The sequence below is a fragment of the Zootoca vivipara genome, chromosome 8 (genome assembly GCF_965207765.1).
Source record: "Zootoca vivipara chromosome 8, rZooViv2.hap1.1, whole genome shotgun sequence".
NCBI classification, from domain to species: domain Eukaryota; kingdom Metazoa; phylum Chordata; class Lepidosauria; order Squamata; family Lacertidae; genus Zootoca; species Zootoca vivipara.
Genome location: NC_142591.1, coordinates 1632125 through 1704213, shown reverse-complemented (window position 1 = coordinate 1704213; position 72089 = coordinate 1632125). Strand labels below are relative to the sequence as shown.

The 72089-nt window shown below is 44.3% G+C and overlaps 1 protein-coding gene across 1 annotated transcript; it reads left to right on the top strand.

Moving 5' to 3' along the window:
* The first annotated feature begins 38476 nt into the window (after positions 1–38476).
* PAX1 (paired box 1) lies at positions 38477–58033 on the top strand. The gene is made up of 5 exons (XM_088676231.1): positions 38477–38711; positions 39508–40150; positions 43170–43315; positions 44248–44470; positions 56941–58033. The coding sequence occupies exons 1-5, from the start codon at positions 38496–38498 to the stop codon at positions 57039–57041; spliced, it is 1329 nt and encodes a 442-aa protein (XP_088532357.1). The 5' UTR covers positions 38477–38495; the 3' UTR covers positions 57042–58033.
* Positions 58034–72089: the final 14056 nt, after the last annotated feature.

The following is a 72089-nucleotide window of genomic DNA, read 5'->3' as shown; positions in this document are numbered from 1 at the left end:
CAGCCTTCAGTGACATGAACCAATAAAGCATTGTTTATTCAAAGCTTAAGGGGCTCATGATGTCTCTAATCCCTTCACAGATAGCAAACAGATAACAGAGACAATCACCTTTTCCCTACATCAGAGAATATACTGAGGAAAATAACACACAAGCTGTAAGGCAAACCCATTATTGTGTTTAATATGAGAGAAGCCATTTTAAAATGGTAAAAGGTGCCACTCAGTGACTGATTTATGTAACGAAGAAAAATAATGTTTTGTTAAGGGCTATGAATCTTCCGCCGACAATTTTTCTCGGCTCATATGCTCAAAAGCAGAGAAAGGGAAGTGAATATGATTCACATGAAAATGCATTGTGTGTTATGAACATCACAATAGATTGTGGCTAGCGTCATTGGCTGGTGAGCAAACAATGCGACCATGTTCCTTTGCCAACCTATGTACTTGAAAACATTATTTAAATGTGAGAAGCATGAAGCCATTGTGTTAAAATCCACTCTCTTGCCAGTTCACAATGAGGATAGTGCGATCCTTGGAGACAGTGACGGGTTCTTTATGCATGATCATCGTTTAATGATTGGAATAATAAGCAGTGAAGTGTGTGTGTGTGTGTGTGTGTGTGTGAGTGCGCATGCGTGAATGAGCTGGAGCTGGAATAAATTTACTCTCCAGAATTCCCTTGTGTGGATGTGTGTGTGTGTGTGTGTGTGTGTGTGTGTGTGTGTGTGTGTGTGTATTTTGATGTTGACTGAATATTATCCAATGATATTTGATTTCAGTTTTTTTGGTATTTTACAGTATTTGTCAGTTGAGGTGTAAAGATATTTATTATTCCCATATTTAAGCTCACACACCAGCTGTAGTTGGGAGATCAAACCCAATTGTGAGTAACCTCCATGGGTCAGATTAGAACCATGATGGCTCTAGTTCCAGGTCTAGGCTCTGGAAGGATCTCCCTCCTGAAGTGAAGAGCTGTTCTGCTTTGCTCTCTTTTTCTAAGAACCTATGTTCTGCCTTGCATTTTGCTGACGAGCTATTGGCTGCTTTTAGCTATTGCTAATAGATTTTGTATAGACTGCTTTGGGTGCTTTTGTGGAAAGCAGTCTAGAAATGGCTTAAATCTACATTTCACAGTCTTTGATGACTGACATGCAATGGTATTTGCACAAAATAGGTTTTGAAGTTTGGCATGCAATACTAATGAGTAACGGACAGTCTTTGGTGGATGATTTGCAAGGGTATTTTAGTATTTTTGACAGCTTGTGAGATTTAGATTAAGTTTACTACTGGAACAATCACAAGAGGCCAACACACCTAAAGCAATAGGTTTTTCTGATTCAAAATGTGAATTTCATATTTCATATTCCCTATACAAGCCAAGCAAAATATATTTTGGCAAATTTCAAATATTTTTGAATGTTTATTTTGGCTCTGGAATAACCTATCCAAAATATGACACAATGCTCTTCAATGAAGCAAATTCAGTCATCCAGCTGTGAATCCTTAAGTGACTGTGCTGCATTCACTGGTGTGAACAGGCATCTGTAAAATGAGGTTTGTTTGCCTGAGCTATGAAGCATAGATCAATCGCAACCAGAAAAGCTTAAAATCCAGCACCTTGAATCTAGCTAAGGGTTGTATGATTCTGCATATAGGGACTTACCGGTAGCTGCAGTAGTAAAAAACACACACAGTGTTTTGAATGCGTTATAAACATGCAACACCAGATGGCACTGGAGAGCAAAAATAATAATAACTGATGCATTTTTCCAAAGCATTTTTCTTCTTTTGTTATAACAATTTAGTTTTGGATTTATTTATAGCTCCCCACCCCACCCTGTGTATCGATCCACCGCATATCTCCAGCTGGAAGAGAACTGGTACCCCAAACCAATTAAGCAACTGCAGCTGTGCAAGTTGAGCCCTTGAAAAAAATGAAACCCCATCAACTAGCACAGGTAAGAGGCTACATTCACCAAACTTTGACACCAAACAGTTGTTTAGTGGAGTTTTAATTGTCCAGAATGGCTACATGCAGAACAGAGTCTGCTCTGCACATTCCCTGTTGGTTCAAAGCTATTTCCCCCCCCCCCATCATTTCCACTGTGGCATATAAAGGGCCATACAGTTGTTATCTCATTTAAGGTCACAACAATCCTGTAAGAGAAGTTACTTTGAAGAAAAAGAGTTTGGATTTGATGTCCCGCTTTATCACTACCCGAAGGAGTCTCAAAGTGACTGACATTCTCCTTTCCCTTCCTCCCCCACGACAAACACTCTGTGAGGTGAGTGGGGCTGAGAGACTTCAGAGAAGGGTGACTAGCCCAAGGTCACCCAGCAGCTGCATGTGGAGGAGTGGGGATGTGAACCCAGTTCACCAGATTACGCGTCCACCGCTCTTAACCACTGCACCACACTGGCTCTGATATGGTCCCAAAACATTGAGGTTTCATCTACACATGTACCAGAATGAGGTGGCAAAATCTTGACGTGGACCATGGGATTATGTAAGCACTTCCTTGTAAATTTTAAATTTTTATTTAAATTTAAATCTTCTCCCGTGTGATACGTTAATGCATGATGACTCTCCCACCTCATTCCCCTCCCCCATTATGCTTTGTGACTATCCTCATTGACCAGATGTTTCCTTTTAGTACAGCACAATCCTGTACAAATTTACTCAGAAGTAAATGTTAGGCTTTAGTGGCTAATTAAAACCTGGGTTTTTTCAGAAGAGCAGAGAAAAATGCACCTGTGGGATCATCCAGATCGGTGGAAAGGTAGGGAGTGAACAGCTGTGTAAAAATATGCTCATCACAAAGTAAGCAGAAGGTGAACTTGAAATGCCCAAACCAGATATGTGGCACATGTGGGCCTAGATTTCTTAGAACATCTAAAGGGATGCATTAATCCTCTTCCTGTTAGGACTGTAGCTTCTGTGCATGTTTAGGGAATAAATCCAGGACAATGGAAGCTTGTGTCACTGTGTATTCTGCACTAAAAATATAATAACATTTCAGCACTGAGGCAGCTCAAATTCTGCTCCAAGAAAGAGGGTTCATGTGCAAATTATGCAAATTACCTGCATTGGCACGATTTCCCTTGTTTTGCATAATTAATTTTGGTTCTGATAGTCATTTCGAAGGCAAGCTTCTAGAAAGGGCACTGAAGAATCACCCTTAGATCCTGGAAATTTTACCCTGCAATGTTATGCACACTTGTGAGTGCAGCCCATTTAACTCAATGGCTTTTGCTTCTGATTAAACATGTTGTTATTGGACAATTCCTCTAGTTTTTGAGATTTCACAGGTCTCAATCCTGTGATCTCTGCATGCTGTGGTCTGTGGGCACTTGACAGAGCCATCTCTCCTTTAGCACAATGCTCTTTCTGTCTACACAACAGCACCATTGGATCACTGAGCAAATGTTTTTATTTCCCATTATATTTCTAACCCAACTGTAGGACTCTTGAGGTACTACCGTACATGAAAGGGGGGGGGCGAGCGAGCATTAATTTGAATAATTGAATCAAACAGAAGCCACAACTGTAGTTACTTGGTTCACATTTTGAATTAAGGGGACATTTCAACATATGAAAGGACAGAGTGCCATCTTCTGGCAAACCTCATAATTGCATTGAGTAAATGGAGGTTTAACGTTCAACAATATTTCGGATTCTATCTGTGAAATATCCCAATACAATCACATTTTCCTCTGCTTGTTTCACTTTATAGGTTGCTTCCTTCCTTCCTTTGATAGAGATGTCACCAAATCTTGTGGGCATCTGCTCAAAGCTGAGGTTAGCTGATCATCAATTTATGTCTCATCTTTACTCAGCTGAGAAAAGCATTATTTGGGTTTTTTAATTGGCAGATTTACATGCCCTGCATTCTTTTGTGTCACAGCCAGTAAAAGATAAGTAGCAGAGAGACACATTTTGATATATTCTGCTTTACTACAGAAGAAGGTTGCATCATTCTTGATTTCGGGATTGATAAATAGCTTTTAGGATAGCTGAATGAGAATGTATTGGATGTTGTTTTTCTATTCCCAGGCTCAGACAGCTGTGGCTCCATGGAAAAACACTTGCTTTCCATGCAGAAGGTTGCAGGTTCCATTCCTGGCATCTCCGGAAAGGGCTGGGAGATTCCCTGCTGGGAAAACCTGGAGAGCTGCTACAAGTCAGTGCAGATTCTGCAGACCTAGATGGACTCATTGTCTGACTTAGGACAGGGCCATTTCCTATGTTCTTATGCATGCTCCCCTATTATGTGCTACATGGCTATTTGTAGGTGGAACATATATTACAATAAACACATTTCCTCACAAGCAAATGGGCCCTATAAATGGTTGCCTCTAACCAGTGCTATTTTTCTAGGAAAAGAGGTGCCAGAAATTCTCTCTTATGGTGCCCACGTGAGAGGTGCTGGAACTAAGTTCCAGTGAGTTCAGGCTGAAAAAAGCCCTGCCACCTAGGATTGTTAGCTAGGGATCATGGGAGCTGTAGGCCAAAACATCTGAAGGACCGCAGTTTGGGGATACCTGGGCTAGATATTGTCAGAGGGAGGCTGGAGTTTGATGTCATGGCAGCAGATCTGTGCATTTAAAGCCAGTCACTTGGAAAGGTTGGGTTGGGGGAATCTGAATTTAGATGCAAATTTGCAGATGACACAACCGTGATTGGGCTCATCTCTGATAAGGAGGGTGAAACGGACTATAGAGATGAGGTGGAGCGACTGACAGAGTAGTGCAGAGTTAATAACTTGCTCATAAATACAAAGAAAACAAAGGAGCTTGTGGTGGACTTTAGCTTCAGGAGATCCAGCCACTTTTGATTGATGGAATCTGTGTGGAGAGGATAACAACGTTTAGATTTCTAGGCATTGGGCTACAGGAGGATCTGTCCTGGAGTGTTAATACAAGGGGGCTTGTGAAGAAGGCGCAGCAGAGACTGTACTTTTTGAAAATTCTAAGGAAAAACCATCTTCCACAAAAGCTGCTGCTTGCTGTCTATCACTGCGCCATACAGAGCGTGCTCACGTATGGTTTATGTGTGTGGTATGGAAGCTGTCGCTGAAGAATTGATGCTTTTGAATTATGGTGCTGGAGGAGACTCTTGAGAGTCCCATGGACTGCAAGAAGATCAAATCTATCCATTCTTAAGGAAATCAGCCCTGAGTGCTCACTGGAAGGACAGATCGTGAAGCTGAGGCTCCAATACTTGGGCCACCTCATGAGAAGAGAAGAATCATTGGAAAAGACCCTGATGTTGGGAAAGATGTTGGAAAAGACCCTGATGTTGGCACTAGGAGAAGGGGACGACAGAGGACAAGATGGTTGGACAGTGTTCTCGAAGCTACAAACATGAGTTTGACCAAACTGCAGGAGGCAGTGCAAGACAGGAGTGCCTGGCGTGCTATGGTCCATGGGGTCACGAAGAGTCGGACACGACTAAATGACTAAACAACAACATGGAAGCTGTACTTCTCAGGATAGGACAGGACTGTGCAGAATTATTAAAACAGCAGAGAGCATTATTGGCTGCTCACTCTCCACCTTAGAACAAATCTACACCACCAGGTGCCATAGAAAAGCACTAGACATATCAAGAGATCCAACGCACCCTGGTCACCATTTATTTGAGCTCCTGCCATCGGGACGGAGATATAGAACAATGCAGGCAAGTCTGGACTTTGAAGTCATCTTATTTTACTTGTTATATTGTATCTTATTGCACTGTTTTAATTAGGGTTTTGAAGTAATTTTGTATTATGTGGAATGCTTTATCTGAGTGGATGTGGTAACTGAGTAATTTTGTTGTTCCCGCAAGGGGACAATGACAATAAAGATTATCTTATCTTGCAGAGGTGAGGTGCAAACTCCTCTGCCTGTCTCCTGCTTACATCTCTGTAACCAAAGTTTTCCCCCTCCCAGCTAAACTCACTTCTGGCTTTGGAGCTTTTCTTAGGAGATCAGTGCCCAGGGAGACAAACTCTGAAGCAGGAAGCCCAGAAGCAGAACATGAAAGCAAGACCCAGGTCCCACTCCTGCTCCCCAGAAAATGGTGCTCAAAGGCATATCATAGTCACCGTGACAAGGAGTCCTTGATAGCCCTATTCTCCTTGAGTTTATTTAATTCCCTTTTAAAACCATCAAAGTTGGTAACCACCTCCACATCCTCTGGCAACAAATTCCATAGTTTAACTCTTGGCTGTGTGAGGAAGAACTTCTTTTTGTCTGTCCTGAAGCTTCCACAGGTAAAGTGTGGGCAGAGGAGAGTTTAACTAATACTGTTTGACCACAATACACACATGCATTTTTGCTGTTAAAATAAGGCTCCGACTCTTATAATGTGACTGGGGCAGCATCCTGGTTTAAACAAACAGACCTGCTGCCATCCTGTCTAGTTTGGCCCTTAGTCAATGTGGATTAGCTATCCTGGGAGGCAGAGCTTTTCCCAGGCTTGCCACTCCAAAAACTGACAGCAGGTATCATATTATATTTGCTCAATCACAGCCTCTGGTGTGCCAGGCATCTTGTGCCGTGACAGGTATTCTTTAACATGTCTATCACTGGCATAGGGTTTGGCTTGTGTGACTTGTTGGGCTCTCACCAACTTTTTTTCTTACGAAAGTAGGGGTTTTTTGTTTTTGCTTTTACTCCTAAGGGTAAAAACCAAGATCCTGCTGTGGGAATGCTGGAAAATGTGCAGGCAGTCACTACAGGCACACAAAGTTGAGCTAATCTAGATCCAGGGTGCCATGCATGTTGCAGCTGAAACTGTCATTCTGGCATCCTCTTGGGCGAGGTTGGGGTTAGAGGTGAGACTCATGTCTGGAGTGATTCAAAATAACTGCATCCATTTCCATTAGGATTTTTTTTTCAGTTTAAAAGGGTCAGGTCTGGTGCTCTAGGGGCAAACAGGCTGGCGAGTGGTCAAGTGGTGGGATGGAACTCCACCAGCAGCTCAGTCGACCCTGTGCCTGAGAGACAGCTTACTCAGACTGAAGAAGCAGACGATACAGAGCCTGGTGGAACCCTCTTCATTCCTGGTGTCACTTAATATAGGTTAGTAGCTGCATTTCCACCCTCTGGACAATAGGTAGCAGAGGTCCTGGAAGCACAGCAGCACAAGCCACCAGCAACTGCCCTCTGAGATGCTGCCACAGAGGCACAGAAAGAAAGGAGAATGGGTCCGCCTGCTACTAGACTCCCTGATTCAGGATATATGCAGTTCATAGGAAAGGGTTCTTACTCTTATCTCACTGCAAACAATCAACATTCTGCACTGAGCACATTGGAACATCAGTATGACCTAAGGCACACATGTAAGATTACATAAAATGTGCACATTCACAGTCACACCATTCTATATTGTTATACAGCTAATGAATCGTTTTCTGGTTAATTATATGGGAAAATCAAGGGGATTTGAAATTATAGGATTGAGATTACAGAATCATGAGACTAATGCCACAGCACAGCTAAAAGCAGCTCGGAACGTACTACCGTATTTACTCAAATCTAATGCTCACCTTTTTTGTCCAAATTATGTTGCGGAAATTAAGGTGCACATTAGATTTGATGGCACATTTACATTCGCCAGCAAATACTTTTTTGGTTTCAAGGTTCTGAAAATTGAGGTGCGCATTAGATTCGATGGTGCATTAGACTCAAGTAAATATGATATGTGAGCAGAAGTACAGCAAGGCACATAGAACAAACATGAGCAAGATTTTAAATACATAATGGATAAACACAGGATTTCAATAGCAAATATGTTTAAATTTACATATTTCAACAACTATATGCTTAACTTGAAACATTTTAGAAACACAGCTTTTTCAAAAACAAGTCGTACCAGATGAATCTCATTACGAGCATGGTGGATCAGGGGAATGCTGTGGATGTAGTGTATCTTGATTTCAGTAAAGCTTTTGACAAACTCCCCCATCATATTCTTGCAGAGAAGCTGGTAAAATGTAGGCTGGATAAGGTTACTGTTAGGCAGATTTGTAGCTGGTTGACTGACCAGACCCAAAGAATGCTAATGGCTCCTCAACAGCTTGGGAAAAAGTGAGAAGTGGGGTGCCGTCTCAGAAACATTGCTGTTCAATCTATATACATTGGTACCTCAGTTTAAGTACACAATTGGTTCCGGAAGTCTGTACTTAACCTGAAGCGTACTTAACCTGAAGTGAACTTTCCCATTGAAAGTAATTAAAAGTGGATTAATCCATTCCAGACGGGTCCACGGAGTACTTAAACTGAAAGTACTCAAACCAAAGCGTACTTAAACCGAGGTATGACTATATTAAAAAAAAGTAAAAATGGCATGTTTGTGTGTCTGGACCTTTCTCTGAAACCATTGGACCGATTGCGTTCAAATTTGGAGACAACGTCACATGCCAATATGCAAGTGTTTCCATGCACTTTGCGTGGGCAGATGACACACCTGTGCCAGGTAATGGTCTATTTTTTGGGGGGGAACCTCAACACAGCGCCATCTATTGGCCGTTGTAGTAACAACATACATCTGACTGCACAGCCTGCTGGGAGCCTGATTCTGACGTCAGCATAACCGCCAGCCACAGGCAAAGCGGGCCCCGCCGATGGCAGAGACAGGCCGAACCCCAATGCCCCCAGAACCACTTTCCCCGACACCATCAGAGGCAGGCCGACCCTTACCGCCTCTGCCGCCTCCCCAAGAGCCACGCCATGGCCCGCCTTTGCCTCCAACGATGACAGCGGCACAAGAGATGGCATGAGCCCACCCGCCCACTGTGTGGGTTGGACTAGATGACCCTCACAATCCCTTCCAACTCTACAATCTGGGATTCTATTATTCATTCAAGTATCACAGTTCTGCCCGCACAAAGAATTTCCTGGGGATAATCCACTCACTGCACTCTTGCACCAGCTCCCTTGAAATGAATAGAAGAGAAACAAACTCAGAATTGGAGGCATGCAAAATGACTCCACAGTTCAGAAAAATTTAGCTCACCTGCATCAGCCGCAAAGCTGCTTACAGGCAGCTGCATGAATTGTGCAGACTGCCATACAACCAAGAGTAAAAATCAACAAGCTGAGACACAGGCGGAGGGTCACCACAATCCCAGTTCAAACAGATCATCTTTCCCTCTGCATTACAGGCTGAGCAGGTTTCCCTCAAACTGAAGTTGATATCAAGTTCAAACTTATAGCTGTATTGACAAAGATTTCCTCAAGAGAAAGATGTTGAATGATGGTATGTTTGTGGAAGAAGTCATAAGAAGGTGAATCAATTAGAGATTCCTTTTCTGTGGAATAAATAGTTCCATCATTTTATTATTATTTTTTAAAGCTTACAAAGGTAACCATAGCAACAGTCGAGGTCTGCGTGCAAACTGCATTGAAGTGAGGGCGCCACCACCCCAACTTTACATTTTCTGTAAGATACTGTTACAGGTATACCTGTGTATATAGTGCTGATCACTAGATGCCCGATCTCTCTCTTTTCGGTGAGAAATGTTGATGAATGTTTTCCCCTAGTGTTGACAGAGTGGGAGTCTGTCAGTCTGGTGAGGGTCAGCACCCACAGGTGAGAGACACAAGTGGGCAAATGACACGGTACCCCAGGTGAGAGGTGGGCTAGGTTGCCTGAGATTTTATTCCCTCCTCTCTTATGGCTCCTTTTCTATCCTGCTTCCTTCTGCTTGTTTGCATCTCCTTGTTGTGTACTGATGGTTTTGGGTGGTTGACATATTGAGAGTTTGGGGAAATGTTGGTTTACCACCTGCAGCATGTGCTTGGGGGAAGATTATTTATTTTCTCTATTTCATGAAATTCATACATCAATTGATTGTGAAACAAACAAACAAATCTCGTGGCAGTTTACAAAACTATCTTGCATCTCAGTGATTGTGAGGAGAGGTGGGCATGGCCAGAGGTGGGGAGGTCAAAAAAGGAATAAGGATGGGACAGCAGATGCTTGCATATATAACCTGACCCTCCATGCCCCCCCCCCTGGTACTATTGGGTGATCAGTCACTGTGTCTGAGATATTGAGGAGAATGAGTAGGGCCAAAGTTTCCCCATCTCTCACCTGACAAATGTCATGAAGTTGGGAGACCAGGGCCATTTCAGTCCCATGACCATGCCTGAAGCCAGACTGGAATGGATCGAAGTAATCAATTTCCTCTAAGCATGCCTGAAGTTGGAATGCCACCATCTTCTCGACTGCCACCTTGTCCCACTGAGTGATATTAACTAAACACTTTTGGGTCTAGGGAGGTCTTCTTCTTCATCATCAGCATCAATTATTATCATCATTTTATTTGTATGCCGCTTTCCATAGTTGAAACTATGCTCAAGGAGGCTTACAACATGACAAGATTTACATAATTCCAAACATAACAGAAGAAACAATAAATAAAACACATCAAAAAGTCCACAACCAAATGGAAACGATTTCCACGTCAACCATAAGATCTAAAACTAAAGATATAACAATAATATCAATAATAGCAGCAAGCTCTCCCTGTCACGGTCCGGGCTGCTTACGAACGAAGTCCCAGCAAGGAGCGTCAGGACCGGGGGCAAGAGGGTAGGCACAAGCGTCCGAAGAGCAGAGGTCCAAGGTTCAAGAAGCACAAGGGAAGAAGTTGCAGTCCAAAGGTCAAAGCACAAAGTCACAGTCCGAGGGTCTAAGCACAAAGTCACAGTCCGAGGGTCTAAGCACAAAGTCACAGTCAAAAGGTAAGAAAATGCATTGCTGTGGCAAAGAGCTGAGGGGAAATGCTGGCCTTGTATCCCCTGCCGGCTCTTGCCACCAGGTGCAGCGAGTACCCAGTGGCCTCACCTGTGCGGCCGCACCCTGCCTCTCTAGAACAAGCCAAAGAGGATCCCAGTCCTGCAAAGCCCCGCTGGTCCCAGGGCCCGGCTCCTGCACAAACTCCTGACACTCCCAACCTCCCCTAAACAATACTCCAGCCCAAGAATCTATTCAACAGCTGCAGCTTTTGTAGCTGGAGTCAGTCCACACTCCACTCTCCCAGGCCAGATGGGGAAAGGCCAGCAAGGCAGGGTGCAGGTCTTCCAGGGCTCACAGCCAAGATGGTCTCATTTAAAACCAGATAGAAATTAAAAACAATTTAAAAGAGGAGCCCTCTCTGCTGAGCAGCAGCCGCAGTCCTTATGAAGCCCGTCAAGCCAGATGGAGAGAGGCAAGGGCTGGGCCCTTCAGGCCCTCCTGGGCAGCAGCAGCAGCGGCAGCCCTTAAGAGCCTGTCAGGCCCCACCCCAAGCCAGGTGGAGAGAGGCAAGGGCAGATGCTGCATCTTCTCTAGCTCCAGCCTAACTTTGCAGGATCAGAAAGGCTGCTTTGGTGAATGAAGAGGTAATTGCACTGCACTGGCTCCCGGGGGAGTACAGGGTCAGATTTAAGGTGCTGGTTTTAAAGCCCTTTAAAGCCCTTTACGGCCTAGGACCCTCGTACTTACAGGGCTGTCTCTCCCGGTATAACCCACGGAAAACCTTAAGGTCCATAAATAGTAACACCTTAGAGGTCCCGGGTCTGAAGGAAATCAGATTAGCCTCAACTAGAACCAGGGTCTTCTCAACACTGGCCCCGACCTGGTGGAACGCTCTGTCTCCTGAGACCAGGGCCCTGCGGGACCTGATTTCTTTCTGCAGGGCCTGTAAGACAGAGTTGTTCCGCCTGGCATTTGGCCTGGAGCCAACTTGATCCCCTCCCCCATTTTCCCTTTCTTTCCCCCTTTTTATGAGGCTGCATTTTTAATTTTTAATGTTTAAATTTAAATTTTAATGTATTTAGTCTTGTTGTTGAATTGTATTTTAATTAGTTGTTTTATATTTGGTGTTAGCCTTGGCTGGGGAGGGCGGGGTATAAATAAAATATTGTTATTATTATTATTATTATTATTATTATTATTATTATTATTTGGGAGTTTATTTATTATTATTATTATTATTTATTATTATTATTATTATTATTTATTTATTTATTATTTGGGAGTTATTATTTGGGAGTGAAATTGGGAGTTTGGTTTGTGATGGTGTTCAAAGCTCCAGACAGTCTCTTTCTCGCATTCGATTGAGTGATTTTGCTTTAGACGTAGCTGGAAATGGTCATTTGGGCTGCTGTTCCCATGTGAAGGTGGCAGGGATTATTTCACGGATGAAATAACCGTGGGGCTGCACCATTGCCTCCTTCAAGCTAGATGGTGCTTTCCCCTTCTCCAGTGATGAGCTCTAACTGCTGCTTCTTAAGTATGGAACCAGTTCCAAATGAGCTGAGGGGAATTTAGCCTTCATTCCTGCTGAATACTGGAAATAGCTGGAATCTGACAGTAAGCTTTTGGATCTACCTTTGCAAAGCACAGCTCCTTGTGGTAGGGGCATACTGGAATTTGCAACAGGTCCAGAAAAAAGCCATTTAAGTGCTGTTCTGGTATAAAAGGTAAAGGGACCACTGACCATTAGGTCCAGTCATGACCGACTCTGGGGTTGCGGCACTCATCTTGCATTATTGGCCGAGGGAGCCGGCGTACAGCTTCCAGGTCATGTGGCCAGCATTACTAAGCTGCTTCTGGCGACCCAGAGCAGCGCACAGAAACGCCATTTACCTTCCTGCCGGAGCGGTACCTATTTATCTACTTGCACTTTGACGTGCTTTCGAACTGCTAGGTGGGCAGGAGCTGGGACCAAGCAACGGGAGCTCACCCTGTCGCGGGGATTCGAACCGCTGACCTTCTGATCGGCAAGCCCTAGGCTCTGTGCTTTAACCCACAGAGCCACCTGTGTCCCACCACTCTGGTATAGTGTACTGTAAATTTGCATCCAAATATGCATGTGCTTCAATAATCCCAATTTATCAGAGACAGGCATTTCTCACTTTTGTTCACCAGCAGTGAAATTCAGCACCATTTGGAGAACGATCATAAAATACCTCTCAAGGCTCATGGATGGGTGAGTGTTAACTGTAGCCTATCTGTCACCCTCCAGACGTTGTTGGACTCCCACCACTCATCACTCTTGGTCTTGCTGGCTGGGGCTGATGGGAACTGTAGTCTTCTGGAGGGCTCTGTGATGTCTGTCCCCGACATAACAATTCTGCTCAAAAGACAGGCTTCTCCACTGCAAGGAAGCTGTCATGCCAGGCACCTTCCATTTTTCTCCAATATACAGGATGAGCCTTCCCCCTGATACAGTATGTTCTCCCAAGCAGGAAGTGAAAAACATGCCCTCTTTTACCACCTTTTAACTCTTCTTCCTTGCATTGAAAATAATAGCTGATCAGAGTGAAGAATGACAAGCTACCAGGGAGACAGCTGTCCCTCACCACCTGTCAGTCTTCCCCTCCCTGATCCCAGGGGATAAAATGAAACTTTTTCTCTCTGTGATTTTGCCTGTCATTGAACAGCTTAGAGGAGACCCTTACAATTGCAAGGTAGATTATTGATCTTATGTGTGCCTTTCCAGGATAAGGCTGTTTAGAACTCTTCTGTTTCATTTTATGCTACTTTTTGTTTCTTTCAGAACTTTTAAATTTTGGATCTTTTGAGCTTGCTGGACACATTGCATTACCCAAAGGATCTGTCCCACCTGAGTGCCAGACCATCTGTTCATGCAAGAAGCTGGTCCACTGGAAGGCGAGGAGGAAGAAGGCTGAAACTTGCTCAGCAACCACAGTTGCAGAAACACTGGCTAATCAGCTGGATCAGAGGGGAATGGGTGGAGACCTCAACAGCTGGAAGGCAAGGGAAGCAGGCTATGCTGCACAGTCTTGCAGGGACTGTGCTTCCACATGACACGCCCCTCCTGCCCCTCCACTACATGCCTGGTAGCAATGGAACTTGCTTTGATGCAAAACATGGGATCAAATAAGAATCACCCCTGTAGTGGGCTCCTTCTACCCTTCTGCTCTCACAGTAGAAAGTGAGGAAGGCGAAGGCTGCAATCCTATTGTTCCATGGGAGTAAGGCCCCACCAGCACCATACATTTAAAGCAGACTCTTGGAAACTGTTCCTTGTTAAGGGTGGTGAGAATTGTTGGGAGACTTCCCGCTCCCCCCCTTCTGAGGGGGAATAGGGGCCTCCCAATAATTATTAGCACCTTTATCTATAGTTCCAATGATTTCTTTTTGAGGGTGGGAGGAAGCCATGATTATTTGATATTGATGGAAGAATTATCCAGCACCAACTCTGATGTCCTTTTGGTGCCAGGCAAAAAACTTTAAATTTCCTCAGGGTTCTAATTCTTACAGTTTTGGAAGAATAAGTATAAGGGGAGTCCTGCTGCCTTCATCCCCCAGGTGTGGGCTACCTGGCATCTGGCCAGGTGCTGTTGGAATAGGAAGGATGCTGAAGTAGATGGCTTTCTGGTCTGATCCAGAAGAACTCTTATGATCTTAAGAGCCAGACCTGAGGAATGCTCACTTCCATTAATTCTTCTTTCACAGGTGTGTGCTTTGTCACCATTCAAAACATCATCATCATCGTTGTCATCATCATCATTAAATTTATTACACGCCCTTCACTCAAAGGTCCCAGGGAGGGTTACAACAATTTAAAATGCAACATTTTAAACAAATTAAATGACCAAGAATGCAATCCCATGAAAATACGATGGGTCCAAAACATAAAGAGGTGCCTCTTCAGCATTTGCTGAAAGCTGTCTTGTGAATAGGTGTGTGTGTTTTGTGGTTTATCACTGTAGATCATGGCATAGGTCATGACTCTAATATGACAGGAGACCTTCCATTATGAACTCTTGTGACCCTGGTACCACTCTGATCTCAGACTGGATTCTTCCGCTCTTCCACTCAAGGTATGGTTTGCTGCCTGCTTAAACTGTAATGTTGCTGTCAGAAGCAGTATTTACATATATTCTGTCACTTTCATTTAGTATAATAAACCAAGGTTTCTTTAGTCCTCTTGTGTAAGAAATTCCGGTGGGCATAGGGTTGAGGGTAGACACGTGTTCATAACAGGCACATGTTATAACTCTAGCAAAAGATCCTAAACCTCTCATTAGTGTGTGTGAAGACATGTGAGTGCTGGACATGCATGTGAGTTCAAATACATACTTGTAAGAGTTTAATGAGGTTGCCAGACACACCTCTGTGGGGAGGAAGTTCCACAATTTAGGGGCTGCTGCAGAGAATGCCCTCTCCTGGCCCACCCCCACCCTGAGTTTCTGAGGGTGGCAGAACCACCAAGCAAGCCCCCTCTGCCAGTATTAGCTAGCACTTACTGTAGTTCTGCCTATCCCTCTTTACATCTCCAGTCCAATTCCTTGGACACAGGCTGCTAATTTTCTGTTGTACAACATGACTTGGTTATGGTGTGGCAAAACAAGGGTCAGGCAGTGGCAACAGTCATATAAATGCAAAGCAAAGGCTCTCTGTTGAAAATATCTCTTTGTTCTACTTTACGCTCTCACTATAAATTTAAAATAAGTGAAACATTCTTAGTTTTATTAAAACCTTTATCCATACTCATTCTTTTTCATTTGCTTTGTCCTTATCGATGAAAGGAGCTCTGTCTGTGACAGACATCCCTGGTATCAAGTTTTCGAATTCTGTATGAGCTCATTCTTTGGAGAAGCAATTTGAAAAAAAAAATCAAATTAATTTTGAATGGGCAACTTAAGATGGTGACAAAAGAAGAAAAAGAAAGCAAAAGAAAATAGTGTGGTGTGCCTACTCTCAAGATAACGATAAGACAGAATAGAGTGTGAATATATTATCATCTTTAGCTTATTCAAGTGCTATAATTGTGTGGCCTTCTGTCGAACCCAGCTTCTGTGACGTTGAATGGCAGGGTCTGTTGCCAGCATGAGCAAGCACCCAGATACTCAGATCAGTTGGCAAGCTTCATTCAGAAGATTTTGTTGGGAGTGGGGTGTATCACCTGACCTGCTCTGGCCTGTTGGTGTCAGGAAAATCCCTTGTTCAGAGAGCTTGGTGTCTCTGCGCTGCACTCCTTTTACCAATGGTGAGTTAAATTCCTACCTGACTCCTGTCAACTGAGAAGCAGTTCAAGACCGGCTGCGGTCTTGACCCTTCATGCAAGCAACAATGGATAACAAGCTGCCAAATCCAGGACTAAGAGGAAGAATATCAGAGAGAAGGGCACTGCAGCAATCAAGATGGGAGCAAAGAAAAGCGTGATTTTTGAACCAACATCTTAGCAGATGAAACAGAAAGATAAGAGCAAATTTTAGTGAACAGAGATTCATTTAATCTTTCAACTCCCTTTAAAGTTTAGAACATGCCTTCATAACTGTTTAGCATATTTATAGCTTTCCTCTCAATTCTCTCCAATTTGCCTACTGTGTTTCCTTCTTAAATTATGGCAACTTATCCTGGATGCATGATGCAAGCAAAGGTCTAACAAATTCTGTGTCAAGTGTTAATGTTACCTGTCTCCATGTTTAAAACGGCTTGCTTCTGACCATGTATGTGTGTCACTAATGCATTTCCTGTTTTTGAGCAGGCACCAAATTGCAATGGGAACACTTGTTTCAAGTTGTGTTTTGAAAAGATTGGATTTAAATCTATTGGATTTAATGATGGCCACTCATCCTGTCTCCCTCCCCACTATAGTCTCTCTTAAGGTGATCTTTGCGCACTTTGCTCAGTAAATTTCCATTGCCATTTTGGTTCCATTAGTATAGCTAAGGGAAGTAGGCCCAATCTTAGTATGAGATGACAATGGCTGGACTAAACACCACAGAATCTCGTGGTACCTTAAGGACCACAATGATAAAGAATAATGAATCTAAACAATAATAAATAATAATAATTGCAAATAAGTAATAAAAAAAATACAGGAAGGACTAAGTGGAAAGGGAGGGGAAAATGTGTGGAAAACAGAAATAGCTGAATGGGAATGGGGGAAATGGACCGAAGGTTATGGCATAAGCTCCACAAAAGCTTGTGCCATATGAACTTTTTCAGCCTTAAAGGTGCCACGCGACTCCTTGTTACAACAGACTAACATAGCTAGCCTTCTGGAAAGAGCTCTTATTATTTCTTGTATACCATAGGGCAGAAATGCAGGTTGCAAACCAATATGTGGAACAAAGTTCTGATAACTGTTTATAATCAGCAATGCATTTCTGGAGGGGACAACTTTGTGTGTCATCAGCCCTTGCCCTGCCTGCCACTGCTTTGCCATTCCTGCCAGCTATTGTTTTATTTATTTGATTTCTTTCCCACTTTTTTTTATCCAAAGAGATCCTCAAGCGGCTTACATATCGTTGTTTGTGGGGTGGTTAGTCTGGATGATGCCTGAGTCCCTTCTATTTCTGGGGGTTCTGAATCCAGCAAGAGTTAAATTCTAATGCAGTGGTTCTCAAAGGGTGTGAGAAGGAGAGGTGTGGCAGGAGAGAATCATAGAATCAGAGAGTTGGAAGAGACCACAAGGGCCATCCAGTCCAACCCCCTGCCAAGCAGGAAACACCATCAAAGCATTCCTGACAGATGGCTGTCAAAGATGGCAAGTGTGGTGGGACAATTCAAGGACAATCAAGGAAACTAAGTATTTCAATTTACAGGTAGGTAGCCGTGTTGGTCTGAGTCGAAACAAAATAAAAAAATTCCTTCAGTAGCACCTTAAAGACCAACTAAGTTTTAATTTTGGTATGAGCTTTCGTGTGCATGCACACTTCATCAGATACCTTCATCAGATATATTTCAATGTGGTGCAGTGCAGTATCAAAATGAATTTTTCAAAATGATTATATTTATATATACAGCTGGAAAGAGTATCCACTCCTGTCTTCAACAACATTGGCTATTCTTCTACAGTTCTCCATATTGTTCTGAATAAGAATTTTCAACTCTGACAAATGTGAAAGCTCAGAAAAGAAAAAAGCTTATTTATGCTGATGAGATGAGTGTTAGTCTCAATTTAGACCTAATATAAATGAGTTTACCTGGCAAAAACAAGTTCACACCTCTCATTGAGTTTGCATGCATATTTCAGGTACATATGTAAGAGATTCGTTTATAATTATATTTTGGGTGTCTTTTTATGACATATGGTTTATTTACACATACTGTATACACAACCTGAGCCTGTGATGCAGGGGCTTCCAGCATTGCACTCCAGGAGGGTCCTGTGTCTTCTATGGCTGCCACCTTGTATTCAAACTCTTCTTCCGCTTGGTTACATCAGGAAAAAGTGCAGTCCCGAAACTCTAGTACAGTACTGGCCTTTGCTGTTCTACCTAACTCTGACCTCAGGGTGGGGCTTTACCCATTTTCCAGCTGGTCCAGTCTCCGCTTTGCTGATGGCTTTCTTAATGAGACTTCATCCTTCCCTTTGTGCTCTTTTCACTATTCCATCTCTCCAGACAATTAGGAGAAATCAGGAAGGTTTTATCTTAACATGCTAAATTCAGTGTATGAAACTCTGGAATTAGAAGAGGAGTCCGGGCACCCCACAACTTATAGGAATGCACATGATGGAAATGATGCAAGGCATCAATGCTTCCCTTGTTTGCCAATCACCCTAGTACCTTCACAGGCCTAAATGCTGGAAGGTGAAATCAAGTACAGTGGAACCTCGGTTTACGAACACAATTGGTTCCAGAAGTCTGTTCATAAACCGAAGTGTTCGTAAACCGAAGTGAACTTTCCCATTGAAAGTAATGGGAAGTTGATTAATCCGTTCTAGACGAGGAAAAACACCCCCTAGAACGGATTAACCGCTTTGCTCCGATGCCTTCGCGGAGGCCGGGGAGCGTTTCCGCGACTGGGCTGCAGCCGCGAAAACGGTCCCCGGCCTCCGCAAAGGCATCGGAGCAAAGCCCCAGCCTCCGGAAGGCATCGGAGCCGGGACTTCGCTCCGATGCCTTCCGGAGGCCGGGGAGCGTTTCCGCGACTGGGCTGTGCAGCCGCGAAAGCGGTCCCCGGCTTCCGATAGCCGGGGACTGCTTTCGCGGCTGCACAGCCCAGTCGCGGAAACGCTCCCCGGCCTCCGGAAGGCATCGGAGCCGGGACTTCGCTCCGATGCCTTTGCGGAGGCCGGGGTGCCGCGAAAGCGGTCCCCGGCCTCTGCAAAGGCATCGGAGCAAAGTCCCGGCTCCGATGCCTTCCGGAGGCTGGGGCTTCGCTCCGATGCCTTTGCGGAGGCCGGGGAGCACTTTCGTTACTGCAGCCCAGTCACGGAAACGCTCCCCGGCCTCCGCAAAGGCATCGGAGCGAAGCCCAGCCTCCCCGAAGGTATCCGGCGCTCCGATGCCTTTGGGGAGGTTTGGCCTTTGCTCCGATGCCTTCGGGGAGGCCGGGCCTTCGCTGCGGGCCTCCAGGAGGCATCGGAGTGAAGGCCCAGCCTCCCCGAAGGCATCGGACGCTCAGTAGACCTCCGGCACCTCGGTTTACTAACTTCCGGGTTAGGATAGTTCGTAAACCGAAAGTTCGTAAACCGAGGTGTTCGTAAACCGAGGTACCACTGTATAATGCTTGCTGAGCAGGTTTGGTAAAATACTGTACAGGCTACATGCTTTCTCTTGCTTTCCATAAGTAAAAGGCCTAACTCTGTACTTTCCCCCTGAAAAACCAAGGAAGGCACCAAATGATATGCCTGGAGGGCTAAGCAACCCGGCCTACACCATGCCTATAGCTCTGGCCTTGGGTCTCATAACTACATTGTGTTGTCTGATAGTGAGGGCGGGGGGGGGAGTGAATTGGGCACATGCAAATCATCCCTCCTTGTTTCCTCAGACTCCTTCTTTCCCTCTCTCCAGGAAGAGACTCTGGCTGGGGGCCAGACGTTACTCCAGATAGTTTCTCTCCAACAGGCTCTGTCATTTGCCAAGGAAGCTCTGTTTACCATTTTGCTTCCTCTTCCAGCGTTGTGTCACATTGATGGAGATGCTGACAGATCTCAAGCTTGCCTCACCAAGCAAGGCACAAGGTTTTCATAAGCCTATTCATCTTGAAAGACTAAATGTCAGATCCATGCAGCCAGGCAGTGAATGATGTTGTAAAGGCACAGAGGCTAATGCTGAACATCCACTGCCAGCATCAAGAAGAAGGGAGCCTCCCTCTCCCAGCCAGCATTAATACTAGATGGAAGCATTCTGATAGTTAAATTATGCTTTCATATTATGGTGACAACATTTAAAATTTTAAGCAAAATAATGTAGTGCATAAAATATTGTGATCATTTTTCTAAGTGTTGTGGTGTGGCCTTAGATATGCCCGTTTCATGACCACTGCAGCACTGTCACAGAGTGACTTGAAAGGTTAGAGGCTCCCTGATCCACTTTAATACCGCTTGTCTATCAAGACAGTATTCCCATTCAGGAATGTAAGATCCTGAGCTAAATCACCCTGATTCACATTGTTATTTGGACTGCGCACTTCTTCTTCTTCTTCTTCTTCTTCTTCTTCTTCTTCTTCTTCTTCTTCTTCTTCTTCTTCTTCTTCTTCTTCTTCTTCTTCTTCTATCATTCGTAGCCAAGTAAGATTGTCTTCCATAACACGGTTTTAACAACAAGTCTGTAAGTGACTGTGGAGGCCAATTCTGGTTTTTTTAAAAGAAGTTTTTATTGGTTTTATACCCACAATCATAACAAGACAAATACAATATAACATAAAACACACACACACACACACTACATAAAACAAAAACAAAATTAATCATCATTTCTCTTTTTATCTATTTCACAATCCATTATTATGTGGACTTCCCCAAGTCCCCCATGTCTGATTTTCATTTCAACCCATCTTAAGCAATTTCATATATCATAGTCTTAACCATTTCCTACAATTTAACCATTATTCTAAAATTTCTCACATTTTAATGATTATACACATTTCATCTTAATTTTTATACTAACATCTACTTCTAACCCTTTTTGAGGGCACTAGGAGAAGGGGATGACAGAGGACGAGATGGTTGGACAGTGTTCTCAAAGCTACCAACATGAGTTTGACTAAGCTGTGGGAGGCAGTGGAAGACAGAAGTGCCTGGCGTGCTCTGGTCCATGGAGTCACGAAGAGTTATCTATATATATAAATGTAAAAATCGTGAAAGTGCGTGTTCCACTTTTCTCCGTAACAGCTTGACCGATCGTCCTGAAATTTTGACACGACGATCCAGGCCACTCCCCAAGCGTTGTTAGAAAAAAAAATCCCTCAAATTTCACACCCGGGCAGGTATAAACCTGTTCTTCCACAAAGTAAAACAGCGCCCTCAAGTGGAATTCCTCCCACAGTACACCCCCCTTCCTGTGAAATCTACACCACATCCACAGACCAAATAATGACATCATCAACCAAGCAACTGAAACCACCAAGGCGGCCATTATCAGACCCCTAGGCCCCTGCCAGGCTGCTAGGCCCCCACTAGGCCCAGTGGGGAGGGCAAGCACATGGCTCGCAGGCCGCAGCACGGCCTTTGTTTTATGTAAGCCCCTGCCAGGCCCCCACTAGGCCCGGGATAACCCACAGCAACACACTTGGGGGCACGGCAAGGGGTTTTTACTTTAAAATTTAGCAGGTGTTGTGTCACATGTGAGGCTCTGGCGGCCATTTTAAGTAAGGGCAGTCATGCCCCTTTTAACTTACGCTTTATACCAGGCATCCCCAAACTACGACCCTCCAGATGTTTTGCCCTACAACTCCCATGATTCTGAGCTAGCACGACCAGTGGTCATGGAAGATGGGAATTGTAGTCCAAAACATCTGGAGGGCCTAAGTTTGGGGATGCCTGCTTTATACTATGACTGATTGCAAGCCTCTGCGTCTTTAAAAACAACAACAACCATGAACTTTCCCTCCCCAGTTTAAGTCCTCGGATATTTGCAGTGGCCAAACACACACACCCCGGGGCCTATCTCATTTACAATCACCTACCTTCCCCTTGCCACTTCCTGGGTTTTTTATGGAACTGAACAGCTCAGGTGCTTCGGAACTTGCCTTCTGTTGCTACGGGACTGTGGGTCTTCGCTATTTGATTCCCCCCCCCCCGGTCGGGATTATTAAAGTAGTTCTCTAGGTTCTCTGGGTCACCTACTCCAAAATTAGAAAATCCAAATAAAACACACACACACACACACACACACACACACACAACCAAAACACACAACAATGCCCAAATCATACAATACCCACCAAAATAAATGACAACCCCAAAAATAAAATTAAACAATAATAACTTCTGCTTCTCATGTTCTTATTTCAATTTTTAAAAATCTATATATACCCTGTTTCTCCGGAAATAAGCCGTAGCCATAAAATAAGCCATAGCAGGATTTTTAAGCATTCAAGGAATATAAGCCATACCCCGAAAATAAGACATAGTGATGGGTGCAGCAGCAATGCCGGCCATGGCAGGAGGAGGAGGAAAAAATAAGACATCCCCTGAAAATAAGCCATAGTGTGGTTTTTTTGAGGAAAAATAAATATAAGACGGTGTCTTATTTTCGGAGAAACGCGGTATATAAATGTTCACAATGCGTGCGCAGGGGCCAATGTATGCCGATACAGGGGGGAGGCTACAACACTCCCCGGGGAAAACAGAGGGGAGGGTGTCCTACCGAAACACAGGGATGAGCCAGAGGGTTGGAGGGAGGAGGGGTGGGATACGTCATGGATCAGGACAGGGTGGGGGGAATCACAGAGATGACCCACAGCAATGCGTGGCCAGGCCAGCTAGTAGAATCATAGAGTTGGAAGAGACCACAAGGGCCATCCAGTCCAACTCCCTGCCAAGCAGGAAACACCATCAAAGCATTCCTGACAGATGGCTGTCAAGCCTCCGCTTAAAGACCTCCAAAGAAGGAGACTCCATCACACTCCTTGGCAGCAAATTCCACTGTCAAACAGCTCTTACTGTCAGGAAGATCTTCCTAATGTTTAGGTGGAATCTTCTTTCTTGTAGTTTGAATCCATTGTTCCGTGTCCACTTCTCTGGAGTAGCAGAAAACAACCTTTCACCCTCTTCTATATGACATCCTTTTATATATTTGAACATGGCTATCATATCATCCCTTAACCTTCTCTTCTCCAGGCTGGGTTCACCAGAAGCGGCTTAGTCATGGTGGCCACATGACCCGGAAGCTGTCTGCGGACAAACAGTGGCTCCCTTGGCCTATAGAGGGAGATGAGCGTCCCAACCTTTACCTATGCTCTGTGTGCATATTTGTAAATGAAGAAAAAACTATGAAGGTGTGTTATGAAGGATGTGCAGTGTGAAGATAGCAGTAGGATCAGAGGCTTCCAGGACCAAGGGTGTAGCCACCAGCAGCAGATGTGATGGGACAGAGTGGAGCACTTCCGGTTCAGTGCCAGCGCCGTCCGGCGGGGTTCGTCTCAAGCTCCGAGGCGACCCGTCTCTGCAAGGGAGGGGGAAGCAGCAGGAGCGCCGCTGCACCCCAAAGAACCCCAGATTGTGCGTTCTGGGGGCAGAAATCGCCAATCAGCGCCCCAATCCCGACTCCCCAACTCTCCGGCAGGCTCTAATAAGAGCTCCGGAGCGAGAAGGGTTGTAGTCGCGGGGCCATTTTGGTGCGCCATTGCTACCCTTGCAGGGAGAAGCTCCGAGCTCCAGAGGTGGAGAGCGCTGGATTTTTCCAAAGAAGATGTCAGGAAATTGAGAGACCGTGAGTAAAAAGGACTCAAAGATTTAAAATTGGATTTGAGATTTGGAACGGGGGTGAGATTTAAAAAACGGAAGCCGATCTCCCCCCTACTGATTTAAAGAGGAAGCAGCTTAAGGAGGAATCCCAGTGCCGGGGACTAAAAACTTTATTGCTTGAATATCTCCGAGGACTGATTAAAGACTCTCCTCCTGAGGCAGGGTCAGGGGGGAGAATTGTTTTAGACAATAAGAATCCCTGCAAATTTATTTAATTGAAGAAGAGACCCCCTCTGTACCCTGAAATTCGGCACCCTGAACAGAACAGCGAGTGGAATATAATGGGGTGAGTGTAAGGAAGGAATTGACACTTTAAAACTTTTGGTTCGATATTTGAGAATATACTGTACTGTATCCAGTTTGGGCTATGTGGAAGAACTGCAACTTGTAACCACTTCCTGTTTCCCAAGTTTTGCTCTGCCCTTGAAAAGCTAGAAAAATGTCAACAGAAGATTACACACCTGGCTTCCAGGAGAAAGTTTTGAGACTCTTGTGGGAAATGAGAATTAATATGTATAAGACTCAACAACAATTGGAAGGAATAAATCAAGACTTACAGAAAAATGAAACACTTCAAGAAATGGTGCATGAGGATAAACAGACAGACGAACTGATTTACAACACAGTTGAAGTAAATGAGGATGAAATACAGGACTTGCCAATGAATAAAGACTTAGTTGAGAGTGGAATTAACCCTCCTCAGGAGGGGAAAAAGCAAGAATTTTTGAAGAGACAGAAAACCCACAAGAAAAGCATCATGCAAAGAAGAAACGACCTGTGTGTGTGTGGGGGGGGGAGAACAGAAAAGACTGGATTGAAAAATCTGTCAGGAAGGGGGTGGGATGAAGGAGGTACATTAGTTGTTTAATAGGACGGATAAAAAAAAAAGGACTGAAAACTGGATCATGGACTTTGGTACTTGCTGGACCGGAAGGGGAGGGCCGGGATCAGGGGATAGAGAGGGAAGAATAGAGGATAAAGATAAAATTTAGAATTGGGAATGTAAAAAGGTTTTAAAAATTTATGGGAGTTTTTTTGGGGGAAATTGAGGCACGGGGGGGGGGAAGGAAAATTGATAAGCTAGAAGTAAGATTTAGAAGTCATTTAGAAGTATCAAAAAAGTGAATTTGGTAAGATGAATGATTGAAGGGACGGTTGGGGGTTCTGGACCTCTTGTCGGCCCTCTGCGTGTGGGGAGCTCCTGGTGGCAGGGGGGGGGGCTCCTGGGGCGGGGAGGGCGGGGAGGGAGGGAAGCCCCAATCGGAAAAAGAACCATTGCCTCTCTCTTTCTTTCCTATGGGACTCTCGGTGGCAGAGGGAGTGCTGGGGGGGAGGGGAGGGGGGAATGGGAAAAGATGTTAGAAAATAAATCTATCAGAAATAAGGATACTATTGAAGTAAGATTGGAGAGTGTGGAAAATAGAAAGGGGAATATGAGAAGAAAACTGCTAAAATGGAGTTAAAAATGAAAATCAGAAAAGGGGGGAGGCAGGGGAAGCCCATAATAATACAATGATTTTAAAGGAAAGAAAGGAACAATTATTAATTGTTCCTCTTTATTTTCCTTTTTTTCTTTTTTTGCAGTTGCTCTTTTTTTCTTTTTCTCTTTTTTCCTATTCCTGTGTTTTTGTTTTGTTTTTTTCTTTTCTTTTTGGGTGATTTTTGATAAAGTTGAGATAAATAGTTGGGGGGACACCCACTTTCTTCTTGTTTCCCTAGGATCTCTCGGTGGCGGGGGGGGGGGTTCTGGGGAGATGAGGGGGGGAGGGGATAAGCCCAACTATAAAGATGCACCACCTTCGACTGCGCACTGTCCATGGGGATACCTGGTGGCAGGAGGGATCTCGGGGGGGGGGGTTGGAAGAAGGAGGAAAATATGTTACTTTATGTTTATGTGTTTAATCTTTTTGTGTTCTGTTAATATGCAAAATCAATAAAAATTATTTAAAAAAAGAACAAGATGTGATGGGACAGAGTGATGGGGCTGCCCTTCCAAAACTGGAATAAGTTTAGGTTACCTGCAAAGAAGGGCAAAAGCAACCTCAGAGTTGCATAGATGTATCAGTGGCAAACCTATACACCTTCACCTTTGGCAACCCTTTGTCTGATTCCAGCATCATCTGGGTAAATTGCAAGAATAGCTGCATGGCTTGCCCATGACATCTAAACTTAGGCTTGAGGAGATAATGTCATCACTCTTGACCATGGAGGCTCTGGGCAGATTTAGTGCTGTTTGCAGGTCACACCGCATTCATTTCAGATTAGGTACAGATTTGAGATTATCTGGAATCCAATCAGAAACAAATCCATGGGACCCAGTCCTCCAAGCCTGCCACAAAATCTAGTTTATTCTGAAGTTCAACACAAATTTTTGTGTATTTGACCATATGCTTGAAAGTTGCTGCTATGTTCATTTAGCATGTCATACAGCGAGACTGACAGAATTATTTCATCTTTGTATCAATGCCAATGCCACTGTGATTTGACACAGTAAATTTTTATGAGCCCGTTATAGGGGGATGTTACTGAAACGTTTGAAATGGCCACATTGGATTGTTTAGGTTCTCTCCCCAGGGCAGTAAGCAAGCCGTGTGGCAAGAATTAAACATATGAGATTGCTTTAAACAGTGTTTGGAGCCCTGCCAGACCACAGGCAAGGAGAAGCTGGTAGTTTGTTTTAATCTAATGGTGTTGAAGTGCTTCCTTGCAATTAAACATCTGAACATTAAATAGAAACAGTCATTAGGCCTGCTGATACAAACCCATTAGACCATAGAAAATAAATTATATCAAATGGTTAATGCTTACACCATGTCCCAAGCAGGAAAAGTTATCAGCAATTTAAAATCATTGGCACTTAATCCCATTGAAATTAACCACTTCAGACAAATATTCTCGAGGATGGAGCACATGGGATGCTGCTGAAGAACAGAATTCCTGTGGCGAGTTCATCTCCATCCCAACTGTCAGGAAAAGGCCAGAGATGCAGACCCCAGACTAGCGAGCCCTGAGATTTGGAGCAAAGGGCCTGAAATGCAGCAGGCAGGCATTAAGGCTCTGCTGACTAGCCAAGGGAGGAGGTCAGACTTCCAGTAAACTATGGTTGGAGAATCTGTGGCTGTCCAGACATTGAGATGAGTCCCATAGGACCTGTCCACTGGTAAGTGACTTCTGGGATAAGATTTATAATGAACTTAAGAAAGTGTTGAAAAACACATTTGTCAAGAAACCAGAAGCATTTCTAGTGGGCATTGTCGGTAAGGAGATCCCTAAGAAAAATGTATCTTTTTTTATGTATGCCACGACGGCGGCAAGAATCTTACTAGCTAAGAACTGGAAATCACATGTACTACCAACAGTTGATGACTGGCAGATGAAGATGATGGAGTTTATGGAACTGGCTGAGATGACCGGAAGAATCCGCAACCGCAGAGAAGAAGCGACAGAAGAAGAATGGAAAGATTTTAAGTTATATTTTAAAAAAATATGCAAAAGTAACATATTTAGATCAGAACCAGGCTGTAAATAAACTGTGGAATTTATGAATATGTTAAGTGAAAGGAGTAAAATAAGATAATATAAGGTAAAGAAAATGGTTTAGAAATTGCTAAAGTATAAATTTGTTAAAGAACCACGGGGGAAGGGAACCCGAAGGGTCCCCACATATAATGTGAAAGATCAAAGGAACAAGTAATTTTAAGTGTGTGTTGTTATTTTTCTTTCTTTTTGTATAGTGTTATTGTTATACTTTTTTCTTTTTGTGTCTTCCTTTTTGTATTTTGGGAAAATCTTAATAAAAATTATTATAAAATAAAAAATAAAAAAATGAGATGAGTCACATAATCTCTGACAGCTGAGTTGTGGGGGGCTGATGGACACTGGAGTTCAGTAACTTCTACAGGGCCTCATTATATTCCCCTGATTTAAACCAATCTTGGCAATCCAGAAAGGTCATACTGCCTATCAGTCACAGGAATGTTTCCCTTCAGGGTCTGAAGAGGGTTCTGCACCTTGAGCACACCTATGGGTTCAGATAGCTCACTATGTTTAGGGGCTAATTACATATGTTTGATACATTGCTCTTTGGTTAACATTTTTTTCTGGGATTTACCCCCCCCCCCATTTTTTTATTCTGAATAATCAGTCAATGTTTAATCAGTCAATGTTTACTGAGGCTACACCCACGTACCGTAACTGGGAGAAAGCCTCACTGAACTCAATGGGACTCACGTGTGTGTGAATTTTTAGGAAGTCATTAGTTTTCACCAGGAGTCCTATTAGGGAAACCCAGTTTGCCGAGTGCATGTTCTGAAAGTTAGGCAACAGGGCAGTACAGGATTCCTATTGGTGTACCGACCTCCCCGCTGCACCAAGGATTCCTTGCCCGAGCTGCTTCAGGTTGTGTCAGATGTTCTCCTGGAAACACCTAGTCTGGTGGTCTTAGGGGTGTTAAGGATTAATGGGCAGTTAATGGGCTAATTCTCCATGAGTGAGAAGTGATAACTCACTCCTCACCTGCATGCATCTTGTGACTCTTTTATCCGTGTTACTGGGAAGATTTGGCAAATAACCTTCTGTATAAAAGGGTTTTATAAACTGAGCAAGTTTGCAGATGACACCAAATTTGGAGGGGTGGCTAATACCCCAGAGGACAGGATCACACTTCAAAATGACCTTAACAGATTAGACAACTGGGCCAAAGCAAACAAGATGAATTTTAACAAGGAGAAATGTAAAGTACTACACTTGGGCAAAAAAAAAAATATGAAAGGCACAAATACAGGATGGGTGACACCTGGCTTGTGAGCAGTACATGTGAAAAGGATCTAGGAGTCTTGGTAGACCACAAACTTGACATGAGTCAGCAGTGTGATGCAGCAGCTAAAAAAGCCAATGCAGTTCTGGGCTGCATCAATAGGAGTATAGCATCTAGATCAAGGGAAGTAATAGTACCACCGTATTCCGCTCTGGTCAGACCTCACCTGGAATATTGTGTCCCTTTCTGGGCACCACAATTCAAGAAGGATACTGACAAGCTGGAACGTGTCCAGAGGAGGGCAACCAAAATGGTCAAAGGCCTGGAAACAATGCCTTACGAGGAACGGCTTCGGGAGCTGGGCATGTTTAGCCTGGAGAAGAGAAGGTTAAGGGGTTATATGATAGCCATGTTCAAATATATAAAAGGATGCCATATGGAGGAGGGAGAAAGGTTGTTTTCTGCTGCTCCAGAAAAGCGGGCATGGAGCAATGGATTCAAACTACAAGAAAGAAGATTCCACCTAAACATTAGGAAGAACTTTCTGACAGTAAGAGTGGAATTTGCTGCCAAGGAGTGTGGTGGAGTCTCCTTCTTTGGAGGTCTTTAAGCAGAGGCTTGACAGCCATATGTCAAGAATGCTTTGATGGTGTTTCCTGCTTGGCAGGGGGTTGGACTGGATGGCCCTTGTGGTCTCTTCCAAATCTATGATTCTATGATTCTATGGTTCAGGTTACAACATTCTGTGTGGGTTGTGGTAGGAGATAGCCCTCAACAATTCTTGCAATCTGTTGGAACTGTGGATTTGAATGAAGACTTTTTGAGGAAGAAGTAGGAAAATTGTCAGACTTCAAAAATCAGACAATTCTATCAGTTGCAGGACTTTGAAAGCAACTGAGCTTGGAATTTGGTTTGGATTTTAACCCAGCAAGGACTTTGAAGCAAAGAACCTTCTCCGGGCTCAGAGAGAGAAGACTACTTTTAACATCTGTGTATGTTGGTGCTGACCTAGTAAAAACTACTCTGCTAATGGCTGTTTTGTGTGGTGAACTTGACTGAACTTCTGCAACGCATGCACCCACCAACCCCAACAAGGGCACAGCAAAACAGCATCCTGCCCACACACCTCTTCTAATAAATGGAACCCAGATGGAATGTAAGGAGTCACTGAGCATGTACTATGGCCATGGCATGCCTCTCCTCTCTCTCCCCCATACAATGTCATCATCAGGGCCTGACTCCTCCTTTACATTTTTGCTGGCTCAGCCCTAGTGTATGTGAGAGAGAATCCTTTCTTAGAACATGCCACTTGGGGTCCAAAAGTGTTGTAGGGGCAAAGACGACACGACTCGAGGCAGGTTGAACTCAATGGGAAGGCGACCAAGAGCAGAGCTCGAGCGCTTCTTTTTATTGAAAGCTCAGGATGACAGTTAATCATTACAACGACAGTGTAACTTCTAGCCAATTACAGCAGTGCAGCCCCATACAAGGTGATGTTTCCTGTAACGTCACAACCGGTCACTCCCTAAGACATCCTCCATAGCCCACGTGTTGTTTTGCCATGCCCTCTGTCCATGCTCCAAGCACAGGTCACTCTGTAAACACCCCCTCCTAGTTCCCAAGCCAACCCATCCTTGGCTTGACCCATCTGGTTTGTCCTGATTCATCCAGTTCCATCCAGGTCCTCCTAGATCCTTCTAGCTCTGTTGTGACCTGTTGCCCTGCTGACCTGAGCCTCTGACCTGTCCTTCTTCACGTGTTTCCCATTCTGACATTAGCCGGTTTGCCGCACTAATGCCCACACTCTCGAAGATCGGTGTGGCTTGCCAGCACCAGATCTCAGTCATTCCCACACATGCCTGCACAATTTCCTCGTGTAATCCCCACACAAAAGAGGTACTAGACAGGCTTGGGGCACCTCTTAGGAACAAAGGCATATAGGGAACTGCCTTATAATATCATCTGAGTCAGACCATTTGTTCATTTAGCTCAGTAATGCCTATACTGAGTGGCAGCAGCTATCCAGGATTTCAGAGGACATTCCTAGACATACAGTACCTAGAGATGTCAGGGATTGAATCAGGAACCATCGGCAAGCAAAACAGATGCTGTACCACTTAGCTATGGTAAACGTAAAGGGACCCCTGACCATTAGGTCCAGTCGCGGAAGACTCTGGGGTTGCAGTGCTCATCTCGCTTTACTGGCCAAGGGAGCTGGCATACAGCTTCCAGGTCATGTAGCCAGCATGACTAAGCTCCTTCTGGCAAACCAGAGCAGCCCACAAAACGCCATTTACCTTCCCGACCGAGCGGTACCTACAGTATTTATCTATTTGCACTTTGACATGCTTTCGAACTGCTAGGTTGGCAGGAACAGGGACCGAGCAACGGAAGCTCACCCCATTGTGGGGATTCAAACCGCTGACCTTCTGATCAGCAAGCCCTAGGCTCAGTGGTTTAAGCCACAGCACCACCCAGTCCCAGATACTGTACCACTTAGCTATGGTAGGTAACCATTTTCACCTGCTTTCACCCTACAAAGGAAGGTCTCATCTGCCCTGGAAATCGTGCTGCATTGTGTGTGTGATGGTGCAAAGAAGGGTAAGCTGTAGTTATTGGTAATGAAGAGAAAGCATTTTGCACAAGCACAATTCTAAAAACCTTACACAAGCCAACATTTATCAGCCACATCCTTCCCAGCTGTGATATGGGTATAAACAATAGTGGCCTACTTTCCAGGTTTCTTCTTTGTTTGTTTTTTAATAATTTTTATTAAATTTTACAATAATTCACATACATAAATCTATCCACAACTATCCCATCATAATTCTCTTAGCAACACAAAAAAGGAAAAAAGATATTAAAAATAAAAATAAAGACAAACATTATAATAAAAAAAGAAAAATACAGTAATTCATCACATTTTAAAATAGGACTTCCTCGAGTCCCTCTTCTAGCGGCTCACTGCAAATCACACTGGCCCCTGCGCTAAAGCACTTATACCTGACAAGTGAACATTCCTTTTCTCCATCTCATTCCCTGTCGGCCCCCACTAAGCCCCCATCTCGCTTTCAAAAGCATTGCTGGGCACAGGACATTTAAAGAGAATTCAATTTGGATTTTGAAAAGTTCTGCTTATCAACAAATACCTATCCCCAAATAAATAGTCTTAGCAGCCTTATTTGTATTTGTTTATTTGGGGGCAAGTGTCAGAGCATTCACTGGGAATACCCCTTGCAAATAATAATAATAATAATAATAATAATAATAATAAGAAGAAGAAGAAGAAGAAGAAGAAGAAAGCTATTGATAAACTTGTTTTAGCCTTTTGTTTAAGTAACCCAGGATCCAACACAGACTGGATGTGGGAATGTTCAGGGAAGCAGGTTAGGATATATTGTTTATTAATATGCTTCCTAACTTGCACTAGCAAGTTCCTTTACTTAGCAGAGTTTTACATTCCCCTTTTAAATGCACAGCAGATAGCTGGTTGCAGGCTTGTTTAAGCCTCTCATTATTAGATTCCTGGTAAATTCCCTTTTGATCCGTCTTAAAAGAATAAACACCCCCACAATTTTGTGTAAAGTAGATAAAAGAAGTTTACTCACATCATCAGTTCACAGTTGGATCCCTGAAGGCAGACTTAGTTACAAAGTATGTACATGTTGATCTACCCCATATGGGGATTAATTCCAGTGACTGCAGACTGGCAATCACTGCAGTTCACACAACGAAAGGAAGATGGAAAAGGAGAAAATCAAAGAGAGAGTGTGTGTTGTGTGCCCTGCCCTTTTGTTACCTGGGCAGGTAAGGTCACGCCCACCTCTAGTCATATGCAAAGGAAGTATGTCCCAGCCAGGAGGAAACAGGAAGTTTTTGACTCGCTGGACTAAACATTACCCCACATGTCCACTCTAGGAAATGTTGTAGTTCAGATGAAAGTGGAGTCTGAGCTATGTCTCCAACTCAGAACATGGACCTACATCTCTAGTCATGGATGAGGCATGAGAGATGAGACAAGATCTCAGGAAACAGAGGAAGAGGCAAAAGAAGGAAGAGCAGGCATGGGTGACTGGCCCCCTTTACCTGGCTGGACACAGTGGGAGTGGCTCTCATAGGAAGGATTTCCTGTAGACCCTGTGAGACCCAACTTCCTCTGTGCCTGCCTTTCTAGCCACACACCATATTGTTGGTTTGACTGCAATGTAAATATCCCACACTTTGGACAGCTGCTGGCTTCTTTATTTGGCAACTAAAGTTGAAGAACCAAGTCCTCCTCCTCCCAGTCTGACCACTCACTTCAATGCGATCTCGGTGCCCCAGCCAAGATAGAAGCACGGTTGGTTTGCTCCAAGGGACATGGGGCCAGTGGAGGCTGGTCCATTAGAACAAATGAAGCATTGCTCCACCAACTTCCGTCTGCCCTCATCCCATTCCCACCTGCCTGCCTTCTGCCCTGCCTGCCTTACAACCAGTCCAGGGAGTAGTGCTGCTTGCCAGCTTCCTCCTCCTCCTCCTCCTCCTCCTCACGCTCAGTGTTGCCCTTGCAGATCTCAGCGGGGGAGGGGCGAGATTAGGATGAGTTGGCTCCTCCTGCCATTGACTCTGGCTCCACCCTTACCTGGGAGCCTTGAATTCTGCCCAACCAGTCTCCGTGGACACGAGCGGCCACCACTAGGTGGGGCTGTCTCCGTGACCGCACCAGTGCTGTGGAGCAGCTTGCCACGGGAGACGCTTGAGGGACTCCTCGCTCCGATGGACATCCCCGCGGCACGAAAAACTGGAGACCCCCGGTCCCCACCGTCCTCTTCCGCTTTTGACTTGCCAGGTTGAAGTGATTTTATTGAAGGCAGGGTAGTATAGTATCTGACCTACCCATCTCGGTTCTGTTTTTATTGTTGCTGTACTTTGCTGCTGTGCTTTCCGTGAATGTAATCTCTATACCAGCCCAAATTAGAAAACTCCACGTCTCCGTGACGCTTTAAGTAGCCAGCGGCTTATCCAGGGGAAGGGAGGGAGAACCGCTTAAAAACCCGACAGGCACATAATTTTGTGGCACAAATACATGTATCACGATAGCGAGTTTTCATACTAGGATTTTAGATAGTCGTTACAAACAGGAAATGAGATCGGAGAAAGAGCCCCACTTTGAGCAAAAGATTCCTGCATTGCAGGGGGTTGGACTAGATGACCCTCGGAGTCCCTTCCAGCTCTGCTATTCTATGATTCTATGACTGTATCTGAGCATCACTTCGTAGCCGAAGAAGTCCGCTAGGTAGGTGTGCCGAAAAGGAACTCAGATTTCCGACAGAGGGCGACAAAAGGTCAACACTTTGCCCTCTGCCCCGCTCTGAGACAGAATGCGCCGTCCTAACAGCGTCTGCTCAAAGGTGTGTAAACCATTTTGAGGGTTTTTTCTTCAATAAAGCGGCATACAAATTTTCTGAAATAAATAAGTAAAAGGAAACATTCTCAAGTCTGGGGATCAAGGGGACTTGGAAGAAGAGGAAGGACCTCCTTATATACAAAAAAGTATCTGTGCCAGTAAGTTGCAGTAACGCTTTTCTGGATCCGGCCCATTTTGCTTTACGGCCAAGAGCAAGCCTTTCTCATATAGAGGCTGAGTATTATACAGTAAGAACAAAGACACGTTAAGTGTGCCTAACTTTATATTTGTGTTTTTATATTGTTGTAAACCACCCTGCGATGAAATACGGTATAAAATTTTTAGTAGTAGTAGTAGTAGTAGATGATAGGACGCTTCTGATTCCTCCCCCTCCCCCACCTCATCCCGCGATTAGCTCAGTGAACTTGGGAGATGACTGCTTAACTTTGGTGTGAATCTAAAACGCATCAAATCCATCTGATTTGTAAGGCCCTAGAATTATCCTTCAAAGTCAGGATGCCAGGTCTTAAAGTGGTGGGCGGGGTTTACAGATCTGGGGTTTAGATCTTTTGCGGTTATGAGGAAATAATCCATAATTACTTCCGAATTTCTTGCTCAAAGGGCGGATTTCTGGTCACAAGCCACCAAAAGCACTTCGGATCCCCGGGAGGTTCGTGACCTCTAGGTGCTTCCTATTTATGAACACAAGAAGAGCCTGCTGGATCAGGCCAATGGCCCATCTAGTCCAGCATCCCGTTCTCACAGTGGCCAACCGGATACGTATGGTGGGAAGCAACAACACAAGCAGGATTCGTGCGCAAGAGAAACGCTCTCCGCTCCTGTGCTTCCAGCAACTGGTATTCAGTAGCGTTGCTGCCTCCGACTGTGGCTAGTCGCCATCCAGAGCCCTCTTATCCCGAGCACAGCTTTAACAGATTGGCACTAGACAATTCAATGTTCTAGACAGAGCTGGACGAGGATTTGAATCCAGTTCTCCAGAGTCCAACACTGCACGGCACTGGCTCGCAAAACCAAAAGATTTTATTACGCCCCACGCGCTCAAGCCCCTGGGCAGTATCCTGCGGAGCTGAAATGAAGAAAAGCTGCCCGGGCCACTGCCGCAGCTGCAACCCGATTTTTCTGCTAGACAACTTCTATGTGGATCTTGCCGTTTATGCCTTTTCCACATTAATCCGACATTATGCTTAATCAACGTTACGCACGTTCCTTTTACTGCTCCATGAACATGCCTTTCTCAGTATATTTTGAAACTCCGATGGAGTGTTGGTCATTTTCTTCAGTTATTTATTACCCTTTTTCCTATTAATTGACATATAAATATATGTTGCTTGCCAGCTAACGATGCTATTTCGGACCAGCCAGTCAAGGTAAAAGGTCAGGGTCAGCGTCAGGGAAAGGCTATTATCTGCCCCGTCCTGATCTTTTCCATCTGTGAGCCTTTGCGGGAAGAAAAAGCGGTATCCATTATAAAAACGCTTGACATGTGAACATTGGATGCCTGCTTACCGCACGGGACGCGAGAAAAAGAGCGGGGCTCTCCTGAGGTCGCCTCATCCATTCCAATGGGACTCGCGCGAGGAGAGCGTCCTGGGAATTGTGTCCAAAGATGGCGAGTTGTCATAGGGATCTGCTACGCAATACCCAAGATCACATCATTGCATGTGCAGTCCTATACGTGCATGGGACTATGCCCTGAGGTTGCAATCCTGTGCACTCTTTGAACGCACAGAAACTCCGTTCCTCGTAAGGATGTATATTAAAAAATCAGGCTGTTAGAGCTGAATTTCAAAGGGTTTCGGACCACCAGGATACCTACCAGCCAGCAATGAACGCCCACGGTCTGATAGCTACTAAGGGATGTGCACTCCGCACTAGGGCTCTGAAATTATGCACATTGCGTAGGAAGTGAGCTCAATTGAAAGCATTAGTCCTTACTTTCGCTAAAACATGCTTGGGGAGTACTCCGCACCGGCGCTTTCTGAAGGGAAGAGAGGAACGTCTTTCAGGCTGAAAACATAATCACTTATCTTAGAGAAAGTCTCGCTCTACACAATGGGAACTATTTTTTAAAAAAATGTGCGTAAGCTTTTACTAGTACTATCCTGGAGTACATCGCTTCTGAACTCGTCGTCGTTGTTGTTATCGCTCCTTTCTCCCAGAACCAGTACTCAATTGTGCACCTCGGAGCCTTCAAAGTGCAAAAAGGGGAGGAAGCGTTTTATACGTTTTTTTAAGAAGGAAGGGAGGAAAATAAAGGCATTGTTCTCTCCCCCCCCCCCCGCCTCTCTTTCTCTCTGTGTTTTTTTACAATTCTTACAAAGTATGTGGGGCTGTGCATTATGTTTACACTTGGGAGAAATGAAGCGGCAGCCCGATTTCATACCACAACCGAGAAGGGTCTTTCCAGTCTGCGATCACGTTGCGAAGTTACAGTGCAATCCTATTCATGTTTTCTCAGATGTAAGCTCCCCTGTTTCATGGTTCCTGCTCTCTCTTAAGTGTGCACTGGCCGGAGACCTCGGTTCTCTAACGCTGCGACCTATTAAGCACAAGTTATTTGGCAAATTCCGTTGAAACCAATGCCTCTAGCTTATCTTTCAGCTCCCGCTGATTTCAGCTGTGAAGCATTTTAAGCATTTGCTTAACGGTCTCCCATTAGAATCAAAAGAGTTTAAGTTTGGCTAGATCGTGCTTAATGAGTGCTGTACTAGGATCGGGGTGTTTTCATTCATAAAACAGCGACGAGTAAACAGGAGCAACAATCGCTTTGTCCTTTAATTCTGGTTAAACCTTTTCTGCCTTTTTTCTGTTTTGACGTCCAGACAATTAGCATGCCTTTACAATGCTGCTCATGCCCAAGTTAATTAGGCACTTTTAAGCCCCGTTGATTTCAACTGAAGAGGATTAACTTCTCGCACCGAAATGAATGGGACATGCAATAGGTCGCACCTTGCTATCTGTTAATGTGGGGCAAGGCTAGCAAGCCACAGCCTGCATAAACATTTACACAAAGTCAAACGAAGCAAATGACCGCCATCGGGAGAAGCTGTCAGACTTCGCGCGGCTCCAGCAGGTTCCTGCAAGGTGTTTCACTCCGGAGGATTGCGACAAGGTCCTAAACGGAGTGAATTAAAGCAGCAACGCCAATTAACATAACAGGAAACCTCCTATAATTCCAAGTTGCGGGATACCGTCCTAAATTTATCCTGATCAATGAGTTAATAGGAATACAGTAAGTTTAAAACGTGCAAGAAGCTTTCCAAAAATACGTTTAGTGCACCCGGATTCTTTCTATGCTTGTTAGCAAAAGCAAGAAATCCCGTACAGATCCAGTGTTGGATTTTGCGCATTGATAGAATAAAGCAACATGATTTGTCTTTCGCAGCTTTTTAGATGACATATAATCTTTCAAAATCGGTATGGAATTTTTAATATATATATATATATATATTCGTTTCACCCTTTTCTAAGCGCAATTGTTTGGATGAGGATCGCAATGAAATTATTGGGACTGTCATAAAGGGGAAACTGTTCTGAAAGTAATAATAATAATAATAATAATAATAATAATAATAATAATAATAATAATATACTCTGCATAATGATGAAATCTGCCCTCTGATGAAATCTCAGGGCTAGAATGTCTGAGAAGAAAGTTGAGTTTTTAAAAAAATTGCTTCCGAGGAACATGACAAGATCCTGATATGTTAAAAAAATAGGCAACATGCTGGGGAGGAAAATCTCGTCTTTCCAACAGCCCCTCCCTTTTAAGGTGAGAGCAATGCCACACCCGGTCCTACCTGTGGGGCTTCCTTCCATGGGTTACTTGCTTGCTTGCTTTGATAGAGATGTGTAGAATAGGAGACAACCGCAATCTTTGACTACCTGCTTAGCTAGAAACCAGTGGTCTTTGCCTACTTACTCGAAAGGAAGCGGATCCAATGGGTCGTGCAACTCGAGTGTATACATATTTAATTGGAAATAAATATGCTTATTTTTATGCGGCGTCACTGAAAGTAACAAGCACCCCGCCCAGCCCTCAACATAAGCAGATTTACTTTCGCGCAAACTGCGCAGGAACGCGCCGCATTAGCACCGGGTCGCTGAGACCACCCCTGCCCACCTGGGCACATTTGCAAGTGACAGGCGATCTACCTGACCTCACCCACCTCGCTGCCTTGGCGGAGGTCATTCTAGCCCAACCGAGGCGAAATCATTTTTTGTCCTCCAAAAAGATCGGGCCCTCTTGTCCAAACAGGAACCCAGAGGACAGTGACCACCTAATTGGGGGAAATATATATGGTGACTCAAAAGAGGGCGCCACCCATTCTCTACCGCCTCCAGGGGTGTTTTGGAGGGATCGTCTGGCGGCGGGAGATGGAGAGGGCGGGGTGGCGGCTTGGGTTGAAGGTGCACCCCGCTGCCTGGGCCGCTTAAAGTCCGGCCTGGGTGTGCTCCGGCTCGACTTGCAGGAAGGGGGGGGGCGCTCCGGCCGGGGCGGAACCCAGGCAAGCCCTGCCCGCCGCACCTCGCCGGGCCAAGAACACCCGACGAGAGCCAATGAGCGGCCAAAGCCGCGCCGGCACCTCCGACGCGAGCCCGGAGATTGGCGTGGGAGACACGTCAAGTTGAGCCGGGCCGGAGCTGCGGGTTCAGTGTCCCCTCTCGACGTCGGATGCGGAGCAGCGCACCTCGGAGGGGGGCGTGTGGGCTGCCCCGGCCATCGCTCAGACTTGTCCGGGGGCGCAGGCGTGGAGAGGGGTCCCGCGAGGCTGGCCAAGGCGCTTTACGAGGAAGCCCGGCGCTCGGCGCTCGAGGCACCCGCTTCCCGGCGCCGGGACGGACAGGCAGAGGCCGCGGATCGACGGGCGCCTCTCCTAACGGGCCATGGGTAAGTGGGAAGCGGTCGGCCCCACGACGGTGGGCAGGGGGACGGAGGGCAGCGGCCAGCCGGCTGCCACGCGGCTTGCGGGGAGAGTTGGGAGAGGCAGGAGCGCTTTCGCCTAGAGAGCCAGGAGCCGCCTTTCTCTCTAGGCCGCCGCTTTGGGCTTAGGAAGCGGCCGCGCCGCAGCCCCGCTACCGGCTGGCTCTCGGCTGGGATCCACCAGCCGGCCCCATTCCATGCTAGCCGGCAATCTACTTCCCGCCAGGCTCAGCCAGATGTCTCTGGAAATCCGAATTCTCCCTAAGCATCGGGTGCATCTGCTAGTCCGTGGTAGATTGCCCCTGCATCCGGAGGTTCTAATTTGCTATACAGTAATGGCCAATACCCTCCATTAAGCCCTCTACTGCTCCTCTATTTGTAGATGTCTCCATTCCTCTTTTTTTAAAAAAAAATGGTGGCAGGGAGTTCCCAATACTTACACCCTAAAATATTTTATTCGGTCTTAAGCTTTCGCGTTCAGAGAAGTTTCGTTATGAAGGAAATGCCTTTCCTTCCGCCTCTTTTAACTCATCCGCGTGGAATGAGGAGGGGGTTCCATTTCCTGATGCTGAAGGAGTAAGTGATCGTTGCCCTGGATAGCTTTGCCTGGAACAATTATAATAGTATTTTATTTTTAGAAGAGGGTGCTGCACCCTCAGCTAAGTCCCAACAGGCAGGTCTCCTTCATCCGTGGCCACAATCGCAAGAGCTTAGCACTTTCTCCCTTCCTCTTCCCCTCCCTCCTCCCCGGTTGCCTCTAGAGCAAACGTACGGCGAAGTGAACCAGCTGGGCGGCGTCTTTGTCAACGGGAGGCCGCTGCCCAACGCCATCCGCTTGCGGATCGTGGAGCTGGCGCAGCTGGGCATCCGGCCGTGCGACATCAGCCGGCAGTTGCGCGTCTCGCACGGCTGCGTGAGCAAGATCTTGGCGCGCTACAACGAGACCGGCTCCATCCTCCCCGGCGCCATCGGCGGGAGCAAGCCCAGGGTCACCACGCCCAACGTGGTGAAGCACATCCGAGACTACAAGCAGGGCGACCCGGGCATCTTCGCGTGGGAGATCCGGGACCGGCTGCTGGCAGACGGCGTCTGCGACAAGTACAACGTGCCTTCGGTGAGCTCCATCAGCAGGATCCTGAGGAACAAGATCGGCAACCTTTCTCAGCCCGGAGGAGCCTACGACGCCGGCAGTGGCGGCTGCAAGCAACCTGCCCCGCAGCCCACCCTGCCCTACAATCACATCTATCAGTATCCTTACCCCGGCGCTGCGTCATCCGCCGGCACAAAGATGGGCAGCCACCCCGGAGCGCCCGTCTCCGCCGCCCACGTCAGCCTCCCGCGCTCGTGGCCGTCGGCTCACTCAGTCAGCAACATCCTGGGCATCCGCACCTTCATGGAGCAGAGCGGTGAGTGGGCCAGGGTGGGGAGGGGATGCATTATTGCACCCGGCGCGGCGGAGCTGTTATTACTCCCCATCAGGGCGCATGGAGCTTCTTGAAGGGCGACAAAGATCGTTTGCTGCCCCGAGGACACTACAATGTAGAACAGCACTCGGGAGAGGCAACAGAGGGAGGGAAAGGCGGGCAGTTCAGTAACCATTAGGCCCAGTCGTGACCGACTCGGGGGTTGCGGTGCTCATCTCGCGTTATTGGCCGAGGGAGCCGGTGGTTTTTTAAATGCAAAAGGGGTCTACTGTTGAGAGTGTGTGCGTGAAAAAAGTGAAGGGGGAGGGAGAGAGAAGCACCCAACCAAAGAAAAACAGTTTCTCCAGTCATGCTTTTGAACTATTTCATTTAATGTCATCGTTTTGAGTCTGGAGTTAAAAACAAACACACCCCAGAGACAAAATATGTCATATGCAAGAAAGCAAACAACCGCCATTCCTGTAATCCGAATATTCATGCATACCCGGAAGTAAGTCCTACTGAGTTCAATGGGGTTTACACTCCCCCCCCAAAAAAAAGTGTACATAGGATTGCAGATTTAGTATGCAACAATGGATGCCCATTCTGATCCTATGGCTCTTCATCACAATCTCCTGAGGCAGTTTAGACCTGTGATGGGCAACTGAAGGTCGTGGAAGCCAGAGGGGTCTATATGCAGCCATTTGATCTGGTCCCCGCGAAGCTTCTCCAAACTTGGACCAGAGTGATGGCTACTGGAAACAAGGTTGTTTCCCAAAGAAAGAGAGAACTGTACAGCAGTCAGTGTTAATTCTTCTTTGTAGTTAGGGAGCAGGTGCCCTGCGAGGCCCTTAGAGTAGGTTGCATGGCCCGCCACCTCTGACACAACTGTGTAGTTGTGGCGCCATTTCGCTGTGAAGTGTATGTGTATGGAAGCTGGCGAGGGAGATAAGAGTCTCAGCAACCATAAAAGACCCCGGTCTGAATATACGTATTCAAGACTTCCGTGGTAAAAGAAGGCAGCGTATTTACAAGCCTTGCCCACGTATTGGTATTACTTACCAATCTTGGTATTACTTACCAATAATTATAGCAAGTTTCTCAACACGAGTCAGACAGTTTTGTTTTTGTTTGTCCTGTGATAAACAAAAGGTTTTGTGCCTTTGGCATGACACCCATCTGTCACTCTGTCGAAAGCCATGTATAGAACTCCTGGGTGCTCCTCTGACCTTTCTAAATTACACCCCTGGATGTGGCGAAATATTTTCTCCCCCCACCCCTCGCTCTCTCCAGTACAGAACTCGCCCATCTTTGCTTTGTGCTGAGAGCTGCTAGCGATTTGCTCGAGGGTCTTTTTCATAGCTGAGCCGGGATTTGAATGAGATGCTCCCACGTCTCAAGGCGCCACATGTTAATATCTCCTGCACCTCGTTACTGGAAGCTCAGAGGCGCCCTGGAAGCTGCTGCTGTAAGAACCCGGAGGGCCAAAATTCAGCAGACAGAACTCCGGCTGTTGTTGCAAAGAAGGCCCGGACATCTTGAACTTCTTATGAAAAAATGTGGAAAATATTTTCGTAGCGATGATAGATTGCCAACCGCAAGCTCGGAGCCCTCATACTGTTCCCCTTCCTTTTTTATTTAGGAGAAAAGGAAAGGGAAAAAATGGACCCAGCAAGTTCATTTCGTGATTACTTTTTTTTTTTTTTGCAAATATCAAATGTGGGAGAGGGGTTTTCTCCCCCTGCCTCCTGAAATGTTCACTCATCTTCCGATTGAGAAAGACTCGTTTATTTATTCCAACGCTTCTCGCTGAGAGTTTACTTATTTTCTAGAACTTCAGGAGAGCCAAACGACCCACAGACTCATTGTTAGAAGGAAGCGGCAGCAAATTATTTGGAATATTGTATTTTTAGGCTCTGATTTGTTACTACGTTTCGTTACGAGGAAACTGTGTTCTCTCTTAAAATAATAATAACAATAAGACTTTATGTGGTAGAGAATGTTCCACTTTGTGGATATAAAATTCAGCCAGTCACAGACGTATAGAAATTATTCGTTCTTAATGGAATAATTCATCTTTCAGGTTGTTGTTTTTTATTAAAAAGGGAGGAAAGAGACATCCCACACACTCCCAGCACCTCTATCTGGTTTCAGCCCCATATAATTAATGGGTCTCTCTGCGCCAGGCAACGCATTCCAAACACACACAAATCCTTTTACTCTAAAGGAGGTGCCCGCTTCTCCTGAGTCGGTAACAGTTCTACTGAACTGAACTATAAAACAAGGAGTCCCAAATGCTTTAAAAATATATTTCCCGCCAGCTTAACATTGAATGTATCGAAGAGCAGGCAGTAGGAAATTGCTGAACCTCGTTTCTGCTCACTGAACAACTCCACCCGCCCCATCCCACAATCTGAAATGGGCCCCCTGAAGGATATGGGAGCCAAAAAACCCGGTCCGTGTAAATGGAATAGGCATGGAGGTGGAAGATATGTTTCAAATGAAATGTTGGCAAAAGCTGTTTGCAATTTAAGGCCTTGCATTTTCTTCTATATGTTTCCCCTTCGGATCACCCTAGTTTGTAACCTTGCGTTTTACGCGACGTTCAGAGCCGATAGGTTGAGCAGCTTGCCTGTAAAACACCGAGAGCCCCCCTTGTCTTCAGAAAGCTCAGCTCCCCCGGCCTCCCCAGTCCGCCAGAATTCATTCTCGAAGCATTTCCCACCCCAACAGAGGCTGCAGCGGCGATGTTGGGAACGATCGTTTCATAAATAAATCTGGATTGCGTTTGTTGTTAGCCTCTTTTACGAGTCTGTTGCACTACAGTTAGGGGCGAAATAAAAAGAAGTCTGGAATAATCCTTTACCGGCACAGGAAAGACTGAGAACTGAATCAAACGACCTTTGGGTTCTTCCTCGAAGGTTGTCACTCCTTTCCCCCCGGGAGCCAGCCTGCTCGGAGGGTACAGCTCATCTGTCCTGAGAGTTAATATTTTCCCTAATCTATTTCTTTCCCATCCCAGGCGCTCTGGCTGGGACAGATGGCTCTGCCTACCCTCCCAAACTAGAAGACTGGCCAAGTGTGAATAGGACCACCTTCCCTGCTGCCGGGCAAGGTGTCAGCGCCCTTGACAAATCAGCAGCGGAAGCAGACATTAAGTACCCCCAGGTAACAGCACGACCAGCCGGGAATTCAATGGCAGAGACGGGCTGGGTGGGGGAAGAGGCGGGAAAAGTAAGTACGACGACGACGATCATCCCTTTCTGCGCGATGGGCAGAATGTCAATGTTCAGTTGTGCGTTTACTCATGTAAGATCTGTGGATCTCTGGAAAATATACCATATCTATGACCGAAAATGCTGTAAGCAGTTATTAAAAAGAGAGTCTGAACACACCCACACCCCTTTTAAAAAACATCTGACTTTATATCTAAAGAACACACAGATGGAGAATCTAGAGAAGTGGAACAGAATCTCTCTCTCTCTCTCTCTCTCTCTCTCTCTCTCTGGGTGGTTGGGTGGGTGTAGAACAGCAAACCGCTCTTTCGAATGTCTTATTGTCACAAACCCTTTCTTTGCCTCACATGGTAAATTTGCATTTCTATTTTACTTTATTTCCTTCCTTTAGACACAGGAAACTTTTGACACTTTCTACTCAGATCTAGTCACCACAGTATTTATTTTCTTTTTAAAATCTTACTATTCGTTTAGAAAAAACCCCTACAGCAACACATATTTTGCATATAGGTTTTTTATAAAGTTACCTGCGTTTAGTTATGTAAATTTCGCGGGAGCCAACACTTCTTGGAAAAGCTAACTATCTGCCCGCTTGTCCTACTTTCTGCGCTTAAGACAGGGAGGATTCCAGAACGGGACGAGCGTCTTCATTAAGTAGGGAGAATAGAGCTTATCTGTCTTTTTGTGCAGGTGTTTTTGCACTCTCTTTAGACTCGCAGTTTCCTGTCGCTTGCTTGGAAGTGAACCGCATTGCTAATCCATTTTAGTTTACCTCCAAGACAATGTTTAGAATCGGGACCGCGGGCTAAGCCTGTCTTTTCCTAGGCGCCGCCATCTAATATTTTCTCTTTCTATTGTTCTCAGCCGCCTCCTGGGCTCTCAGCAGTCAGTACCTTCCTGTCCCCTTGCGCCTACCCGTCTTCAAACCAAGCAGTCTACGGCGGGCCGGGAGGAAGCTACCTAAGTCCGACCCATCATCACTGGCAGACGCAAGGCAACCCCTTGGCTCATCACCACGGCCCCGGCGTGACCATATACGGGGGAGACCCGGCTCCCACTGTGGCCTTCAAACATCCCACCCGAGAAGGTAGGGGAAGGGGAAGGGGAAGGGCGGTCCACAGCTTGCCTGGGCGGTGGTGGGAGAAAGGCAGCTGAGTGAACAGGAGGCACCTGTCCTCTGGCAATGTCCTGCTAGCTAGGGATGGTGGGAGTTGTAGTCCAACAAGAGCTGGGGACCCACATTTGAGAAACGCTGCATTGTAACCCCGACACACACTCATCTGGTGGGTGGGAAACCCCATGGAAAACAGTGGGATTTATTTCCAAGGAAGATCGGGGCTGCGCGCGTCTCTAACCGGAGTCTGTTCATGTAACCTGGGCTGCCTGGTTCAAGGGAGCCGGAGCGAGGCAGCTGCCTCCTTGCCTGGCCTCTCACTTGGCTACTTCTTTTCCATTCTTTGCTGGCCCAGTTTTCTTAAGGAAGCGCCTCCATCCTCTAGCCACGGACTTCGAAGGGCGCTCAGTCCTGCCCGGAATCAGAGAGTCAGAGAGGTTGGGTGGGAGGGAGCTGGCGACCAGGCCAACGGCAACTAACCTATTTTGCCGAAGGCGGAGAGGGAAGAATTAGTAGGTGCCATGGAGAGGAATAATTTCCTGCGCAGTCAAAAGGGATGCGGGTGGGGGATAGTTAAGGCCAAAGCACCTTCCCCCCCAATCAGTAGGAAATGTCACGGGGAGAGACTCAAGGCTGGGTCACGTGGAGGAGCGAGAAAAAGAGACCTTGGGGATTTCCTGCCTGTCACTGCTGTCCTCGCTAGAGAGAGACCCGCTCTTTAGTCTGCCTCGGGCTGCCGTGACTCTTCAGGCATCTGTGGGAGCTAAATCATCGGAGGTGCTTTCCGGGTGGGAAAAGAATCTCCATCCTGCCAAAATATTTTCTTTCCCCTTGCATCCCTTCGCCCCAGTACAAAGCTATTCTAGCGCCTTTCCTATAGCTGTACCTTTTATTTTCTTTCTAATCCATTGTGCGCAGTCACTAACTGTGTGTGGTCCCTTTTCCCAGCATTAGCTCGAAGTGGGAGCCATTTAAGCCTGGCGCAATTATTGACAATGATTGACGACGCTAAACTGGTGCGTCATGCGTGCGTGAAAGTGGCCGGGAAGGGTTAGATGTTTTAAAAAGTTAAAATAAAGAAGGAAAGTGGTGATAATTTTCTGAGCGAGGGCAGAGTTCGGATCTTCTGCTTTTTCCTTTGTGACTTTTTGTGACAGCGTATCCTTACTAACTTAGAACATGACTGTGTCAAAAGTATGCACTACCGTAGTAATAATGTTCATTCAGTTAAGACCCCTATTGCAATCACTGGGACTTGTCTGGTAAGAACCGAAGCACATTTACTCAGAGCTCAGCACCACTGAATTCAATGAGACTTACTTCCTGGTATGAATAGTACTATCTTAAGAAGGTGGACAAAAAGGCAGTTTTGTTCTGTGATGTTGTGACATTTGTTTCATGAGAATGTCAGCAAAGAGCCCACCAAAAATGAAAGTTTTTTAAAAAACAAAACCCTACTTCTCCCTTCTCAGTGGACCACGTGGACGTTTCCAAACTTACTTTTATATAGTAATTCACATATTTTACAAAGCCTGTCAGCCAAACAGAAAGCAAGAAAGAATTCGAAATACCTCTTAACTCGAAAAATATGCCTTTCTTTCCTCCTCCTCTCTCTTTAGGTGTCAGTTCATAAAATAAAATAAAATGAACAGTTCTGGGAAAACCTTCCAGAGTTTTAGGAATCATCCTTTGAGTGAAAGTAAAGGTAAAGGGACCCCTGACCATTAGGTCCAGTTGTGACCGACTCTGGGGTTGCGGTGCTCATCCCGCGTTATTGGCCGAGGGAGCTGGCATACAGCTTCCAGGTCATGTGGCCAGCATGACAAAACTGCTTCTGGCGAACCAGAGCAGCGCACGGAAACGCCATTTACCTTCCCGCTGTAGCGGTACCTATTTATCTACTGTACTTGCACTTTGACGTGCTTTCGAACTGCTAGGTGGGCAGGAGCTGGGACCGAGCAACAGGAGCTCACCCTGTCGCAGGGATTCCAACCGCCGACCTTCTGATCGGCAAGTCCACCTGGGTCACAGCGCCACCTGGGTCCCTTACTAGTGAAAGTATTTGCATATTTTTCTTGCAGGCGATGGAACAGAAAATAAATGGGTTAAGAATATACTATGAGACAGAGCACACACTTCCACGCAGAGAAGTGACAGAGATTAATTTTATTTGAGAGAAATAATAATTTCAGTACCATAGGTAATCATTTTATGGAAGCAGTTGGCCATAAATCTTGATAGGGAACAAGTCTGTTTTCTGAAGCAATAAAGAGAAGTATTACACGAGGCGTTATAGGTTTAAGTAAGCCTAGTTGCTCTTTCTTTGTGGTCTAAGATCGGAAGGTCTGCGGTTCGAATCCCCGCGACAGGGTGAGCTCCCGTTGCTCCGTCCCAGCTCCTGCTCACCTAGCAGTTCGAAAGCACGTCAAGTTCAAGTAAATAGGTAGGCTACCGCTCCGGTGGGAAGGTAAACGGCGTTTCCGTGTGCTGCTCTGGTTTCGCCAGAAAGGCTTAGTCATGCTGGCCACATGACCTGGAAAAACTGTCTGCGGACAAATGCCGGCTCCATCTGCTTGTAAAGCGAGATAAGCGCAGCAACCCCAGAGTCTTCCGCGACTGGACTTAACTATCAGGGTACCTTTACCTTTAAGCCTAGTTGTTCTCTCTCTTTCTCTTTTAAATAAACTAAGAAGGTTTAATTAAGTAACCTACTAATTTCATGACTTGATTTTAAAGTCTGCAAATACAACAAACTGGCTTATAATTTAGACACCGCTTCGTTTTCTTACTCTCCAATTTTCTGATGTATTATCTTACTTTAAGAATAAAATGCTTACTGGGAATTGGATCCTACTGAGAGAATAATTTTTGAATAGACGTGATTAGGACTGGACTGTAAATAATACTGAGCTATTTTCCCCCACCGAATTTCTAGTTAGTGGGTCCAGTTCACATGCACTGAAGCCTACAACAAAATTGCTGTTGATTTGGACTGAGCTATGTTGAATCCTCATCCTAAAGATACCCGTTGTTTCAGCCTTTTTAAATATATGACCGAATGATCCGTCGGAAATAGCTCCATACTCAAGTGAATTGTTATCCATTTACTTGAAGTTAAGGATATTTCATGGCACATTAATGGCCAGATTCGTCTGGTCTTTCCAAATGCACCATGTTTCACAAACTAGCGGGAATCAACTATTTTAAATGAACTGTTATCTCCCCTTAGTCCTTTCTCTCTTGTCTGTAATAAAAGCGTGAATTAAAAAAAGAGAAAAAACATAAGAGTGTATTTTACAGTGGAAACCGTTTCTGCTTTCCTTTTGCTGAACATGCAAGTGTTAGGCTGCGATCCTAAACATACACCTAGACCGTGTCACTGGAATCAGTGGGTTTAGGATTGTGGTGTTACTGTTCTACGCTGCCTACTGAGAAGCGGGCGCACCCTTTCTGCCTTTGGCAGTCCTTTAACAAAACCGGCCACTATCCCAGTTGCTAAACCGATGTTTTCTGCTGAACAGAGTCGATACTACCTTTTTTTTTAATGTCTCAGACCTGAGGCGGTTGTTTTTTACGTGGCCCCTAGACACGTAAAAAAACAATACTTCTTTACTCCCGGCAAAAGGTGGCGTCAATCAATGCCTACGGAATAGACGCGGCTCCCCCCTCCCTTTTAAATGTGGCAGCAGGTGGAGAGGAGCCCCGGAAGTCAAGCCAAAGTCTGTGTCTCTGAGATGCAACGTTTACAGGCACGACTGTTGCTCTAGTTTGGCAATGGAACCGCCACTTCTGGTTTAAATCTCGCCTATATCACGAACTCATTCTATTGCCTAAAGCAAGTTGCATTTGCCCCAGCCTCATCCCCTCTCTCCCCTCTGGAATTTGGGGGTGACCGTGATTGACCTTACAGGTAAGGACGGCAGGATGAAAGATGTGAAGCGCTCTAGACCGCTCTAAACACAGAATAAGCTGTTGTCGCTCTTACTATTTATTTTCAAAGTTGCAGTGGCCAAAGTCTGAGAATTCCAACTGGGAACATGCAAGGAGGAATTGTTGCACTTCGGTATGAAATGCATGAGGGAAATATGTGGCAGCAGGTTCTAAAACCTATGCAGCCTCTTTGCTCATTGGTTTTCTTGTTTTGCTTTTAATTACATAAGTAAAGACACTTTCAGATTAGTTTCGAAGCTGGAGTCAAGCTGCCTTTGTCCTTGTCAGCCTGACATTCACAAATCATTTAAGCCAGAGTGTCCCAGTCACCGCATTTGAATGTGTCGACCACAGCAAACTATGGCAAGTTCTTAAAGATATAGGAGTGCCTGATCACCTCATCTGTCTCCTGAGAAATCTCTATGTGGGACAAGAAGCTACAGTTAGAACTGGATATGGAATAACTGATTGGTTCAAAATTGGGAAAGGAGTACAACAAGGCTGTATATTGTCTCCCTGCTCATTTAACTTATATGCAGAATTCATCATGAGAAAGGCTGGGCTGGATGAATCCCAAACTGGAATTAAGATTGCCGGAAAAAATATCAACAACCTCAGATATGCAGATGACACAACCTTGATGGCAGAAAGTGAGGAGGAATTAAAGAACCTTTTAATGAGGGTGAAAGAGGAGAGCGCAAAATATGGTCTGAAGCTCAACATCAAAAAAACTAAGATCATGGCCACTGGTCCCATCACCTCCTGGCAAATAGAAGGGGAAGAAATGGAGGCAGTGAGAGATTTTACTTTCTTGGGTTCTATGATCACTGCAGATGGTGACAGCAGTCACAAAATTAAAAGACACCTGCTTCTTGGGAAAAAAAACCAATGACAAACCTAGACAGCATCTTAAAAAGCAGAGACATCACCTTGCTGACAAAGGTCCGTATAGTTAAAGCTATGGTTTTCCCAGTAGTGATGTATGGAAGTGAGAGCTGGACCATAAAGAAGGCTGATCGCTGAAGAATTGATGCTTTTGAATTATGGTGCTGGAGGAGACTCTTGAGAGTCCCATGGACTGCTAGAAGATAAAATCTATCCATTCTGAAGGAAATCAGCCCTGAGTGCTCACTGGAAGGACAGATCGTGAAGCTGAGGCTCCAATACTTTGGCCACCTCATGAGAAGAGAAGACTCCCTGAGAAAGACCCTGGTGTTGGGAAAGATTGAGGGCACAAGGAGAAGGTGACGACTGGAAGCTACCAACATGAATTTGACAGTGCCTGGCGTGCTCTGGTCCATGGGGTCACGAAGAGTCGGACACGACTAAACGACTAAACAACAACAACAAGTCTCAGTCCTATCTTTGAGGGTACTTGGACCTCTAATTGCCCACGGTACACGTGTCACCACAAACGCTTGTTCAAACCCTGCTACGTCCCAGTCACGTATAAGGAGAGGGTTGCACCCGATGATTAGAGCGTTTTGGAAGGGGGTCGTGTATCCTCCGCTCTTACTTGACTTTTCTCCCCACCTGCCTTCCCCCCTCCCTTACTTACCAAACCGGAAATAAGAAAAGCACTTGGGAAAAGAAGAGGGTGTGGGGGACCTAAGCGGCTCTGAGTGGAGTTCAGCTTCTCACCACGTGACCTTTTTGTGCTAAAATCCGTGACCCAGCCCAGCTTTATTGGTGACTGAGGCAGAACCCTGTCTAGACCGACAGGGAACCTCTGCTGCATAAGCCTATTGCAAAGAATGAGTAGGCTACCTTGCAAGAGAAGGATGCATTGTGCAAAGGCTTCTAACGCGCTGTGGAAGAGCTGTATTATCAGTGCTGTTCCATTGGCTTCTGCGGTGGTTCTCCAGGGGTGGGGCAGGAGAGGATAGCAAGTGTGGCAAGAAGATTCAAAGACAAAGAAACATTTAAACATTTCAGTGCAGTAGAGTATCTTTTTTTTTTAATTTGCATTTTGAAATATATACATTTTCGGAATGAGAGCAAGAGCACTGGCTATTCTTCTATAGTTCTCCATGACATATTGTTGTGAACAGGGATTTCAACTCCGACAAATATGAAAGATCAGAAAAGGGAAAGGTTTATTTGTGTTGGTGAAAAGATGAGAGTTTGTCTCAAACTAAACCTATGATAAATGAGATTACCTGGCAAAAGCAAGCTCACTCTACATGTTGAGTTTGCATGTATACTTTAAAGTACATCTGTAAGAGGGTGATTTATAATTATATTTGGGAAGGATTTGTGTTTTATACTTTATGGATGCCCTATGATCGTATTATAAATTAGTTGTGTTTATGTTATAAATCAAGTGCTGGTAGGAGTTGTTTCTTTTGGTTTTCCTATGTATTTCTTATCAATAAAAAAATCCAGTGTGGCACAAGCAAATTTTTATTCTGAAAGTGTGGCCCAGAGATAAAAGTTTGAGAACCACTAAATTGTTTTCCACATGTGAGTTTTGGTTCTGGGGAGTTCCGTTGCAACAAAAAGTGCTTCATATTTGGGGGTAGGGTTGTTGCTCAAGGCTTGATTTAAAAACAACAACATGCAGACATTTAAAACAACAGGCACAAGAATATGTTCACGTTGTCTTTTTTCAGTTCAGTTTATCATTGTGTTTAGGCATATCACCACCTTAAACTATTTGTTTGTAAGTTTTCATTGTGGTTTATGTTTCTAGCGCATTTAAGCACTGAGATCAATAGCACTTCTAATACTAATTAAGTAATTACTTCTAATTTAGGAAGGGGAGTGCAGGCAGTGGGCAGCTGCAGTCTTAAACAAAATTATTTGGAAGCAATCTGGTTCCCATAAAATGAGCAGACCTTAATTCCAAGTAAATGCATTTAGAAAATGACTGTGCAAAGGTACAGAAGGTATTAAGCACAGGTGTGTAGGGTATCCTGGGTACTTCTTAACCTCTGCCAAAAGTAGGCCAGGTTTCAAGTGCTGAATTTATTGCAGCTCCCCTGAAATCATCTGCTTCTCCTTTTACCGTGTTGCTGAGTGAAGGGATCCATCTGCAGAATGCAGAGTAATGGACCCAGTTTAGGAACATAGAATTAGATTGCATGTTAAAGGGTTTGTTGCTGCTGCTGCTCATATTATACCTTGCCTCTTCCTCCTTCCAATCTACCTTTGGTGGTGGTTGTTTTTCTTTTTTAAATCATATATTAAATACTTATAAATAAGCAGTTTACAGAGTCAAAGACTGGTTCCTACTGATTTAGCAAGCAAATGTCAATAAAAGAACACACATGGGAGTGGGGAGAGACAAGAAAGGGAAGAGGAACCAGACAGTAAATGTTACATAGTAATCATCACAATGAACGAATGTGAACAAATTTAGTTGCATCCATTTAAAGCTTTCTTTTGGGTAGGTATGAGAAGGAAATGGTTAATGGGTGTGCTAGGAGACATGTTTTGATAAAAGAGATGAGGTGGGTGCCACAGGGTTCTGTATTGGGCCCAGTCTTATTCAACATCTTTATCAATGACTTGGATGATGGGCTTGAGGGCATCCTGAGCAAGTTTGCAGATGACACCAAATTGGGAGGGGTGGCTAATACCCCAGAGGACAGGATCACACTTCAGAATGACCTTAACAGATTAGACAACTGGGCCAAAGCAAACAAGATGAATTTTAACAAGGAGATATGTAAAGTACTACACTTGGGCAAAAATAAATAAAAAAATGAAAGGCACAAATACAGGATGGGTGACACCTGGCTTGAGAGCAGTACATGTGAAAAGGATCTAGGAGTCTTGGTAGACCACAAACTTGACATGAGTCAACAGTGTGATGCAGCAGCTAAAAAAGCCAATGCAATTCTGGGCTGCATCAATAGGAGTATAGCATCTAGATCTAGGGAAGTAATAGTACCACTGTATTCTGCTATGGTCAGACCTCACCTGGAGTACTGTGTCCAGTTCTGGGCACCACAGTTCAAGAAGGATACTGACAAGCTGGAACGTGTCCAGAGGAGGGCAACCAAAATGGTCAAAGGCCTGGAAACAATGCCTTATGAGGAACGGCTTAGGGAACTGGGCATGTTTAGCCTGGAGAAGAGAAGGTTAAGGGGTGATATGATAGCCATGTTCAAATATATAAAAGGATGTCATATAGAAGAGGGAGAAAGGTTGTTTTCTGCTGCTCCAGAGAAGCGGACACGGAGTAATGGATTCAAGCTACAAGAAAGAAGATTCCACCTAAACATTAGGAAGAACTTCCTGACAGTAAGAGCTGTTCAACATTGGAATTTGCTGCCAAGGAGTGTGGTGGAGTCTCCTTCTTTGGAGGCCTTTAAGGGGAGGCTTGACAGCCACCTGTCAGGAATGCTTTGATGGTGTTTCCTGCTTGGCAGGGGGTTGGACTGCGTGGCCCTTGTGGTCTCTTCCCACTCTATGATTCTATGAGATTGAAAATTGTAGAAAGTGAAGTTGTGGGTATTGCTACAAGGACAAGTTTTTCTGTGCACATTCTTTTCTAATGAGAGGGAGCAGTGTGCTTGTATGATAGTGTGTTCCAAACCACAGGTCCCTGATAGTTCCATGTTTAAGATATGCCTTGGTGTTTTGGAATTGTCAGGTGTAGCAGAATTTGATCATGTTCACACATGCATGCTCATTAGCTGCAGTCAAGTGGTGACTTCCATGTGTGAATGATTTGCCACAGATCATAGAGACAAAAGAGGTTTCTTATCAGCTCACATAACTTTTCAGTGGAGGCAAATCACACAGCCAGCTGACAGTTCTAGATATCAAGTACTGTGTTATGAGGTGGCGGGAGATCAAGTAAAACCTGTGAAGGGACTCGTTTTGTAAATACTGTTATTTGAGGAAGACCCAATTATTTTAATTCATTGGCTCCTTTGCTGATGTTTGCCAAAGGAGAGCACTTGCTCTGATTCCCCACAGTGAAAGGAAAATAATTTTACAGGGATTCTAAGTAACCAGTGTTATGAAGCTTGCTAGGTTGTGGATTGATGATTGTTCTAGAAACTGTCCACTGTCCCCATGGCAGAAATTTCCCTGCCACTGTCTGTTCCCACTTCACACAGCAGCTACTGTAAGTAGGGCCTACCAAGTGTACATAACTTAAGAGTCATGACATGTACGCATATCTTTCAACACCTATGTATGCCTGCCTGGCAACTCTGACTGGGACACTCTTCCCCAGTGTGCATATAATTGTTTCACACATTATGCAGCAGGAAATGTGTACTTACATATCCTAGAGAAGCCTTAGGCACTCCTAGCCAAATCGCTTGCGTAATACATATGCAAACTCTCTGTCACATTCAAATGTTAGCTTTATTGGGTAAATGGAAACATTTCCTCAAATATCCCTTAAAACCATTAAGTGTGAAGCAACCCAAGATATACCTGTGCTACCCTGTCCAGTCCTTATAGTCTCACCCAGCTAAGAAAAGTTCAATGGAAGATAATGGATGGTGCCCTTTAGTCCTGGCTTTTAATGTGATTAAAGGCCTAATTCTCTTTGAGGCAGCAAATGTGTGCCTGGGTTGTACCACTACATGTGGATATATAGGGAAAGAACGTTTCCTCATCCAGACTTCTAGTCTACCGCCATTTCTGACCGGCGGGAGAATCTCGAGCTCCGAGATTCTCTAGCGCTGTTAGGGAGGGGGGAGCCGTGTGAGCGCTGCGGACCCCCGAAAGAGCTCCAGATCGAGCGTTCTGGAGACGTGGGGACTCAGCAGCACCTTTTTCGATCTCCTCCGCTCCCCGGTAAGCCCTATTAAGGGAGCCGAGAGCGAGAGGAGTGGAGACGTGGTGCCTTGAGCTAATCTGCTACCCTCACAACATGAAGCTCCGAGCCGGCAGCCTGTGGAGCGGTGGATTTTTCCAGATTCAAAGGATTTGAAAACATTGGGCACCGTGAGTAAAGGAAAAAGCTTTTAAAAATTTTAATTGAAAAGATTTGGACACGGGAGGAGATTAAAAAAGGAAGTCAATTTCCCCCATTGAGCGAATTGAGACGCAGTTAACTTGCTCAAAGCCGGGAAGCTGACAGGAAGTTTTTAACTACCAAAAATCAGACTTAAAACTTTCCCCCTAAGGCAGGGTAAAGGGGAGAAAGGTTGAACTTCGCAAAATCCCTGTAAAGGTTCTTTAATTTGGTCTGGGGAAAGTTCCCCTGGAAGCTGGAGTCAGGTCCCTGGAGGGATTAGCGAGCTGCCATTATGACATCACAATTGGATGGAATTTGTTTATCTCTTTGAGGCTGAAAACTGTCAACATTGAAGAGAACGTAAAATATAAGGTTGTGAATAAGAAGTTTGACAGAAGCTCTTTTCATAAATGGATATATGAGTTTTAAGATATGAAGAAGAATTAAAAATGAGAGTGTGTAACCAGATCGGGCATAATTTCTATTTCTGAAGTTTGGAAATACGAACTGCGCCATTTCCTGCTGTAATCTGTGCTGCTCCCATGAAATTGGAGGCAACCAGGATGTCAGTAGACACAACAACATCTGACTTTATTGACTTTCAAAAGGAACTTTTGGAATTGCTTTTGGATTTTAAAAGTGAACTGCGTCAGAATACTATACAGATTAAAAAAATAAAACAGAACTGTGCGGAAAGTGAGAAAGGACTAATCTCAATGAAGTATGAAGAGAAGCAAGATGAACAATCATCAGCCACGGACAATGTAATTGAATTTAAAGATGAAGAAGAAGCTGCATGGAACATTGTTCCCTCAGTGAGAGGGGGGGGTGACAGGACTCATACTTGATTCAAAGAGTCCTCAAAGAAGAACCAACATGGAATAATGCCCTCCCAGTGAGAGAGGGAGGACAGGATCCATATTGGGGCCAGAACTTAAGGGGAACCAAAATTGAGACAGGGCTGAAAAGTGGAAATGTAGTTGGATGGTATTGGGCAACAGCTAGGAAATTGGGGAGGCAGCAGGGGACAAAGAAGGGAGAGTGGTGGATAGGTGGTGAAAGAGCAGGAGTGGGGTGAGGAGTAATAATGGATGTGTGTTGGGTTTTTTTGACTGATCAAGATGGCCCGAAACTGGAATGACCTATGGAACTGGCGGATTCATATGGGAGACCCCAAGTGTTTAAATGTTATTATGATAAAAGAAATAATATTTGAATGTATGGAAAAATTTTGGGTATAAATTTGAGGCAAAGGGGAGAAATAGAGGATAGATGGATGGGAAAATAAATTCAGATTTGGACTAAGATGAATTATGGGTGGAAGATAGTCGATGCTTTTAAGAATAGAAATAGTTGTGAGATAATGAAAAAATGTGTTAGAATGATTTAAGATAATAAATGAAAATTGCTTAATTTGGAGTTAAAAATGGACCCAGTGCGAGGGGAATCGAGGAAGTCTACAATGTTAATTAAAATTTTAGAATTGATATGATTTTTAGCATTCTAAATCCAATAATTTTGGAGATGGCGGATAAACATTCTGAGACCCATTTAGCATGCGTGCTTCAAGACAATGACCCGCACAGAACATTGCAGGTAGCAAGATTTCTGATTTCAGTTCTTTCGCACAAAAGACGAACTGGAATGCTCCACGATTATTGCTATTTTAACACATTATTTGATTTATTATCAGTAATCATATGTGATATTTAAAGATTGCGCCCCCTATACGTGATGGTGTAATCATTTTATAGCTACATTTCATTTATGTATCAGAAATGTGTATGTGCGTTTTATGTTTTTGATCTATTTTTATTTCTGTGGGCTTATAGCCGAAATAAAGATATCTATCTATCTATATCTTTTTTATGTTTTTAATCTTTTTTGTTTTGTTTTTTTATTTTTGTGAATTTTTGTAATTTGTAATGTTTGAAAATCAATAAAAAATATTTGGGGGGGGGGGAGAACGTTTCCTCATCCAAGAAATGAAAAAGAAAAGAGAAAACAAAAGTTTCCCACAAATAGGAAAGCAGGGGGAAGGCCTTTCTTTCTAATATCTAGTTTTCCATGTGCTTGGAATTGATTTGTATGGCAGAGCGTTCCATGAGGCAAAGGGCCTTTTGTCACCTGAAGAGAGACAAAGGTTTACCACATCCCCGAGGTACAGATGTTGGGTTATAATTAACTACAGCTGGATTTGGGGCCTTAATTAATTAATTAATTATATAGGAAACATGGGTGTGATCTCTGAGCACACCTTTGTGCCTCTGCTACACTGTTGTGTCTCTGCTTCACACTTTTCTTTATCTTCTTTAATGGAAGGGCTGCCATACTATTACTGTACTGTAATTATTTGTACAGTTTTACTAGATTATATATAAGTGTGTGTGTTCTAATTCTATCAAGGTTGAATTGTTTTTAATGATTGTTTTCCCCCTATGTTTCTAACTGCTCTTATTTTTTACCTGTAAGTCACCATGAGTCCCTGTCAGGGAGAAAGGCAGGGTGGTGGTAATAATAATAATAATAATAATAATAATAATAATAATAATAATAATAATAATAACCCACCCCCCTTGTCTTGCAGCTGTGGACAGAAAACAAGCCTCCAGCCCTGGGGGCAAAACCCCAGCAGACTCCCTGGCAGCCGCCATCCACGGACTTTCTGCCCCAGCCTCCTCATCCTAGAAGGAGAAAGAGGCGGGAAATGGCGTCTGAGGTGAAGGCAGCTTGGAGGAGGCAAAGAGCCTGAGCAACTCTTCCCCGCTTCCCTGCAAAGCCAGCCGTGAGGAGATGAGAAGCTGTGGCCCCTTGGCAAGGCTGCAGCAGTGGTGGGGGCCCCAAGCTGACTGGATCGCAGACCAGAGGTCCTTGGTGGGTGGGTGGCAGGGTATCAAGGCCAAGGAGAGGGGTATATGGGCGAAAACCAACGAACCACAAATGCTTTGCCACCGCCACCTTTTATACCGCTGAGGGCAAGGGGGGAACCCCAAGAAAACATTATTGGTCACTGGCTGCAGACATTCAAATGCCCAACTGAGGTGAGGAAAAAAAAAGAATTCTAAAGGGCAACTGATCTTTTTCCAAGACATCTGTTTAAAAATAAAAGACAGTTTTATGGGTTTTAGTACCCAAAGTTTACTGCTTCATAGTCCGGCTGGCCAACTCTGCAACTTCACCTCACCGCAGGGCTCACTTTTTCCTTCCAATGGGTCTGGCCTCAAAGTGTCATTGAAGCACTTTTTCTTTTGGACAAAAATGAATCATTGAAAAACATTTCCCTATATTTGAGAAATGCCTTCTCACAAACAAAAAAGAATAGTATCCTCCAGTTTCTGTCATTTACAATCTTCCTCATCAAAAGATAGGCAAAACGAACGAAGGTGGATCTATCTTCTTTTTGAAGGAGGATTCCACCCCCTCTTCTTTTTAATTTAATTGTGATGCGTTTTGGTACTGGCAATGTGAGCAAAAGGCATGTTTTAAAAACATGAGGTGGCAAGAGAAACGTTGCTCTGGGCTTGTGGCCTGCAGGCACATAGGATTCCCCTCTCTTTCCCAAGGCTTTCTACACCCCCCCTGACTTTATGCTGTGAAATCCCTATTTTTGCCAGTGTATACATGCCTCTAACCCCTAGTGTAAAAGGACAAGTCTGTATTGATCTTCTCTGATTTTATATTTTTATAGCAAACAAATAAAAGATGGACAAAAACTTCTGTTTGTGACTTCATTCCTTTCTCTGGTCTTCTGTTTCTCATGAAGACCTTCTTAGCAGCACAATCCTAACCATGTTTACTTGGCAGCAAGCCCTGTTGATTTCACACTGAGTAGCTCAGTTGGTTAAAGTGTGGGGCTGACAACGCCAAGGTTGCAGGTTTGATCCTGTCCTGTAAGTGTCAGCTGTATATTCCTGCATTGCAGGGCATTGGACTAGATGATCCTATGGGTTGTTCCATTCCAGGGGTCCCCAAACTAAGATGCGGCCCAATCGCCTTCTAAATCCGGCCCGTGGACAGTCTGGGAATCAGCATGTTTTTACATGAGTAAAGTGTGTCCCTTTTATTTTAAATGAATCTCTGGGTTATTTGTGGGGCATAGGAATTTGTTCATATTTTTTTTCAAAATACAGGAATTCGTTCAAAATAGGAATTCGTTCAAAAAATTTTTACTCTGCTTATAAACCAGCTCATATCATGATCTCTGGAGAGTTTGGCTGAGAGGAAGAAATATTTTAATGATTAAATAAAATAAAATAATAGCTACAAGTTGGAACGCAATTTGCTTTTAAAACCAGTGGAGAATAAATTCTAGTCATGGTGGTCAGTTATGTCCAGGTGGGAAAACAGCAGTTGTCAAATAATTGCTACTAAAATGAGGAATTGATAATCTGTCCTTTTTCAGCTCACTATACACCACTTGAAATACTTCTTGTAAATGTTGAATAAATGCTAACAAACTAGCTAACAATGTTTTTCAGAGGAAGTCTGGAAAAATCCCAGAGGCATAAACTTTGCTTGTTGCTGCCACTGATGCGTTTTATCATTTGGTGCCTATAGTGAGCAATCACTTGACTCTGAGCTGTCATAAAGTGGTTTGGAACCCAACACTAAATTGTGGTAACAGCTACAGAGATGAACTGCAGCATTTTCAGATGACAATGTAGCAAAATGTTGCTGTGTATCTACAGTCCCCAACTGTTTAGAATAAGAGTCAGCTTCAAAAGGAGGTATGACTAGCTGATGTGATTTAGCTGCTTGAGCCATGAGTGGTTATTGGGGAGGGGCAGAAACAGCTCTGTCTGGTTTAAAGAGCAAGTTTCCTAACAAAGGGGGATATATATATATATATATATATATATATATATATATATATATATATATATATATATATAGTTTTAACTAATATTATTTAACTCCAATTGACATTAAACCATTTTTTTGTTAGCTGGCTTGATCGTCCCAACAAAAAGAACCAAGAAGTATGTCAGAAGTAGTTTATATATTTTCATTGTGTTTTAAAATATTTGACAAATGTAACAGTTTTGCAACCTCAAGAATTTATTTGTAACTTGGGTAAGCATTTTCTCTAAAAAGGCAATATACATAAAGAGCAAATGTTTCAGGGGTTAAGCATCAAACTTATAGTAATGTTTATTGGAAACTGAAAAAAAAGTTTTATGGAAAGTGACTTGTGACCAATGTAATGTGACCAATATAAGATGTGACCTGCGCACACAACATTTTACTCTGCATTCATAAGTAGCAGGTTAGCATCAAGCTGTAATGCCCATGGGAATTTACACTTGCAGGCAAATGTCACCTAAGTCCTTTTTAAAAAGAGGATTTCATACTAATGACTATCATACTACTTCACCCAGCCAACCATTTTTATTTTCAATTTCACAAACTCAACTGGCACCAGGACATCAGTGGCTGTTTCTGTTTCTGTACCTTCTTTCAGGATAATCACATTTCCCATCAGGACATTATTCCCTCTGGGTGTAGTGTTTGCTTTAAATTGTGTTAGAAATTAATTTATACTTTGTGGTCAAGACTCCCTTTTCATGAAATGTCTGTGGATTGAGAGAAATTATTGTGCTCCCCGCCTGATATTTGCTTTCAATTCTGTTCAAAATTGTAACTGATAACAATGTGCTTCAGTCTGGCTACATATCATGATGTAAACCCCATCCCACATAACCAATCACATGACACAGCACACACATCATTTGGATGGCAACTTTGGGGGGCCTGGTCCCCTCAAATATTTTATGGGGTGTGGGTGGCACCTATGATCTAAATTCACATAAACTTAAGATGTTGTCAGCTTCATTACAATTTTTCACACTTTCCTTCTAGTAAATCTCCTCTTGGGAAGATGGCTAATTCTGACCAATTTACTGGAAACTGGCCGGCACAGCTGCCACCACAAGTTTTGTTTTAAATAAGTAACATGTTCAGATGTACCACCAAAAACCACCAATACAGAGGAAACGTTTTCGCTACGCAAAAGAAAGTAGTCTTTTCTTAAAGCACTGAGTGCCTTTTGCTCAAGATATGGACTGATGTTTCTATTGTGCCAGATTATCAGTAAATCAAAGTGGAGTCATGTGATGTGGCCCATGATATTTAGCAAAGTTTAGTAGGCTAATAATAGAAAATGTGATACCTATAAAATGAGAGGTGATGATAGTACATGGGGACATAGGGAATGAGAGATGACAGTACATGGGGACATAGGGAATGAGAGATGCTTCTGTGGCTAAGCAGATTATAAATGCTGAAAAAGACTCAGAGTTTGAGGGAGGAGTGAAATGACTTCACTCTTGGATGCTAAGCCTAGTTTGCATTCATACTGGCTTGAATGTTTGCAAGGCAATAATTTCTGGTCTGTGAATAGAGGCAATGACTGTTGTTTAGAATTCAGACATATTATTGACAGACGGGGGTATTATTTGAAGTTAAGATGTGTGCATGAACTTGGAGCATGAGTGGCAAGGTAAACTTGTATCATCAATATTTGATCTAGATGGGACTTGAGGCTATGGCCATGACCCTGGTACTCATGTACACAGCAGCGCCTGTTAGATCGTTGGCATCTGTGCTGTTCAGCTGTTCTGGGAGTAGGAGTGGGGAAGGGCAAATCTAAACACTTCTTTATAGGAAGCCAAACAAGGCTTTTTAGTTTTGCAGGGAAAAAACCCGACTAAGGGAAACATGATATAATTTATGACATTATGCATGGTCTGGAGAAAGTAGATACACACATGTCCCCCCCTCCCCAAAAAGAAACAACCCTGGTAGAATTCACAATCAGGCACACAACAATAAGTACTTCTTCCCACAACATGTAATTAATATATGGAATTTACTGATGGTCACCACTGTAGATGCCTGTAAAGGCGTATTAGAAAAATTCATGGGGGAGAGTACTACCCATGATTACTGATGATGATATTTAAATGAATAATGCTACTTCCTTGTTGTCAGTGGTTGATTTCCTCCCAGTGCAAACAGGAACATTGTTGTTGTTTAGTCGTGTCCGACTCTTCATGACCCCATGGACCAGAGCACCAGGCACTCCTGTCTTCCACTGCCTCCCGCAGTTTGGTCAAACTCATGTTCATAGCTTCGAGAACACTGTCCAACCATCTCGTCCTCTGTCGTCCCCTTCTCCTTGTGCCCTCAATCTTTCCCAACATCAGGGTCTTTTCCAAGGATTCTTCTCTTCTCATGAGGTGGCCAAAGTATTGGAGCCTCAGCTTCACGATCTGTCCTTCCAGGGAGCACTCAGGTCTGATTTCCTTCAGAATGGATAGGTTTGATCTTCTTGCAGTCCATGGGACTCTCAAGAGTCTCCTCCAGCACCATAATTCAAAAGCATCCATTCTTCGGCGATCAGTCAGTGCAAGCAGGAGCATTACAAAGGAACAATTTTCATTATGGCTGGAGCAGGAGAAAAAAGGGTAAAACATTTTTGTAAAAAAATAAATTACTGTGATCTTTAAAATTGTTAGTCCTTCCAAGCAGTTGCTGTTTTTATTTTTTTAAAATGTGCTCTTAAAATGCATTTATATAAAAAAGGATGCACTTTGGAGGAATTGGGCTGCATCTTTATCACTTCCAGTTCTGGGATTTTGGATGGTTTGGGGAAAGGCACTTTTACTGTGGAATACTGTTGACCTTTTAAGGCTTCCATCTCCGCAAAGTGAGAATAATGACAGCCATTTATTAAACCCTTTAGCACAACTTCTGCCCCTCTGAAACTTGCTGTCAGGGTCCTTAATAGGCCACCCCTAAACCTTTTCCTATCAACTCACAAAAATATGTCGGTAGTTTTAGAAAATAAAATCCTCAGTGCAAAATCACACAGATCTTCTTAACTCAAAGAGTTGTATTCAAGTAAGTAATACTCAGAGCAAACACACTGAAATTAATGAACCTAAGTTTGTCATGTTCATTACTTTCAGTGGATCTACTCTGATCTGCAGAGGTTCTGCCCCCCCCAAAGGCCTGCCCCATAACAAACACCCTTGCTATGCCCACGTCCTTCAATATCTTAAATAGTTAAATATCAGGCTATGAAAATGAAGTGTGTGCATACTGCATTAATAAGTAAGAAATCCGCAAGAAGGTAATCCAAACTCTTCAACAAAAAAGATAACTGCCTCCTTACTATCTGCACAGTTTATTCTGCTTCAGTAAGTCATGGGGAGAGTTAAGGAGCTATAGAGAGCACTGAAGCCCCTCCTGAGTTCTCAGCTTTTTACCCACACAGCTTCAAGCATAGCTCCATAGCCATAAAATTCTTAAAGTAAAAGATAGGGAAGGGAAGGGGGAGTAAAGGGAAGAAAGGGACTGGAGCAGGAGGGAAAGAGAAAGAAAAAGAGAAGCTGAGATTTTTTGGAAAGCAGAATTGTGCAGACCATATCACATTTTACAGCTTCTCGGAACTCCTTTGGAACCAAAGCATACACAAAGACCCAATTTTATGCCTGTTGTGGGCCCTACACCGAAAAACATATTCCAGACAGCATAGAACTGAGAAATTTTGGGTTAGATTTGTAGGTGTTCACATATGTCACAATGCAATGAAATGTTTTAGTTAAATTATTGTTTCTAACAAGCTATTTTGCATTTATAACTACAGGAGGAATTGTGAAATTGTTTTACTTATTTTAATGATTAAATGTTGACCTTTCCCAACTAAAGTCATAATAAAGAACATACCAAGTAGCTTTGTTCTTATTTATTTATCGTTGCAATTTATTTCCATATCATTGCCCCCCCCCCCAAGTGATGACTTGCATTATCAACACAACTAAATAAACAGTGGAGCACAGTAAAATGTCATAGATCAATCAGCAAACAAACTATAAGGCAGCTAAATCACAACACAGGGATTGGGGGAGGGGAGTCATAGAAAAATGTTCCTAGGCTGGAGGATTTAAAGGCACTCTCACCTAGCCTATATTGCAGGGGTGAGGTACTCAGCGGCTTCCCAGGTACTGCTGGACTACAACTCCCTCCAGTCTTGAGCATTTGGCCATACTGGCTGGGAGAAATGGAGTCTGGCAACATCTGGAGAGCCACATGTTTCCCCATCTTATTACTGCACACATTTTGGTTTGGGAGAACAGAGGAAATAGGACAGCAGACATACTTGCAGGTATGGGGAGCTGTAGAAAGTTGCAGCTTGTGCCCCTATTTGTGTAAAACTCTTAATCTCAGGGTTGTGGGTTCAAGCCCCACGTTGGGCAAAAGAGTTGCAGGGGGTTGGACTAGATGACCCTCATGGTCCCTTCCATGGGAATCTTAAGGAAGGTAGGAGAGGATATATTGTTTCAGGAAAATGTTGACTGCTCTAGTAATAATACACACCACACCTTCCAATTCTACAAGTCTATGATTCTATGATTCTATCCCTAAGAAAGATTTTTATGCAAAACAATGCAAAGCTTAAAACACATATGATTTTTAGTGAATGGGCCATAACCATGACAATATTATGGCTCTTAGCAGAGCGTGTATTACTTGCAGATGTTAACTTGGCATTTGTACATGAAGGCATCCACATACATGTACACACAAAACTTTTCTTTTTCTTTTTCTATAGTATATTGCAATCTGGAGCCGCTTTAGCTTCGCAAACTGATTCTAAACACTAATTACCTAGAAACATGCTGTTTCTGATATGTAGCCTGCAAACTTCAGTTCTCAATGCAAAATGCAAAATTTAGGCTAGAATCCAAGACAGTGATGTGCTGCGGCTTGCTCTGGTTTTTTTTGTAACCTTTTCGGCTGCCAAAGAAACAAACCACTGATCAGTCAAATAAAAAAAATGGCTGTTATTTTTGTCAGTGGGGAGAGTTTTCAAAAAGCAAGCAAATCTGTATTTCATAGAATTATAGAATTGTAGGGTTGGAAGGAACTCCAAGGGTCATCTAGTCCAACCCCTTGCAATGCAGGAATCTCAACTAAAGCATCCATGACAGACGGCCATCCAACCTCTGCTTAAAAACCTCCAAGGAAGGAGAGTCCACAACCTCCCAAAGTGTGGGATGGAATACTGGGGCAGACAAGTCACAACACTTCCCAGAGTGTCCACATGGAGGATCACATGGAGGAACACCTGACCAGGTCAGTTTCCTGTTCCTCCACACATGCAAATGAGATGGGAAAGGTGGCAGATAAATTTACTGGCCAGTAGCCATTTCCCTCTCTTGGACCACACACTTCAGAGAAGCAACATCTTAGCGTTAGAGTCTCTCTCGGCTTCCTGCCAAGAGAGAGACCAAATGGAGCCTTACTTTACTAAGTACAGTAGTCTCCACATGTACATAAATGTAACTTTTCTAAGCAAGCCTGCCTTTCTGAGATTATGCTGTTAACTCAGGATGTCATGTGAGTAAACTCTATCTTATTTTAAGACTATTGTGTCGTGTATTTCTTTTAAGAGGGACAAAGGGGATTTGCCAGGAAGTATAATATTGTTGTATAGGTTTTAACAAACCTAAACACACACTTTTGCTGCGCACAAAAGGGGAATGTCACTCTGCTGATATTGGAAGCTTGATAACACAAGCTTCGATAGGGTCTATCTAATAATATATCCTAATCCACATCCCTAACATTCCCACACAAAGGAGTCCATTCCATTGTGAAACAGCTGTAACTGCCAGAAAGTTCTTCCTGATGTTTAGCCATTTGCACACAAGGAAACTTGTACCTGAAGATGAAAGTGGCAGGTCAGCTCAGAGACTCCTAAGCAATGGTAATATGTCTTGTATGCCTCCTTCTGGCAACTCCTGCAGCCAAGCTGGTGCCAAGCGTCTTGCTCTGCTTTTCTTTGGACCACATCAGCAGGGCCAAGAGGAAGGGGTTGCCTGGGCAGCCCAGTACTTCCATACATACTGCCCAGGCTTGTGCCCCAGAGAGGCCACTTTGATGCTGTTAACATGGCAAAAACAATGTGGGAGGCAGCAGTTACAAGTTACCAATCTCTGCAGCCACAGCAGCTGCTGTGATTCTCCAGTGATTTGGCTTCACCCTCAGAGACACTCCATGGTCTCTCCTGAGAAAGATAACAACAAAGTAGTAAGAAGTGGTGCACTGTTAAGAAATACCTAACCTTTGAATTCACTTTGAAATCACAGCAAATAATAACATTCTGATAATAGAGCGTAATAGCACACACCACATGTGTGTACAAAATAAAAATCCAATCTTACTGGTTGACGTATCATCTGATAGAATTCACATGAGAAATACCTACATTTCCCCAATTTCCCTGGGGAAACATTCTAAAGCAGGCATAGGCAACCTCGGCCCTCCATATGTTTTAGGACTGCCATTCCCATCATCCCTAGCTAACAGGACCAGGGGTCCGGGATGATGGGAGTTGTAGTCCCAAAACATATGGAGGGCCGAGGTTGCCTATGCCTGTTCTAAAGGCATGGTCGCCACCCTCCCTTCCTCAGATTGCAGGGTTTTCAGATAATGATCTCAGTGATCAGGTAGATCAATTATGGGTGTAGATCAGTGGTTTTCATCCAGTGTGCCTTGAATGATGGTTAGAGGTGCCATGGGCAGCACTGGGCTCTGTTCCTCTTTCCTTCCCTCCGTCCTCTGATGTCCTCCCACATCTGCCAAAGGCTTGCACAGCTGTTTGTTGCAGCAACCCTGGCTACAAGCTCCCCAGGCGAATGGTGCTTCTGGGGCTGGCCAAGGGGTGCTTCACAGGCCTCTGTGGGACGGTGTGAGGAGGCACCTCTCTTTGGGGTGGGGGTGGCAGCTCAGAGACCAGGGGTGGAAGTTGTGGCTGCCCAGAGGACTCCCACGGCAAGGGGACAAAAGAGGAGGCTGAGGGAACACTCCAGTCAAGGGAGAGTGTTTGAAAAAGGGCAAGAGGCTGCCAGCTCTGCAGACAAGGGGTGGCATAACTGGGCTCCTGAGCCCCACAGGAGTGCCGCAGAAAGAATGTAGTTGGTCAAGGGAGTCACGGACTCAAAAAGGTTGAAAACCTCTGGTGTAGATGATCTGAAAAATACCTTGGCCCTAAGCCATGAAGGGTTTTGTAGGTAAGCATCAGCACAGTTCACTGAGCTCTGAAAGGGAGTCGGTGAAGCTGTTTCAGTAGAGCTGAAACATGATCTCAGTTGCTATGCAATGACTGTGTTTTGAACTTACTGCAGTTTCCAAACCAGCTTCAATATATTAATCCTATAAGGAAGTTACAAGAGCATGAATAACCACGGCCATACTATTTTGGTCCAGGAGGGGACACAACTAGCACATAAACCTAAGGTGGTGCTCCAAACCACTGAGGTTATTATTATGAGTCATTATATTTGCTAGCTGCTATGAACCTGTTCTTGAAGGGATGTATATTCTAGAAATAGCTAAGTAAATAAACTCAAAAGCACACTCATCTAAGCAGTTTCTAATGCACTTAGGGCTGCTCTGCTCTGGCAGAATTCTCCCTGGGTTTTCTGGGTTTGTACATTTGCTCCATAAGGTGAGCCAACAGAGAGCAGTGTTCCGTTGCAGTGTGTGCCTGCCCATCATGCAGGACCTGTCTCCATTACACAGAGTCTATGAAGGTGGTGGATCTGGCATTTTGTGATTGGTCCCATCTGCCAATCAGTCTAGTGTATAATGACCAATAACCTATCATTTTCCATTTGTTTAGCAAATACAAATGGAAATCAAGTAATGTTGCCTCGTCATTTCAGAATCGGGATGTTTTCAGGATTAAAAGTATTGAAATCTAGTATTCCTGTCCCATATATTAGGCCGCTTGATCCTACAGCAATGCCCCTATATTTCAGTGGTAAGAACAGGCCACAGTTATGAGAGTTCCTGATATCCATCTGTGACTAAGGCCCCTTGAAACCAACCCAGACACTTCATGGGAAATGCTAATAACAAATGTTGGTGGACACATTTCATCCTGTTATCTCCTCAGAGGTTAAATTACACCATTCATTCAGTCGTTTTGCTTGTTCAGACAATGAGGGCAGGTCAGGAGCAGGCAAATAATCCTTTTAGCCTGTCCTCTCTGAAGTGACATTGGAATGAAGGGGAGCATTTTAGAGAGATATCAGTTTCCATGGTAAGACTCTGCAAACAGGCACACACATTTGCAGCTTAGTAATTTTACCTCCTTCTCCATTTGGGGACAAAGCAAAACAGCCATTCTTGTAATGCTGATAAAGAGATGAAACACCTACTGCACAGGTAAGCAAGTTTTCTGATAGAAAGCTTGTTTATCTGTCAGCGGAACCACTTCCTTAAGAAGGAAAGGTGGATAAAAAGGCATACTAGAAAAAGACGCTCCCTATATCAGGACATAACAATAATTTGCCATTGCATGTATATAGTTGTTTATAAAAGACAGGGGCCCACATCCAGAGGCAGGGCTGCACACATGGCAATAATGTTGAAGCCCTGGTGGATCTCAGGAATGGACAAATGACCACGGCTGTTGACACGATCGCCCCTGAGCGGAGCCTGTTTAAGAGATAGGAAGGATGGATGGAGGCTAACAGGTGATCTGAATGGTCAAGACAGGCTATGCTATATGCTCATTTGGTTCTTACGTTGTCCCAGTTCACAAGGCCACAACATGCACAGCCCTTCCTGGTCTTAATCCATTCCTCCAAATGGCTCACCTGACCTCTTTGTACCTGGTCTCCCTATTGATCCTTTGTGTTAATTCTCTGACTCAGGTGGTTTACACAGTATCACCACCATTATAATTATGGATTTATTTTGACTCTATCATTCTACAGAGGTATTCACTGCATTTTATAATAATAAAAAGTAAAACAATAAACAGCCAAGATAAAAAGAAAATACACTTTTTTCAATTTTTTTTTGCTATGATAGATTTTAAAAAACCAGGCTGAAACTACAGCAGTGAGAGTTTAATTTGATTTGGCTTTCAAGGCCAAAAGTGACAATAACATAGGATGGTCAGAGATGAAAGTAGACAGGGGTCCTGCTTTGTGGGGAGCACAGTCCCTTTCAGAACAGGAAGTAGATCTCCTCACCAGTACCTCTATCTGACCTGAATTATAGCTTTCGCTTCCTTGCCCTCATCCAATCCAAAAGTGCTCTCAGACATCAGTTCATGACTTTCAGAGCCTCCCCAGAACCCCCCTCACATCTGGGGCAGTCTTTGGTCATCTTTTGTACTATGTTGCCCTGTGCAAGACCAAAATTTGGCACCCCCAAACGGATCTTGTCAGTTTTTGTCCTTCTCACTTTTGCACCCCCTTGGGGACCACCTGCACTGTCCTAAATCTGGCACTGCTCACAGTTCGGTGCAGTTCAGGTAAGCAACGGCCTCTGTGCGCAGGCACAGATTTACAACCACAATATCTCCAATACTTGGGAACATTCCATTCATCTATACTGGGTATACAGTATAGAATTTCCTGATACTGAAAAGAATGTGGCAGTATATCAGAGCCCTGTGAAGTTTAGGCTTAAGACTGATATATTGCACATATCAAGGAGTGGCTGGGCAGCACATGATGGCAGACCACAGGATTAATTCTGCTCAGGCCCACACAACTTATGAACCACCAAGCCAAGCACAGCCCGTCATCCGCCTGCAGTGATCTGCCAGGTGTTTGCCAGTCCCATGTTTTACAGGCAACAGCCAAAGCAAGATGCATACTTGGTCTCTGATGGACTCTGATACATGGCTGTTTGGTTGTGTTTAGCTCAAGCTGTGGAAGCCTGGTTTAGTTTATCTGGCTGACTAGAATGATTTGAAATTTCATCAGGCTTCCTCGTATGAGGAAGCAGCTTCCATAATCATGCCACATATTGAAACAAGGCATGGGGCAAATGTGTTGCCATTTCCCCCACTAAGCTTGAAAAATGAGCACATAGACACAGATGAAAGAGTAAAATAGAAAACATCAACAGCTCCAAGCATACTTAATAAATGTCATAAGGTAATCATAAAAAGCATAAGGTGATTGTGCTTAAACAGAGAAAGGTTTTTGGCACAATCTGGCAAGTGTTAGTTGTGAATAGTTCTCATTGAAAGCAATAGCATGGAATGTAGTTGTAGAGACCGGGGTTTGCGGGGTTGCCCACCTTACTGTCTTTAATAGTCAGCTTTAAAGGGAAAGGACCCCTGTTAGCGGCTCTCTGTGAGCCAGAAGCATGACTCATGTCAACAACATTTCATGGCTTTAGTGTTGTGGGCTCAACTCTGTGGAATTCCCTCCCACTAGACGTCAGGTAGGCACTGCCCCTGTTGAGTTTCAGACACTTGGTTAAAGCCATTTTATTTCAGGGTTTTTTTACTTCATGAATGTTGCTGGGTTTAACTTTTTTCTGATCTTCTTTGTTTAAATTTCTGGGGTTTTACATTTTTGAGGTTTAATCTATGTTGCGAATTTTGTACATTGTATATTTTTATTGTTGTAAGCTGCTTAGAGACCTAGATGGTGAAAAGCAGGATATAATTTTTAAAGGTGTATCACCTTGTGTAATGCCACGGGATACCTCTGCATGGCAGATCTCACCCCAGAAATTGGAGTCACCTCTGAGCTGATTTCAAATCCCAATGAGTTCTCTACTCATCCAGTGTCAACCTACCCTCAACCCTTGCTTTTTCTGATGAAGTTAAACAACAGATCAACAGAGCCAGACAGATACCTAGAGAGAACCTGCTGCAAGACAGACCCAAAAAAGAAAATAACAGAACACCACTAGTCATCACATACAGCTCCCAAGCTAAAACAGTACAACGCATCATCAGAGATCTACAGCCTCTCCTGGACAATGACCGCTCCCTTTCTCAAGCTCTGGGAGGAAGACCTTTCATTGCCTACAGACAGCCACCCAATCTTAAACAACTCCTCACCCACAATAATACAACCACCAGACTTAACATGGACACTGGTACCAGAGCCTGCAATAAACCCAGATGCCAACTTTGCTGCCACATACACCCAGACAACACCATTACTGGCCCCAACAACATCCAACATACCATCTCAGGACTATTTAATTGCTCATCCTCTAACATTGTGTATGCCATCAAATGCCAACAGTGCCCTTCAGCTCTCTATATTGGACAAACAGGCCAAACCCTACGCCAAAGGATAAATGGACATAAATCTGACATCAGGAACCAGAAGACAGAAAAACCAGTAGGAGAACACTTCAATCTCCCAGGACATTCTATACAAGATCTCAAAGTAGCTGTCTTACTACAAAAGAATTTCAGAAATAGACTGGAAAGAGAAGTTGCTGAATTGCAACTTATCACCAAGCTCAAAACCATGGAGGGACCTGGTTTGAACAGAGATATCGGGTTCTTATCTCATTATACATGATAAGCGATCTTCAGCCATCTCAACCCTTGCTTTTTCATGCAAAACCATTTGCAGTCGTTTGCGGTCATCAACAGCTATCAGTCAGTCAATCACCCATTTCCACCACCCTTCTGAGTGATCCCCCCTCCCCATCCCCACCCCTCCCCACCCCTTCTCTACATAAGTGCCTGGAAACTTCCATTTCACTGTATCTGAAGAAGTGTGCATGCACACGAAAGCTCATACCAAAATAAAAACTTAGTTGGTCTTTAAGGTGCTACTGAAGGAATTTTTTTATTTTACTTCGATCCAGACCAACACGGCTACCTACCTGTAACCAGAACTATGGAAGGCACCACATTGAGCCGCATGAAATGGAAGTCCATCAACCTCACCAAGAAACTTGCCCAGGTACAAACTGACATCCTCTTTCTATCTAAATGCAAAAACCTGGACATTGTACCTAAGGGTCTTAGAATTAAGAACCCTCTTCAATCAACTTATCCCACAGAATATGCCAGAAAACTATGCCACACTTTATCTAAGAAACTGCTGAAACATCTTATCGGCGTTCTGTATTCCAAACAGAAGTTAATAAAGGAGGAACTCTCTGCACTGGAGAACTCCATCAGGAATCACCCGGCCTGGCAGAAGTTCCACAAGGAAAAACAAACCATTTACCACTCTCAACTGGAGTTACTGAAGAACCAGAAAAATAAAAAACTCTGCAACCTTTCCAACCTACAGGCCACCAATCAAAACAAGATCAACAACATTGTCAATCTTTCACAGCAAACACTCAGCCCAGCTGAGGAATCCGTCCTTTCACGGGGACTATCATTCTGCCCTGCCAAATCCCAACACATGATTCAGTTCTGCGGGGACCTGGAAGCATTTTTCCGCCGTTTACGCCTGAAGGAGTATTTTCATCACACACAAGAACAAGACAAAGTAGAACAAACTACATCCCCACAACACAACACCTCTCAACTTACTGGGGAACAACCATCACCCTCCAAACGCATCAATGAACAGAACATTGACCACCAACTACCACCAAAAAGAAGTTACACAAAAAGGGACTCCACATGGACCCCTCCTGATGGACGCAATACCACACTAGATCTGTACATCGAATGCTTCCGCCACAGAATCCAAACGGATGTGACCAGAAAACACCATCGCTTACAACAAAATCTAAACCATGCTGAAAGGAGAGCCATAGAAAATCTCAGGAACAACCCAGACATTATAATTAAAGAGGCAGACAAGGGTGGAGCTGTCGTCATCATGAACAAAACTGATTACATCCAAGAGGCCCACAGACAACTTTCCAATACTGCCTTTTACATGAAATTGGACTCAGACCCCACACAAGCATACAAAAAAGAAC

Bases quoted from the DNA above. Each gene is read 5' to 3' on its own strand.
- PAX1 (XM_088676231.1), top strand. From the start codon at position 38,496: ATGCGGAGCAGCGCACCTCGGAGGGGGGCGTGTGGGCTGCCCCGGCCA. The intron at 38,712-39,507 runs GTAAGTGGGAAG...TTGCCTCTAGAG, and splicing joins CCTCTCCTAACGGGCCATGG to CAAACGTACGGCGAAGTGAA. The intron at 44,471-56,940 runs GTAGGGGAAGGG...CTTGTCTTGCAG, and splicing joins CAAACATCCCACCCGAGAAG to CTGTGGACAGAAAACAAGCC.